The sequence below is a fragment of the Eumetopias jubatus genome, unplaced genomic scaffold, assembly GCF_037043125.1.
Source record: "Eumetopias jubatus isolate StellerSeaLion01/CBP00866 unplaced genomic scaffold, mEumJub1_p1.0 scaffold_1, whole genome shotgun sequence".
In the NCBI taxonomy this organism is placed as follows: domain Eukaryota; kingdom Metazoa; phylum Chordata; class Mammalia; order Carnivora; family Otariidae; genus Eumetopias; species Eumetopias jubatus.
Window position 1 is genome coordinate 26,815,299 of NW_028274807.1, and position 72,089 is coordinate 26,887,387.

The following is a 72,089-nucleotide window of genomic DNA, read 5'->3' on the forward strand; positions in this document are numbered from 1 at the left end:
TCTGTGAAGGATCTGGGACTCTTCCATGTTCCAAAAGTGCTGTAAGAACTAGTGATGAGGAGAGAGCAGTAAAGATTCGGTGGAGTCTACAGCATTCTGGAATTTCTGTTCTTAAGCATGCTGCATTTCTCTATATTCCTTCACCTGTTGTTCTTCAGTGCTTCCATTATCAGATTTTTGTACTACAGGTTAAGCACTAGAATCCTACAAAAATTTAAGCTATCCTAGGTCAAATCTTTTTCTTCATAATAAAACTAAGATATTTAAGCTGAGCATAACTGACCTTCAATACAGATATAAAAGGCTCAGTACTGCAACTAAATTTTATAAACTTATTTTACCCGCCTCTGTTGCTTGCAGTTATCTTTAAGGTAATAATCCACATTCATCCAGAGCACAGGATATTTTCCACTTCTTGGAGTCATGAATATCAGAGATTTACTACACACTTTTAAAAGTATTTCTTCCTTTTGTTAACTATCTTTTATTAATCCTGCTCCCTTCAACTATCAAGTGACGTTTAAGTCCAGTATTTTAAGACTTTCTGCATTCTTTAAGTATTTTTTTAATTTCAGCTCCCTTTTAAAAATAAATTTACATTTTCAGATAAAGTTACCTAAATTTTCTATCCTTAAATAGAAGTCAGTTCATCATTTGTTCATTGTGAATGCCTTTCTATGAACACACCTAACTTGGCTTTCCTAAAATATAGATTCCAGAGCTGCCAAAGTCAAGGACTTACGTCGTTACACAAGCAAAGCAACTTAAAAAAAAAATACCCTTCCTTATTAGATTATCTTCTAGGAGCAGTCTATATGATCTGTGATGTATGATAATCACAAATAGAGTATCTTTCATTTTTCAAAAGGGAAGCTCAACTACTACTTTTCTACCCTCTCATTGAGCTTACTAAGATTTTTTTTTTTGCAACTTGTGATTTTTTTTTATAAGAAAGCTTATTGTTAACTGAAACTTGGGAGGTTTCTCAGTGTCTCCCCTCTTTCTTGTCACCTAAAACTATAGTCCCTAATGCCTTGTCATCATTGATACCTGGGGAAGAAAATCTATTGTGATTCATTCCTATCTATTAAGGCTACTTATGAGACAAAAACAAACATCATTTTACATTTATACAAAACTTGTAATAGAAAATGTAAAAGTAGTGACACCAACAGTAAACCTCCCCTGAACCTATTTTTAGCCTGCCCAAGAATCTTAAAATTAAGATGTACCTCTGCCATGATGAGCACTGGGTAATATATAGAATTGTTGAATCACTATATTGTACACCTGAAACTAATATACCACTGTATGTTAACTATGCTGGAATTAAAGTAAAAAAAAAAAAAACTTAATAAAATTAAAAAAAAAATGTACCCTCTTCCCCTTCCCCAGTGCCTAATCATGGGAACTTTCTAGTCACAAAGACTAGCAAAATGAATTTGTTCGTGATCCCTTCTTGGTGGTACTGTAACTAAACCTGTAAGTCTTTTGAAGTTTCCTTTTATTTTTTTTTTAAGTTGTTGGAGTTTTGACAGTTGGTGTGAAAATTCCCAAACTACATGTGAATACTTGATAGATAATGACTATATATACTACAAGAACAGACATAAAGTATGATTCCATCTAAATCTGTCAACTTAGACCATAATTAGTATAATTCTGTATTGTTTTAGTTGCATTACATCATTTGGTTTTAAAGCAAACAAATATTTCATCAGAAGAAAAATGTGTAAATGTCGAGTCAGCAGAGCCTAGAGCAATTTCCTGTGCTTTAACATCAAGGAAATCTTGCAGAGACAAGTGTTTTAGAAATTTCTGAAATAAAGCTAAAATAACAAGGGCAAATGTCACATTGTTTCATTCAATTGAAATAAAAGTGAAGAGCCCTTGTTATAAAGATTGTAGCAAAAAAGAGACATTATGGTAAGAGGTGTATTATATTTCAGTGAATGTCTATAGCATGCTAGACATATTTGGACCGTGCAATATGTAGCATCAAAGAAGTGGTTAGAAACTGTAGGACTTTGGCTTTTTGGATTACTTTGCAGTGTTTTTCCTTTCAAAAAAGAAACAGACAATGTGTTTCCAGGGAATTCCTGTCTCTCTTGGATGGTAGTTGGTGTGGATCCTCAAGTATGTCATCACTATCCCTTGATAAAGAAGTATGTCTTTTAAAGCAAAGGGTAACCTTCTGCAGCCAAAAAATCATATATTTTTCTTTGAAGACTGGGTGCAAGGATGGCCACTTTATCCTCTGGGAATGGCTGTATTTTTTTGGATTCTCCCACACTCTGGGAATTGTCCTTAGGCAACTTTGGATGGATCCATGCTGGGCTTTTGAGGGTAGAGTTTTAGAGCTTAGAAGAAGAGGTTGAAAAACAATCTTTTTCATCTCCAAATGAAAATGCAAAGAGTTTTTTTTTTTCTTTGAACAGAATGTAATTAGCCCAAGTGGAATTGGGCCAAGAAAGAAGCATTAACAAGCTAAATGTGCCCCCAGTTCTTGGAGGATTCCAAAGATGGACTCATTCTTGACTGTCATGAAGAAAAGGTGTAGCATCTATAAAAGTCTAAAATAGGTAAGTGGGAGACGTGAAAGAGAGAAACAGTTCAATTTTCTCACAAAGATGACAACTGAAGCTAGCCACCCCCTTCCCAATCTAAAAATCCATGTGACTAATTTTTCTAAGCAGTCACTGGAATGTTCCTGCTGGGAACAGGACAAATAATATATGTAGCTGGCACTGTCAACTGAGAGAAACTATTGTTCCAGTTGGGGAATGGAGGCCAACTCCCTTCAAGACTTAAAGAAAAGCGAATGTAGGACACATCTAAAGTAACTGAAATGGGAAAGGGGAAAAAAAAACCTCAAATTAACTGTAGTGTGCCAGCTGACCAAATGTAAAACAAAACAAAACAAAATAATCTCTTCCCCTCAAACTAAAAAAGAAGGAGAAAAAGGAACATTTGTCTTTGTGCTTTTGCTCTGCTCATTTTGGCTTGCTTCAGATACTTTTCCAAGTTTCAATTTGAAATCTGATGACTCCCAGGAGCAGAAGTGTTCTTTTCTAGGTGTCATTTTTATCTATTTCTGTCAAGCCCTTTGATAAGAAATCAAGGAGAACCCTCATTTAAGAAAAGAAAAGGAAAAAAGAATATAGTAGATGGTTGACTCCAGATAAAAGGTAGTAGAAATACAGTAAATTTACCTAAAGAAGGGGGTTTCTTTGGTTAGTAGAAAGAAGTCTGAGAACAGTGCCTTTTAAAATATGACATCTGGAACTCACTAGAATTAACTACTTGATGGGAAAAAAAAAAAAAAAAAACCTCTCCAGATTAAAAAAAAAAAATCTTAACCAGAAGTTTTTTTTGTTTTGTTTTGTTTTGTTTTGTTTTTTTAAACAAAACTGCCTGCTATTTCATTTTAGGTGAAAAGACAGTTCAGAGTTTTGGAGATAAAGATGTGTTTATGTGCTTTTGTAACTCAAAGGCAATTTTGATTTTAATATCAAACTCTTTCAGACTTTGGCTCATCATGAGAGCAAATGCCCCAGAGTGTTTGTTTTAGTCTTTAACTGAACCACTTATATGTGAAACTTGAAAGAGATCTTTAGTGTGTCTTGCAAGGATGTTTCATACATGCAGTATGGGCTGGTAAGCTGGAAGTTGAAACAACAGGATTTGAATCCCCAGCTGAGTGAGGCTGGATAAATAATATAACTGTTTGGAAAATGGTGATAATAACACTTGACTTTTTATATCATAGATCCATAGAAAAGATTAAATGAAATGATGAATGTGAAAGCACACTAAAATCTGTAAAAAGTTGTATAGAGTAAGGTACTATTTTCTTAGTGTGTGTTCTTTTCTCAGTACACTTGCTTTATATTATGAGTTTCTTTTCAAATGTTTATTTCTATCTCATCTCTTTGAGTTGTACTTATTTTACTCTAAGTTTTTTTTTTTTTTTTAAGAATTAAATGGACAGTTGTTAACATGGTTAAGTGTTTTCTCTTTGTTTATTTCTGTCAATTTCTGGCATTCATTTCAGAGATTTTGACTCAAGTCAGGAGACTAACTCTCTGAAACCACCCTTTGTCCCACTTTACCACAATGCACAAGAATCCTGAATAGAAATGGAGGCAAGGGAGCCCAATATAATTTTAAAGACATTACAAACACTTTTCATTCCCTATAAAAATATGACTATTTATGGAGTGCCTGCCTGGGTGGCTCAGTTGGTTAAGCATCTGACTCTTGATCTCAGCCCAGGTCTTGATCTCAGGGTCATGAGTTCAAGCCCTGTGCCGGGCTCCACACTGGGCATGGAGTCAACTTAAAAAAAAAATGAAGATTTATGCTTACATATGGGGAAAATACAAAGGAGGGGAATAGTAGAAGAAAATACGTGTGTGAAAAGTGGTGGCAGACCCAGTAGAAAATAGGCAATGACCTAGGACTGTGGGATCAGAATCAAAGGGTATTTTAGAATTATCTAGTAATACCCAAAGCATGATAAAGGAATCTTTTTTTTTTAAAGATTTTATTTATTTATTTGAGAGAGAGAGAATGAGATAGAGAGAGAGAGCATGAGAGGGACAGAGGGAGAAGCAGACTCCCTGCTGAGCAGGGAGCTCAATGCGGGACTCGATCCCGGGACGCCAGGATCATGACCTGAGCTGAAGGCAGTCGCTTAACCAACTGAACCACCCAGGTCCCCCTAAAGGAATCTTTTAAATAACATCTGTGATGAGGGATATTTGTATTGATTTTTACTTTTCAAGTGAACCAGAGCTGCTGTCTCTTGTACAGTGTTTCTTCAACTTCACAGTGCATACAAGTCACATGGAGACTTTTTCAAAATGCATATTCTGATCAAAAGCTCTGGGGTGGTTGCTGGGCTAGTGAAAGAATTCAGTGTTTCTGACAAGCTCTCAGTCAGTGCCAAAGCTGCTGCTTCTTAGACAACAATTTGAGTAGCCAGGCCGAATGTCACTATAATTATTTTCCCCTTACAAGTAACACTCTAAAAATATCTATCTCTAAAAGTATCTATGGAGAAAGTGTGGCTATGGAAATACTAGTCCAGAAAAGTTTCCATTTTTGTATGGCTTTATTGAGCTGAAATTGATGTACAGCAAAGTGACATTTTTAAGTGTAAAATCTGATGAGTTTCAACATGTATATAACCATGAGACCATTACCACAGGCACGATAATGAACATTTCTATCACTCAAATGTTCTTCATGCCCCTTTGTAATCTTTCCTTGATTTCCCCTCTCTGCACCCCATGTATCCACTAATCTGCTTTCCGTCATTTTAGATTATTTTTCATTTCCAGAATTTTATATAAAATACTATACAGTATAATATGTAATTTTTATTATCTAGCTTCACTCAGCATAGATATGAAATTCATCCATTTTTCCATTTTTGAAAATTGCGTTTTTGTCTCATAATTGAGTTGCATGTACTTTTTACTGCTGAGTAGTATTCCATCGAATGCTTGTACCACAATGTGTTTATCCATCCAGCTGCTGATAGACATTTGTGTCATTTCTAGTTTGGGCCTGTAACATTAAACTGTTATGTTTATTCAAAGGCATGTCTTTGAATGGACATATTTTGTTTCTTTAGGAGAAGAGTGACTGAGTTGTATAGCATGTGTATGTTTAGCTTTTTAAGAAATAATCAAATTATCAGAGGTGATAGTATCATCCTACATTCCCACCAGCAATGCTTGAGGATTCTTTTTGCTCCCTTCCCGCTTGCTTAGTTGGTATGAACGATCTTTCTAGTGGTTATATAACAGTATCTCATTATGGTTTTAATTTGCATTTCTCTAATCACTAGTGATGTCAATCAGGTTTTCATGTTTATTTGCCATTCATATATCTTCATTTGTGAAGTGCCTGGTCACATGTTTTCTAATTTTTGAAAAGTGGAAGTTTGTCTTGGTATGCTACACATACCAAGAAAAACTTTTTTTTTATATATTCTAGATCAGGGATTGGCAAACATTTTCTTTAAAGATCCAAAGAGTAAATATTTTAGGCTTTATGGGCCATGTGATTTCTTTTTTCTTTCTTTTTTTTTTTAATTTTTTTATTGTTATGTTAATCACCATATATTACATCAATTAGTTTTTGGTGCAGTGTTCCATGATTCATTGTTTGTTCATAACACCCAGTGCTCCATGCAGAACGTGCCCTCCTCAATACCCATCACCAGGCTAACCCATCCCCCTACGCCCCTCCCCTCTAGAACCCTCAGTTTGTTTTTCAGAGTCCATCATCTCTCATGGTTCGTCTCCCCCTCTGACATACTCCCCTTTTCTTCCTCTCCTGTTATCTTCTTCTTTTTCTTTTTTCTTAAAATATGTTGCGTTATTTGTTTCAGAAGTACAGATCTGTGATTCAACAGTCTTGCACAATTCACAGCGCTCACCGTGCTAGGGCCATGTGATTTCTGTTGCAACAATTTTAACTCTGGTCTTGTATCATGAAAACAACGTATAAGACCAAAATGGATGAATATGGCTGTGTCTCAATAAAACTTTATTTACAAAAGCAAATGGCAGGTCAGACTTAGCCAATGGGCCTTGTTTTGCTGATTCTTGTTCTAGATGAAAGTTCTTTCCCAGATACATGCTTTGCAAATGTATTTTCTCTGGCTGTGTCTTTTCCTTCCATTTCCTTAACACTGTCTTACAAAGAACATAGATTCTACATTTTGATGAAATTTAGCATTTTATTGATTTTTTTTTAAATTCATGGTTTTTGTGTTTTATTTAGGAATCTTTGCCTAACCCAAGATTTACTCTTAAATTTTTTTCCCCAAGCTAAGGACTCTTGCTTTTTTTTTTTCTTACTCCAAATGGATATCCAAATTGTTCCAGCACTATTTATTAAAAGATTATCCTATCTCTGTGGAATTGCCTTGGCATCTTTGTTGAACTCAATTGACCATATATGCATGGGTCTTTTTGAGGACTTCCTTTATAGTTCCAAAGATCTATATATCTAGCTTTACACTAATCACATACTAACTTGATTATCAGAGATTGAAAATAAGTCTTCAAATCAGGTAGTATAAGTCTTTCAACTTTGTTCTTCTTTTTCAAACTTTAGCTATGTTAGGACTTTTGTATTTCTATATCAGTTTCCATAATAAAGCATGCTGGGATTTTCATTGGGATTCATTGAATCTATAGTAAGAGTTTGGGAACTATAGCCCATGTGTCAATTCTAGCTTTCAGTCTGTTTTTGTGCTGCCCACCAGCTAGAATTTTTTTTTTTTAAACAGGTCAGTCTGGGAAGAGTTTGCACTTTACATTTAATCTTTTGATTTCTGAGCATGCTCTATCCACTTTTGTAAGTCTTCTTTAATTCTGTAAATATTCTATAGATTTTAGTGTATAAATAGTCTACATCTTTGTCAAATTTATTTCAAAGAACTTAATATTTTTGATGCTCTTGTAAGTGGTATTTTTTTCCGTTTCATTTTCTAGGTTTTTTTTGTTATATATTTTAATTTTTAAATATTGAGGTTGAGTTGTGATTTTACTACACTTACATATTAATTATAGTAGCTTTTTAAAAGCTTCTCTAAGATTTTCTATCTAAACCTACTTGATTTCTGTAAATAGTGTTAGTGCTTTTTCTATCATAGTTTTTACCTTTTTTTCTTCCTTTACTGAAGTCTATATTTAGTGTCTATAGTATAATGTTGCATTGAAATGGTAAGAGTGAACAACCTTGTTTTGTTTCCAGTCTTATAGGAAAAGTGTTTAGTCTTTCATCATTAGGTATGTTGTTAATTGTTGATTTTCTTTTTTCTTCTAAGATTTTATTTATTTGAGATAGAGAGAGAGAGAGAGCACCAGCTGGGGGGCAGAGGGAGAGGGAGAAACAGGCTCCCCACTGAGCAGGGAGCCCGACGCGGGCCTCCCTCCCAGGACCCTGGGATCATGACCTGAGCCCAAGCCAGATGCTTAACCAACTGAGCCACCCTGGCGCCCCAGCTACTGGTTTTTCTTAGATGCCTTTTATTTAGTTGAGTAAGTTCCTTTCTGTATTAGTTTCTTAAGGTTCCTATAACATATTATTACAAACTTGGTGGCTTATGCAACACAAATTTATTTTCTAACAGTTATGAAGGCCAGAAGTCTGAAATCAGTTATGCTGGATCAAAACCAAGGTATCATCAGTGTCCAGGGGCTCTAGGGGAGAACCCATTTTCTTGCCTTTTCCAGCTTCTAGAGTTCCATTCCTTGCATTCTTTGGTTCATGGCTGTTTCCTCCATTTCTAAAACCCATGACATAGAATCTTTAGATTCTGAGGTCATCACAAAACCTTCTTTCTTCTGTATTAGTATCTCCAAATTGCTTCCCTCTTATTTTGGCATTCATGATTTCATTTAGGGCTCATGCAGGTAATTCAAGATAATCTCATTTCAAGATCATTGACCTTATCGTACCTGCAAAGTCCTCTTGCCATGTATAATAACATTGACAGGTTCTAGTGATAAGGAAACAATTATTCAATCTATCACAACTTCTATTCCTAGTTTACTAAGTTTTACAATCATAAATGGATACTGGATTTTGTCAACTGCTTTTTTTTGCTCTGTTGATAATACCATATGATACTTCTATTTGATTCTGTGTTACAGTGAGTTATATTGTTTGATTTTCAAATGTTAAATAAAACTCATTTTTGAGACAAATTCCACTTAACCATGATGTATGATCCTTTTATATATATATATTTGAGTCTCATTTTATAAAATGAGATTAATAATTTTTCGTCTGTGTTCATGAGGGCCATTAATATGTAGTTTTGAGTTTTTTGAAATCTTGTTATCAGAACAGCACTGGCCTCGGAATGAGCTGAAATATCAGTTGGTGTTATTTTTCCTTAAATGTTTGGTAGGCTTCACCAGTGAAGTCTTACTTTGCCTGGAGTTTACTTGTTGGGAAAATCGTTAAGTAGAAATTCAGTTTTTAAAATAGATATGAGGTACCTGGGTGGCTCAGTCCATTAAGCATCTGACTTTTGATTTCAGCTCAGGTCATGATCTCAGAATGGTGAATTGAGCCCCACCTCGGGCTCTGTGCTGGGCTTGGAGCCTACTTGGGATTCTCTCTCCGTCTGTACCCCTCCCCCACACTTGTGCATGCATACATACTCTCTCTCTAAAAAAATAAAAAATAAAAAAACCCAAAATAAAATAGATATAGGGCTATTCTGGTTTGTCTGTTTCTTCTTGAATGAGCTTTGGTAGTTTTTTTCTTTAAAGGAATTTTATTCATTTCATCTAAATTATTGAAATAATTGTAATTTTCATGATATTCCTTTATTATTCTTTTAATGTCTAGAGCATCTGTAGTGAGTCTCCTTTTCCTATTTATAATATTGGTAACATGTATCTTCTTTCCTTTTTCTGGCCAAAAGTTTATCAATTTTATTTATCTTCTCAAATAACCTGGTTTTTCTTTCATTGATTTTCTTTGTTTCTCTTTTTCTCTGTGTCTCATTCTCTTTCCCTATCTCTCTGTCTCTCTCTCTCTACACATATGTATATATAACTTTATTCTTTTACTGATTTACTTTCTTCTCACTTTGAATATTACTTGCTTTTCTTTTTCTAATTTCTTATTGTGGGAGCTTAGTATATTGATTTCAGACACTTCTGTTTTTCTTACATAAGCATTTAAGCTTTAATTGTCCCTCTATAAATGTTTAACCTGCTTTTCACAACTTTTGACATATTGTGTTTTCATTTTTATTTAGTTCATATATATTCTAATTTCCTTTTTGATTTCTTCCTTGACGCATCGATTATTTACAAGTGTGTTGTTTTGTTTAAAAATTTTTTGTTTTCCATATATTTTTGTTACTGATTTCTAATTGTCATCAGACATCATAGTTTTTATGTTTTGAAAACTTTTATATTCATTGAAACTTTTATGGCCCAAAATATTTTGTTAAGTGTTCAAAAAAGTATGTATTCTGTTGTATTTTTCATCTTTAGATATTTTATTAGCTTTTAATTTTTTTAAAATTTTCCATGTCTCTCCTTATTATGCCCACTCTTATCCTTTCCTGGATATATAAAGCATATTTATAGTGGCTGTTCTAACATTCTACTCTTTAATGTGTGTCATTTCTGCATCTGTTTGTACTGATTGATTTTTCCTCTGCTTCTTTGCATACCTGGTATTTTTTTTTTAATTGGATATCACATTGTAAGTTTTATATGTGGTGTGCTACAGTATTTGCAATCCTTTTAATATTTCTGGACTTTATTCTGGGAAGCATTAAGTTGCTTCAAAAGAAGTTGATCCTTTCTAGGTGTGGCTTAAAGCAATGTCCTTCTAAGGACTCTACCCAATGCCCCATGTGTTAGGAAGCTTTCCACTCTGCATGCTCATGCTCATGATGCAGGCTCAAAGGGAGCCCTCTGCAGACCTCTGGTGTCCTCTCTTGTGTAGCTGTCCTCTTTCCCTGTGCTGTGTTCTGGAAACTTCCCTAAATAGCAGAATGGGACAATTTTAGGGCTTACCTTGTTTTTTTTCCCCTTGTCTCAGAAGTCATTGTTCTGTTGGAGTAAAGGTGGAGGCAGAAGTAAAAACAGGGGAGAGGGATGGAGGGATGAGGTAACTGGGTGATGGACATTGGGGAGGATATGTGTTGTAATGAGCACTGGGTATTATATAAGACTGATGAATCACAGACCTGTACCCCTGAAACAAATAATACATTATATGTTAATTAAACAAACAAACAAAGCCAGATCAGTTTTTATTTTTATTTTTTTATTTTTTTTCCAGATCAGTTTTTAAATGGTATTCCTACCCTAGACATAATGAGACATCTGTTTCAGGTGGGTTCAGATTTATAAAGTGTCAGGGACCAGTCATTTTTAATACTATTGTGTATACCTTCAACTCATTTGAAGTCTTTTTTTTTTCCTTTCTATTTTACCTGTTTTAGGAGATAGTAGCACAGGTTAAATCCAACTCACCACATACTTAGTATCTTCACCTGTGCAGTTGAATATTACTGGAGAAAAACACAAGTAAAACAACCGTTTCCCCTTAAGATCCATAATCATTAACATATATATTAAGGTAGAATACTAATATTAAAGTTGTTAAAATAAAACAGCTAACATCGAACAATTTGAAGAGTCTTGTATAATCTTTATCTTTGTAACTGGACATAGTGAACTTTTCAGAAGTGAATCCAATATACAGTTCCTTTCAAACCTATGTATTTGAAAGGAGCCTTAGTGTAGGGAGTATTTCCTTAGTTGTGGAAGCTGGTTCAGGCCCATGAAGCTGTGAGATAGACAGAACTTACTTTGGCATATGTATATGAGTAGAAGGAAGGATTGAGCTGAACTGGCAGGCAACATTAAATCTATTGCCTCCACTGGCAGAATTTGTTAGAAATGTGAGATCAAAACCTAGCTCTTGGGCAAAATCCCATGGAACTCTTAACTGTTAATAGGGGGAAAAAAGAAAATGGACTATGTTAAAAAAAAAGATTTTATTAAATGCTGTTGTTTTTTTTTTGTTTGTTTGTGTTAAGATTTTACCAAGAATAGTAGATAGAAAAAAAAAAGAATAGTAGATAGCATTTTATATTAGTATATTAGCTGCATTTCATTTCAAGTGGGATTGAGTCACCATTAACTTATACAAAATAAATGAGCACATGCACATTACACTCCTTTACTCTAGTTCTCTAATTCTGACAATGATAGCTTGGACATACAATAATGCTAAGAAATGTACTTCTAGGAAATGTATGAACTTTTGACACCTGTTTAAAATGAAAGAAAAGAAGTACTTTATTGAGAGTAAAAATGGACTCTAGATTTAGACTGAAACAGCATAAATGGTGATTTCTGAAAAATGCTTGCTCTTTTTTTTTTTTTTTAGGTTACAGTGTTTCATACAAGTCTAATTTAACCAGTATGACTATACATTAGAGTTATATCAGGGAAGAGAATGGAAAATAGTTATATTATAAATTTAAGTAACAGTGTTAATGTCTTATGATGTGTATTTACTAAAAACTGGAAGTTTTAGCACCATTTTCTGTTCCAGTTTCTATTAGATAAGATCTTTGATCATTGGTGCCTCAACTCGTGTAATATTATAAAGTTCTCTTGAGACAAAGGTTTATTAGAGAATCCAAGGAATTTTCATGGGTCAAGTAACATGAAGGTGGAATAGCAGCAGGAGGTCTCTTTTGTCCTCTAAGAGATATGAGCTATGATTTGCTACTTCTCACCATCTAAGGAATTTAAAGTTATATACAATATGATCTCATCCATCACTGTAATGGCTGGCAGGTAATGCTGTTAAAACACAACTGGCCAATAACATAGTTTCTACTAAATAAATATATTGCAACTGCAAAAAGTTTAGTGACTTTTTGCCCATGGTCAGTTACTGAGTCAGCATAGGGCCAGGAATAGAAATAGAAAATTCAATAACTTATATATTGTCAATATTTTTGCAGCACACAGAAAAATAGTCCCTAAGATGAATGACATACAACATGCTGAGTCTTTGTTCCTCCCACTAGATTGCATTAGCGTACCTTCATTGGTTTTTGCCCCAAGTTAATTTTACTTATTAGGTCTGTGAAAAACATGGCCATGTCCTTGGGGCCTCTGGACATGCACGCCAAAACAAATCAATTATTTGAAATGCCACAGAATAAATACTATCAGAATAAGCTCCTTGGGAGAAGAAAGGTGTCATATAATTCAAAGCAATTTATAAATATCTACTTTCAGACACAGTGTGAGACCTGATCCAAACTTCTTTGAAGGAGATTTAAACAGAGCTGCTGATATTATGATTACATTTTCTCTTGTTTCATGCCTAGAGTAATGTTAAGGCAGCGGAGTTCAAGTATTTTCTCTAATACTGGTAGAGCAGTGTAAAAATAATGTATTTACTTATGAAGGGACATATATAGAAAATTACTTTGATTCAGATAGCTCTAGCTTGTAGAGATTTATTCCCACTGGGATAGTGGAATCTTTGTTGAGTTTTCAGTGCTGTTCTTTGAGTATTGAAAATATTTATAAAATAAAATTTAAAGTAAATGTCTTTTAGATATGAGGATAAGATCAAAGTTCTAATATGTTGCTACTAAACATGATGAGGATTGTCAGAGAAGGGAATTATGAGTCAACATTTAAAAAATTGAAAAAAATGAGTCAATGTAATAGCAGTTACAGAGAAGACGTCTATGAACATGAATATTAAATAAGTGGAGTAAAAATATTAATTAAAGTAAGTTTACATAAGTATTAAGGAAACTGTAATTATGTAGTTTCAGAATTAAGCACCCATCTACACAAACATAAGAAAGAAAAGAATTTAAACTCTAATTATCCTGAAAAGTAACATAGCTTAGTATCATGATGATTATAAACTAGGCATGACAATTAGAAACTGACATTTATAAAGTATCCGACTTAAAATTTTTTAAATTTATTTTTAAGTTTTTGTTTAAATTCCAGTTAGTTAACATACAGTATAATTAGTTTCAAACATACAAAATAGTGATTCTACACTTCCATGTAACACCTGGTGCTCATCACAAGTGCCCTCCTAATCCCCATCACCTATTTAACCCACTCCCCACCCACCTCCCCTCTGGTACCCATCAGTTTGTTATCTATAGTTAAGAGTCTGTTTCTTGGTTTGCCCCTTCTCTTTTTTCCCCTTCTTTGCTTGTTTGTTTCTTAAATTCCATATGTGAATGAAATTATATGGTGTTTGTATTTCTCTGACTGACTTATTTCACTTAGCATAATACTCTCTAGCTCCACTGAACATCAGGGAAATACAAACCAAAACTACAATGAGATATCACCTCACACCTGTCCAAATGGCTAAAATCAACAACACAAGAAACAACAGGTGTTGGCAAGGATGTGGAGAAAGGGGAACCCTCTGGCACTGTTGGTGGGAGTGCAAGCTGGTGCAGCCACTCTGGAAAACAGTATGGAGGTTCCTCAAAAAGTTGAAAATAGAGCTACCATATGACCTGGCAATTGCACTACTGGGTATTTACCCCAAAGATACAAATGTAGTGATCCGAAGGGGTACGTGCATCCCAATGTTTATGGCAGCAATGTCCACAATAGCCAATAGCCAAACTATGGAAAGAGCAAAGATGTTCATTGACAGATGAATAGAAAAAAAGAAGTGGTGTGTGTATACACACACACACACACACACACACACACACACACACACACACACACAATGGAATATTATGCAGCCATCAAAAGGAATGAAATCTTGCCATTTGCAACGACATGGAGGGACCTGGAGGGTATTATGCTGAGCGAAATAAGTCAATCAGAGAAAGACATGTATCATATGATCTCACTGATATGAGGAATTCTTAATCTCAGGAAACAAACTGAGGGTTGCTGGAGTGGTGGGGGGTGGGAGGGATGGGGTGGCTGGGTGATAGACATTGGGGAGGGTATGTGCTATGGTGAGCGCTGTGAATTGTGTAAGACTGATGAATCACAGACCTGTACCTCTGAAACAAATAATATATTGTATGTTAAAAAAAAAAAAAAGAAGAAGATAGTAGGAAGGGAAACATGAAGGGAGTGGAAATCGGAGGGGGAGACAAACCATGAGAGACTGTGGACTCTGAGAAACAAACTGAGGGTTTTAGAGGGGAGGGAGGTGGGGGGGTTAGCCTGGTGATGGGTATTAAAGAGGGCATGTATTGAATGGAGCACTGGGTGTTATACGCAAACAATGAATCATGGAACACTACATCAAAAACTAATGATGCAATGTATGGTGATTAACATAATAAAGTAAAATTTAAAAAATTGAACTACTCTATAATCCAGCAGTTGCACTACTAGGTATTTACCCAAAGAATACAAAAATACTAATTCAAAGGAATGCATGCACCCTTTTGTTTATAGCAGCATTATCTACAATAGCCAAGTTGTGGAAACAGCCCAAGCATCCAGTGACTGATGAATGGATAAAGATGTGATACACACACACACACACACACACACACAATGGAATACTGCTCAGCCATAAAAATAATAAAGTATCCAGCTTTCAATGTTAACATTTTGCTTTGTGCTACACACATTAAGATCACACATCTCTATCCCCAAGGAGATCAACATTCACAATCTAGTGAGAGATATAGACAAGACAATAATTACAATAAAGTGGAATAAATGTATTTTTCTCAGAGAGGTATGTAAAGGATTCTTTGTGGTCTCAGAAGAAATCCTTCCTCCTTATTCCTATCCTACCTCTTAGTCCATGTTCCCATTTTAAAACCTTTTTAGTTGATTCTCTTTTAGGTCTCTGGAAGGTTACAGACGTCTTTTGTATAGTACTTTAAAACATCTCAGCTCCACATTTGACTCCAGCCACTGCCCTGGCAATCTGTTATGTGCAGGTTTCCACCAACCTCATGCAGATGCAACCTGGGAGCATTTTATTTCAGCTATGTGCTTAATTCTGCCTTCTGTGCCAAAGCTTACTGACGCTACAGAGAATCCTTCCAGCACTGACACGTGTGGAACACAGATGCGTGGGTACTCCAAGCCCATAGGACCACTCTTTAGCCAACAGTGGTTGAGAGTCAGTGCCTAAATGACTCATTTCATAAGATTTGCCAGATAGTCTGGCAAGAAACAACAATAAGTTGCTTGAAGGGGTAGCCAAAGCCATTGTTCAACATTACCTACTCTCCTCTTTCACAACCCCTGTACTTAACTCCTACCTCTTGGACTTCACAAATAAATTATTTGCACACACACCTCTGTCCCAGACTGTGATTTGTGGATAACCCCTGCTAAGACAACTGGTTCTGGGAGTGGCCTTTAAAAGCACACACTCTGGATCGGATTTTGGAGTGGGATCATTTGCTGTTAAAAAGGTAATAATAATCCTGTTCCTGGTCTTAAGAGGATGGAGATATCTTCTGTCCTGTAGTACTATAAAAGTACTCTCATCTGTGTTAGGAATTCCAGAGAAACAACAAATAGGTTGTATATATGCATACAGAGATTTATTTTGGGAAATTGGCCTATATGATTATGGGGGCTGGCAATGCTGCTTCTTGGAGTGTAGGTCTAGTGGTGGAAAATTCCCTCAGTTTTTGTTTATCTGGGAAGATCTTTATCTCTCCTTCATTTCTGAAGGACAGTTTTGCCGTGTATACTATTCTTGGTTGGTATTTTTTTTCCTTCAGTTCTTTAAACATATCATCCTACTCTTTCCTTGTCTGCAAGACTTCTTCTGAGAAATCTGCTAATAGTCTCATGGGGATTCTCTTGAATATAATGAGTCACTTTTCTCTTGCTTTTTTCAGAATTTTCTCTTTATCCTTGATTTTTGATAATTTGATTATAATGTGTTTTGGCAAAAACCTCTTCATATTCAACCTATTTGAAAACTTTTGGGCTTTGTGAATCTAGTTGTCCATTTCCCTCTACAGATTTGGGGAGTTTTTAGCCATTATTTATTTGAAAAGTCTTTCTGTCCTCTTCTACCTCTTCCTTCTTCTAGGACTCCCATAATGTATATTATGTTTCTTTTGATATCCTATAAATTTTGTAGGCCATTGTCATTCTTTTTCATCCTTCTTTCTTCTTGTTCCTCTAACTGGATAATTTCAAATGACTTATTTTTGAGTTCACTAATTCTTTCTTCTACGTGATTGAATTCGATGTTGAAGCTCTGTAATGAATTTCTCAGTTCAATCACTGATTTCTTCAGTTCTAGGGTAGCTCTTTGTTTTTATGCTTCTATTTATTTGTTGAACTCCTCATTTTGTTCAGGTACTGTTTTCCTGATTTCATTTAGTTGTCTCTCTGTATTCTCTTGTAGTTCATGGAGCTTCTTTTTGATGTCAAGTAGTTTATATATCTCCATATATTTAAGGTTAATTACTGAAGCTTTATTAGTTACCTTTGGCGGTGTCATGTTTCCCTGATTCTTCATGATACTTGTATTGGTATCTGTACATTTGAAGATATGGTCACTTTTTCTGGTCTTTACAGGCTGGCTTTAGCAGAGAAAGGCATTCACCAGTCACCTGGTGTAGGATTCTAGATGAGCCAGTTGTCGTGTCTGTAGTCACCTGGAATCTCTTACTGGGGGCACAGGCAGATAAATGGGGCCTGCTGCCAGATTCCAAGGTTGTGCAGGATCTGTTGCCAGCGTCCATGGTCAGATGGGACCAACCATCGGTATTCCATGGTTGGGCAGGCCTGCTGTTGGGGCCCCACAGTCGGGAGGGGCTGGTTAGAGAGGCTTTGCAGTTAGGCAAGGCCACTGGCAGGGATTCACAGTGTAGTAAGGATATTGATGGGGTTTTGTTTGTTGGGCAGGACCAGTAGCCAGGCTCCATAGTCATACTGGTGGGGTTCCAAAGTGGGGCAAGGCTACTGATGAGGCTCCTTGGTAGAGCTGATAGGCAGGGCTCCTGGGTCAGGTGAAGCTTTTATAGTTGGGCCATGATCTTTTGGGACTGCATGGTTGGCAGAGCCAGTAAGTAGGGCTCTATGGTCCTGAGGTCCCTAACAGGTCTTTGTGATTGGGCAGGGCTAGTTGAGCATGCTTCTTAGTTGCAGGGATGCTGGCAGGACCGCCCAGTGGGACAGAGACTTCTGACAGCCTCTGTCATTGGGCAGGGTGACTGGGGGAGCTCTTGATTTTATGGCATCTGCAGAGCCAGGGGAGGCCCCATAGTTGGGAAAAGCTGGTAAAGACTTGGTGGGACAGCAGTTACACAGGGCTTGTAAAGCCACTGGTGGAGGTCAAGGGGCTAATGCCAGGATATGCACTTGTTGGCATCTAGAAGTCCTGTTCCTTTTATTTGTTCCTGGCTGTCCCCAGGTGGTCTAGCCATAATTCCTCCATTCTTCATGAGTGGAGACAGGAGTGGGCCCACTAAGACAGTGTCAAAGGCTAAAGAAGTTGGATGTTCATCTTGGTCCCTTTTTCCCTTATAGGAGAAATTGTGGGTCTGTGGAGTCATTTTAGGCATTGTGCCATGGTGGCTTGAGGGATAGGTGATATGGATAAAGTATTCCTTTTACCCATTTTCATGTGTTTTTTCTCATTTCTTGTTTGACCACATATCTAGGCATCATGACCCAGCCAAGTTGACACATAAAGCTAACCATTACACATCTGTGAAAAGGTAAATGAAGGTATGAAGGAAGAGAAGGTGTTGGGTTATGCCAAAATTGTTGCATTTGAATGGAAAGGGATAATGAAAATTTTAAGAATTGTGGAGTTGTCTGGCTATTGTAAACTGCTTTGGATACACTGAAAAAAGAAAATGGCTAGTTCATTTTAGGTAATGATCAAATCAAAGTATACTGTCAGAACCAGAGGGGCTATATTGGCAGCTTCTGAGGACATTTTCACCTATATTTTCAAAAAATATTATTCTGGAAAGGAGGCCCAACATCTAATTATAAGTGTAGCAGACCAATAAAGAATGTATAGCCTTAACAGTTCCCTATGTCAGAGACAAGATCTTCATAAAAGGAACTATAAGCCTGAGACTTAGGATGGAGACATTAGGACTGCAAATGTGGCCAGATTTCCCTAAATTCTCTGTGCTAGCAACGAATCTGCATACTAGAAAAAAACACTATTCTTTTTTTTATTATGTTATGTTAATCACCATACATTACATCATTAGTTTTTGATGCAGTGTTCCATGATTCATTGTTTGTGAATAACACCCAGTGCTCCATGCAGAACGTGCCCTCTTTAATACCATCACCAGACTAACCCATCCTCCCACCCCCTTCCCCTCTAGAACCCTCAGTTTGTGAATTGAATCACAGACCTGTACCTCTGAAACAAATAATACATTATATGTTAAAAAAAAAGAAGAAGATAGCAGGAGGGGAAGAATGAAGGCGGGGCAAATTGGAGGGGGAGACGAACCATGAAAAAAGACTTTTCTTGTTTGGAGAACCTGTGAAAATCTCAACCAAGACCAGCAACTTAAAACACGATGCTTTGTAGTCCACAACTTCTGCTCTTGCCTTTCCCCATTTCCTCCACCCCACATTATGATAAGAACTCAACACGGCCTGAGCTAGAAAATGAAATTCTTGGGGCATTGGTGGCTCAGTCCAACTCTTGATTTTGGCTCAGGTCATGATCTCAGGGTTATGAGACTGGGCCCTGTGTTGGGCTCTGTGCTCAGCACAGAGTCTGCTTGAGATTCTTTCTCTCCCCCTCTCTCTCTCTCTGTTCCTCCCTCCCCACTCATGCTCTCTCTCTCTCAAACAAATAAATAAACAAATAAATAAAATCTTAAAAAAAAAGAAAATGAAATTCTTGCTATGGGAGGGAATATTTCATAAACAAAAGGAATCACAAGATTTGGCTAACATATGCTGTCAGGAACCAGAGGAAATTATGTAGGATCTTGAGGATGGTAGAATTCAAGGGATAAATTATAAGCCTGGGTAGGGAAAAACCTATTGACATGGGGGCCATGTTTTAATGTTTTGGTAAGTCTAACCTGTTTAGATATACCTCTGGGATGGCTCCTCATAGTTTGGATATTACAATGATCCACAATGGGGCGCCTGGGTGGCTCAGTCATTAAGCATCTGCCTTCAGCTCAGGTCATGATCTCAGGATCCTGGGATCGAGCCCCACGTCAGGCTCCCTGCTCTGCGGGAAGCCTGCTTCTCCCTCTCCCACTGCCCTTGCTTGTGTTCCCTCTCTCGCTGTGTCTCTCTCTGTCAAATAAATAAATAAAATCTTTAAAAACAAAAACAAAAAACAATGATCCACAGTAATAAAATGGAGATATTGGGACTGCTTTGACATAGTAGTAAGGAAAGGGCCAGAAAGCTCAGGAAAGTGAGAATGTCTGAATGTTTTTACTATATAAGACCTGAGAAACAGAGGACCAGAGAGCTGTTTCCCAGCAGGTCCCAGAGGACATTCCCTTAACTTAGACAATAAGAAATGTACAGTGAGGAATATACAATCATCTGTAGGTTGGTGTGAGGAGTATAAGAAGAAGCCATGAGACTGGGTTCCCTAGAATAAATGAGAATATTGGGAATCAATGAGGCTAGACACCAGCTTGAAGCACATAACTTGCAGAGACAAATTAGATATAAATACTGAAAATAGGCAGCAGAATTGAGAATATTGAATACCCAGATTTTCCCAAATTTTCTGTGCTGGCAGAGTCTGCATGCTAGAGGAAAACAATCAGGGTGTTTTGTTCCACAGTGATTTCCAGGCATAGCTAATAGATTATGGTGTCCCACAGTACATGATAGATGATCAACCAAATATAGTACTATCTGGCTTATATTAACAACAACAATGACAAAAACAGAAATACAATATCTGATGAGAAACAGTCTGAAGTTAGACTCTGCATTTGAAAAATTATAGTGCCTCACTCAGTTTTCAGATATAAGTTTACACACCCAGTACCCATTGCTTGAAAATAGGTCAGATTCTACTGAGAAAGATCTTTGCAATATCAACACAAAAATTTAAGTGAGAAATTCAGATTTTTTCCTAGGTAGCTGTTTATTTCCAAGGTAACTATTCTGGGGACAAGAAACACTTAGACTATGAGCACAGTTTGGATAAAGATCTGAGATTACACAGTTACCAGATGACCCAGAATGCCATTATGGTCTTCTAGATGAAGTAGGGGCTTATGGAGTCCAGGATGTAAATAGAACACTGGCCCAAGTCAGTTTCTTGATGAATCCCATGTTCCATATGTCTACTCTGAGTGTACTTCCCTAGCCACTGAGTGTATATTTTGCGACCAGCAGAACTCGAAAATTCATTTCCTGAGCTGTGAAATAAGAGGCTATTATTGTAGGAAGCCTCATGGGATTCCCCTTGATCTGCTTCCTTATTCCCAGCAAAAACAGAAATTCAGAAGCAACAGTGCAACCCCAGAGGAGCTGCCCAGCTTAGTGCCATCATGAAAGATTTAAAGGACTGTGGAGAGAGGAGTTGGTAACATCATATCCCTATTTAATTTGCCTCTGTGGCTTCTGTAAACACAAATTGATCATTACAGATTATGATGCAATAAATAAAGTTAAATGATACTCCACTCTCAGTTCTTTTGTTGGGTATGGTATCTTTATTAGAAAATATAAACACAATCTAATAGTGTGTGCAGGAGAGAAGGAAAATTCTGCTAGGGGAAATTCTAATGAAGTATTTGCCTGTTACATTTTTGATTGATATAATTCATGAAGAAAGATTAGCTTTGCCTTCTTTTCTTAGTGCTTAGTCTGAAAGGGAATGCAAGAAACCAAGTCTTAGGAGAAAAACTGCTTTCATAATCTCAAGTGTAAGCCACAAACAGGCTTTCCTGATAAAACCTTCAAAGCTTGAAGAGATAAGACAAGCATGTATTCTATTAGACATTTCAATAAATGTGCAAAAAATCAGTAATTATGAACATAGTATTTGAATACTTAAAAATGCAACTATTTTCACGCTTTGAGTATTTTGTCCTGACAAGAGTTTTAAGGATATTTTGTTCTAGAAGATTCAGAATTAAAACTTACACACCAGTACACACACACACTATCTATGTGTGTGTTATATATCAGGAATTCTCTGTATGATTAACATTCTGTACAGTCCTAACAGTGTCAAACAATGAGAAGCCAAACATGATTACGTCAGTGATCGTGTTGCAAAGATAGCACAGAGAAGGAATGGTGGGAGAATGAATCACTGTTGTCTTTGTTTTATGCTCAATGCTTTTGATAAGTTCAGCAGATGATTATAAAAACAGCATGACCTGTTTGTTTCCAAATAGCCAGGCCCTTCATACTGGCTCACCACCAATGACACAAGTGCTAAGTATTCAAAGAAAGATGGCAGGTAACCTTTACTTCTCTCTGGTCCCTTTACCAAACCTCTACTTCACTTATGACATTACTTGTTAATATTTTGCATTAAAAAATATACAGGTAAACACAAGTTTGCTAATTTTTGCTTAACCAAATAAATTTTAAAAATAGATAAAATAATTCTCACAGCACTAACCTTAGTTTTCATCTTCATTATAGCATTTTAGAATTACTCAAACATGAAAATTGGAAATGTGTGTGCTTATTTGGAAGAGTCAAAAGCTGAGTCACTTCACTTTTCCCTATTGCTTCCAGTTGCTAGAATACTGGCAACTCAGACAAATATATTTAATGTATTCATGTAGATTCCCAGCACTGGAGTGATGGGATCATATTTTTGAACTCTATATATTGGTACTATTTCTGCATGCTTGATTACTTTCTGCATGTTATTTAGAAGGAACACACTGAAAAGACCTAATCCACCATAAATTTCCACAGATACAGAGTGGCACCAGCCACAGTGGTAGGTGGAAGAAACATAGATCCTAGTGAGGATATAAAGATGAGACCCAGGCCCACTCCCAGAGGTGGTCGCATGTTCAGAAATTTCCCACTGAGTGCCCACGTGGCCATAGTGGAGGGACCTCTTCTGATGCCCACTGTGTACTATGCAGCTCTGATGAGAAGAGCCTCCCACCCCCCATCACCAATATCGTGAGAGGAGCCAGTATGGCACCATTCAACTGGAATATAGGAACTAAGCAAGTTGCTCTGGGTCTTGGGCTCTGGTCATATAATACTGATTGTACCAGCGTTCCAGCTCCAATTATGGCTGCAAACATTGTACCAGTTGTCATCCAAGAGCCTCTCATCAGGAAGTTCATGAGAAGAGCTCTGTTCATTTCCAGGGTGGACAAAGTCACCTCTTTCCAGGAGTGACAATTATGTCCTTTTGGTTCTATTGTCAATAAAAATCCTAGCACTAATGGAGAGCAAGTGTAGAGATTCTGCAGAGACCTGTGGAATTGTACCTTACTGATATGGGAAGCTTTTGAAACAAGAAGGCATAGGAAGGACTGAAGGCAACAGGCCATGTTAACAGGCTATTTTGTGCAATTATTTGCTGAATAATGTCCATAATTATAAAGAATATAAAGAAGTGTGTGATAAAGTAGCTAACTTTGGTGTATATAACAACCAGAAGTATTTGGCCTGTCTACTGTCCTGTGATTTATGTTTTCTCAATAAGACAATAGAAAATGGGAAGGGGAAAAGTCATATCGCCTCAAACATAATACTTCTCAAAATAATTTTTATTATTTTTTTATAAAGATTTTATTTATTTATTCATGAGAGACAGAGGGGGAGAGGGGGAGAGGGAAAGAGAGAGAGAGAGAGAGAGAGAAGCAGAGGGAGAAGCAGGCTCCCAAGGAGCAGGGAGCCCGATGCGGGACTCGATCCCAGGACCCTGGGATCATGACCTGAGCCAAAGGCAGACGCTTAACCATCTGAGCCACCCAGGCGCCCTCAAAATAATTTTTAAATGAATGTGTAGTGAATCTAATTTTCAGCATGATGGGTTTGCAGTTCATGACACATCTAGATGGAGTATTTAGCTCTCTCATTTTAAACCGGCCATTTGAGATTTGAGTAATTATTTTGGAAACGAAATGGAGGAAATTCCAGCCATGTAACACCCATTATTTGTTGATTAAATTTTGCTTCAGCATGGTGTGGCGTAACTTTTGTGTATGTATTTTTGTTCACCCTAAGCTTGCACTTCAAATTTGCAGGGCTAATTGCTGATTGAATCTGAGAATGTGAGTTTTATTGGTCCTATGATGTAAATACCCTTATGCAATACCCCCAGCTTATCTGGCAAATTCTAAAATAACAGTACTGTCTCCCAGTACCACATTTGGCCTTTGAGGTGAATATTTTTTTCCTCAAAATTGGACATGAGACAGTTCTTTTCTTTGTATAGTTTTCATCATTTTCTTATTTCACGAACTCCTTTAAGTTTGCTGATACATGTAGACTTATTGACAAAGAGGAGAAAGAGAATGCATAGATTTGTTTAAATTATGAATTTTAAATGTTTTTTATTCCAAAATTTCCTGAGGATAAAAATTATATTTTCTCATATGAAAGTATAACAGTTGTGAATTTATTATCTTTGGATTTCATATTATGTCATAGGTCACATAAAAAAAACACAACCCTTGTCTGGTCATCACCACTCATTAAACAAAATGTTCATATTTCTTTCTTCGGGTATTATACTAACAACTCTGGAGGCAATAGGTTGTCATTTTCTTTTTTTTTTATTAAAGATTTATTTATTCTAGAGAGAGATAGTGAGTGGGGAGAGGAGCAGAGGGAGAGAATCTTCAAACAGACTCCCCACTAAACATGGAGCCTGATGTGGGGCTTGATCTTATGACCCTGAGATCATGACCTGAGCCAAAACCAAGAGTTGGCCTTAAACTGAGCCACCCTGGTGCCCCTAATCAGTCTTTGAATAGGTGAAAAAATATTTTCATTAAGTTTTATTACACTTTTACCTCTTTTTCCTAGAATTATTTAGCAGGATGCTACTATGCCTCTCTGAGCATATGCACATCATGTCAATATGATTGATGAAAAACAACTCAATGTATGTTCTCTGTTTTCCCTGCAATCTCTGGCAGTTTGTTATTTCAAACTGCCTTTGTAAGCTTCAAAATATAGAAATAGCAAAAGCATGCTTGATATTATTTACATATGTTTTAAAATTTCACAAAAATTAAAATGAAGCTAATGTGTGGAAGGCCTTAATGAAAACATGCCCTTAAAGATATCATGGGAATTAGGAAGAAAAAGAGCCAATGGAGGATGGAACTATAAAAATAATTTTTCTTTTTTTAATAAAATAAATTGATTAAGGGAGACTAAATGTTTGATTTTTTTGTAGAGGGTATGATAATGTTTGTCTGTTAACATTATTTAAACAGTAAGGCAACATGGACAATATATTCAAGTAAAACAGTTATCCTTTTGGAGATATATTGCTTTTGTCATTTTTCAATACTAAGAGGGACAAAAAAGTGAAATATATCTCATTAGGTCATCAGGTTTCTAGATGTCTTCTTCTATAATGGCCAATTATAAAATACAAATACATATAATAACTTTTTATTGTTGTTTAGAGAGAGAGAGTGCAAATGGGGGGAGCAGTTGGGAGGGAGGGAGAGAATCTCAAGCAGGCTCCATGCTCAGCGCAGAATGTGATGTGGGGCTTGATCTCACGACCCTGAGATCATGACCTGAGCCAAAACCAAGAGTCAAATGCTTAACTGACTGAGCCATGCAGATGCCCCAATAAGTTTTTTTAAAAAACATAATAGTTGCATTACTCTTACTGTGTTGTGCAATGCAATTTTACCTATGTTCAGAGTACATGACAAGGAAATTAGTCTTAAGATATTTACTTTGCTTAGATATATCTTCTGCCTCTAACTTCTTTATATTACAATGGAACAAATATGTGTTATGCTGCTTGTTACAGTTTGAAGGTAAGCAATTAGATAGCTGTATGTTTCTAAAGTGGTAGAATCTCCATGTAGCCATTGCAATTCAGGGTGAGGGTCTCAGTCTTAGAAATATGAGAGTCAATACATGTAGAAATTAGAGGGCCCTGGGGCTTAACTGGCTAAAGTTATAATAAATGAAAATGTAAAACTTAATGCTAATTTTAAAATTTATAATAAAAATCGGAACAGAGACCAGAGTTCACTAGTCGGGTATACTCTCTTGAAAGGCAGATCATATGCAAACCAAATGATAATTAGAAAGTTGGTGGTAGGAATAGAAATCAGAGGAAGATGAGTTGGTCAAATGATTTTAATAGCTAGTGTTAAGGAGGTATGGAGTAGTCACTAGTATCAGATAAATCATTTCATGGTCCAGGACATTCTTTTCCAAAGTTCTGTGAAGAATATGTATCTTGGTGGAGGTCAGTGGAGGAGAAAGAATTGTTGTGGACCAGGTAGTCTTTCTCCTCAATTTTAGAATGTTAAGTAATCTGTCTGGAGCTTAAATCACCCCTAGGTGGGAAGAATCTGAGGATTCTAATATGGATTGAATATTTTCTCAAAAGAATCTGTGCAAGACACAATGGAAATGTGACTGATTATGTCTTGAATTTGAGAATGGTAGCTCAAGAGTTGGTAAAATTCAGTTTTAGGGAGAAAGAGGTTAGATTTTTACACATCTGCAATTTAGTGATGTAACACATTCAATAGACACAGAATCCCAGACAACTAATGGTCATATTTTTGTCCTCCTTTTATCCCATCTCACAATAGCATTTGATATAGCTCACCAGTTCCTTTCTTAAAATCATTCTTTATTTGTGGGATCATCAACTTTTTCTGTAAAGGGCCAAATAATAAATATTTTAGGCTTTGCCTAAAATACAGTCTCTGTTACAGCTGTTCAACTTTGTTCTTATAGCAGGAAAACTGTTCTTAGCTTAGGTGTTGTGCAAAAACAAGCAGGGTGAAAATTTGGAGGCAGGAAGTGGAAAAAGGGTCAGATTTGACTCACAGACTATAGTTTTGCTAACCCCTGTTCTTTAGGAGTCCACATCATACACTCACAATTTTCCTTCTACTTTTTTGTTCATTTCTTTTCAGTCTCTTTGGTGGCTATTCCTTCTCTACTCCATTTCTCATTGTGATCAACATTCTTCCCTCTAGGTAAAAATCTCTCTCTAGGTGATCATATTCATTCCTATAGCCTTTGATTTTATTTTACCTTATTTCATTACACTTTTTTGGGGAAATTTTTTAGAGAAAGTAAATTAGTCATATTCTAAGCTTATAACCATTTATCATTATTTGTGTGAGGAACTGCTTTTTATTATTATTTCTTTCTTTTCATTGTGTTTCTGTGCTCTCCCCCTCCTCTTTTTATCGTGGTAAAAAAACAGAGACCATAAAATTTACCACTGTCACCATTTTTAAAAAAGATTTATTTATTTGAGAGAGAGAGAGCGCACGCAGAGAGCACTTGCTCACATGCACACGTGATGGTAGGGGCAGAGGGAGAAAGAGATCACCCCCCCCCAGCAGACTCCCCACTGAGCACAGAGCCCACTGCAGCTGCTGGATGCAGGGCTCCATCCCAGGACCCTGAGATCATGACCTGAGCCCAAACCAAGAGTTAGCTGCTCAACCAACTGAGCCACCCAGGCGCCTCCCAAAATCGTGACCATTTTTTAAGTGTACAGTTCAGTGGTGTTAAGTATAGCCACATGGTTGTGTAACAGATCTCCTGGACTTTCATCTTGCACATTTGAAACCTGACACTCATTAAATTATAACTTCCCTATCCCCTTCTCCCCAGCTCCTGGTAACTACTGTTCTACTTTCTGTTTTTTTTTTTTTTTTTTTCGCCTATGAATTTGACTACTTTGGGTACCTTATGTAAGTGGAATCATACAGTTTTTGTGTTTTGTGACTGGCTTATTTCACTTAGCATAATATCTTCAAGGCTTATCCATGTTGTAGCATGGGACAGGGTTTTCTTCCTTTTAAAGGCTGAATAATATCCCATCACATGTATATACTGCATTTTGTTTGTCCCTTCATCCACTGGTGGGCATGTGGATTGCTTTTTCTTCTTGGTTATTTTGAATAGTGCTGCTGTGAACATAGGTATGCAGATACCTCTTTGATACCCTGATTTAATTTTTTAAAATATATACCCAGAAGTGAGATTGCTGGTTCATATGGTAGTTTTGTTTTTACTTTTTGTCAAATTTCCATACTATTTTCTATAGCAGTTGCACTATTTTACAATCCCATCAATAGTACAAAGCATTCCAACTTCTCCATGTCTTCACCAACACTTGATATTTTTTCTATCATCTATCTATCAATCAATCTATCTATCTTTCTTCTATCATCTGTCTAGTAGCCATCCTAATAGGTGTGAGGTGTTATCTCACTGTGGTTTTGATTTGCATTTCTCTTAAATTATTAGTGATATTGAACATCTTCCCATCTGCTTGTTGGCTATTTGTATACCATCTTTGAAGAAACATCCTTTTCCCATTTTTAAACTGGGTTATTTGATTTGTTGTTGTTGAGTTGTAGGACTTCTTTATGTATTATGGATGTTAACTCCTTATCAGATATATGATTTCCAAATAATTTTTCCCATTCCATAGATTGCTTTTTTACTCTGTTGGTAGTATCCTCTGGTATATAAATTTTTAAGTTGCATATAGTCTCATTTGTTTATTTTTGCTTTTGTTGCTTATATTTTCGGTGTCATATCCAAGAAACCATTGCCAAATCCAATATCATGAAGTTTTTCTTTTTTTTTCTTTTAGGAGTTATAGTTTTAGGTCTTACATTTAGGTCTTACATTTTGAGTTAATTTTTGTATATGGTATAAAGTTTCAACTTCATTCTTCTGCATGTGGATATTCAATTTTCCCAATACCATTTATTGATTGTCCTTTCCCTATTGAATGGTCTTGGAATTTTGCCGAAGATCATTTGATTACATACACGAGTGTTTGTTTCTGGGCTCTCTATTTAATTCCAACGGTTTATTTGTCTTTATGCCAGTACCATACTGTTTGATTACAGTGTTTTAAAGGCATTTATTTTCACAAGTTTCATATATACTCTGACAATGCTTTTATCCTAAAATAAAGTCTTAGTTTATAAATTTTCATAAATAGTACTGTATTATAATCTCATTCAGTTTTTACTATAGTCATTCAAGTCTATAATTTTAAGATCTCTCTGTGTTGCTGACTGTGTTGCTTCTACCTGCTGCATGATGTTCTCAAGTATGCATCTGCCATAATTTAATTAGTGATTTCCTTAGGAATAAACAATTAGTTTATCTCTAATTTCCTATTGATGCAAATACTTTCTAGGTGAAAATATTTGTATATGTCCTCTTAATAGACTTGTACAACAATTTTTCTTATATATTTAGCTAAGAATGGGATCATTGTATCATAGTTCAAAACTTAATTAATAAAAAAAATCCAGATTGCTTTTGACAATAATTGTCATTTTATATTCTCACCTGTTGTGCATAAAAATTCCCATCTCCTCATATCCTTGAGGATACTTGGTATTACCAAGGTATTAATTAGGTTTCTAATTGTTGCCATTTTGATAGATATGAAGTGGCATGTTAATGTTCTTTTAATTTTCATTTTTATGATTATTAGTGATTTGGAGCATCTTGTAATATGCTTGGACATCTCCTGTTACAAATTGCCTATTTATATCCCTTGTCTATAATTTCTATTGTGTTTTCTATCATTTTTGTTTATTTTTCAGGAGCTCTTGGTATATTTCAGCTATTGACCCATTGTCAGTTATAGATACTGCAAATATTTTCCCCAGTCTATAATCTATGTATTTCACTTCATCTATTATGGCCTTTTTTGAATAGAAAATTTAAATTTCAATACAGTCAAATCATGCTTTCTTTATCATTTGTGCTTCTTGAAATCTTTCTTCAACCATAGGTCACAAAAGTGTTCTACTACATGTTCATCTATTGGGTCTATAAACTTACCTTTTATGTGTAGCTCAATAATTCTGAATTTTTCTTTGTTCATAGTATAAGGCATGAGTTCTCCTTAGAGTATGCCAGCAATCCTGAAGTTATCTATATAAAAATGTATTCTGTTCTTGCCCTGTGGTTTACTTTTACCACATATCAATTTCTTGTACATATATAGTTTTATTTCTGACCTCTATATTCAGTGGTCTGCTTATCTGTTCTACAATATCATATTATTTTAATTGCTTTGGATTTCAGTTTTATCAATATATTTTAAAATCTGTCCTTACTTGTTTTAGTTTTCAAAGATAATTAAACACTTTGCCAATCATTATTTTTTTATTTCAACATAATTTTTCCAAATTCCCCTAAAATTCTTCTGAGATTCCATATGGAATTGTATTGAATTTAATTTATGGAGTATTGAATTCCTTAAAATGTTTAGTAAGATAATTTATAAACATATATTTCTCCATATATTGATGTCATATTTTTTATCTTTTATTTAAAATTCTTATGTAATGATCTTATGTGTTCTATGATAGGTTACTTCTTAGATTCTTTACAAATTTGTTGTTAGAATAAATTACTCCTTTTCCTCTACATTTTCTATGTTTTCTGGGGACATAAGGGGGTGTTCTAGATAGATGATCTTATCCTGTGAAAAGAATGACAGTTTTACAGATTTCTTGCCAGTATTTAGAGCATCTATGCATTTTTCTTTCTTGTAGGATTATCTGAGTACTGGGTCTGCCATTTACCAGTTTTATCAGTTCAGGCAGAAAGCAAAAAATGATTTGACAATTAATATAAACAATTATTAACAGGGGATTGGAATAACAGGAGATTGACTACTGAGGAGTAAAATACTATAAAGAGTAGAGGAATAGCGTGTATAGGAAGCAGCCACCATCCACAAGGATAAGAAAGAATACCCAAGGAGGGAAAAAAATCTAGGAGACCCCTCCTAACCCAGGACTGAGATCCAAACTTCATTGGAGAGAGTGCAGCCATGGCTTACTGGTCAGCAAAGATGTTGGCTGAGGCTGCAGGGCCATCCAAGAGTGTTCTGGATGGATCCTAGAGGAAGCCATCCACAGGGAGTTACCATGTTGGCAGTGTTGGCTGGGAAGCCATTCCGTAGGGTGCTGGGGGAAGCTGCCCTGGGCATATGCTCACCTTAGAACTCTCTGTGAAGCTGCTCCTTGGGTGTGCCTGGGAAAGCCTTTTATGGGGAAGTTGTTGGTTCACAACTCTCTTGGGGGCTTCCCTGGTGTAATCTGAAACTGGCCCCTCTATTGCTGGGCAGGGAGAGACTGAAGAAAGAGGCAGGTCACTCCAGGTTGGTAGGTGGCAGTTTTGATAAGAAAAGGGAACTTACACATGAGACTTGTCTTGAGTGCCAGCAAGACAAATGGCTCCCTGCACCTGCCTGCCAAATCTTAAAAGCTTATAAAGAGGCCTTAACTGGGTTCAGTCATATATATCAAGCAGATGTTCTCAATACCACATAATTATGTGTCCTTGGAACAGCCTCTGGGAGTAGAAAAGGCAAGTGGAACTCCTATTCCAACGACAGGAAGGGGGGTGAGGAGCCTCTGATTCCCAGGTCGAGCTCAAGGGTCACCTGGTGGTCACTTCTTTTCAATGACCTTCCCCCTCAGAAGCACGGGGTTAACAGCATTCTGCCGTGCCACCTCCCAAGAGCATGCCGGAGAAGCTGTTCCCAGCAGCTTCATCCTGGTGACTCTTCACTAACAAGCCCCCAGAGAAGAAGCTGTCCATAGGGAATTGCCACATGCTGTAGCCCGGTGGGTGCTGTTGGAAGCATGTGCTGTAGAAGCCACACAGGCTGCAGGAGTCTGGTACTGCAGAAGCTGTGTTGCATATGTTCCAGGAGCCTGTTTAGAGGAGCCCATCAGAACCAGGAGAAGAAACTCCTCCCCGCCAGTGTACTGTCAGCACCTTTTACTGAAAAAGCTTAATACCATTCAGCCTGCAAAGAAGACATATGTACAGGGTACTATGAGTGGAATTGGGCTTTCCCAGGTTCATCTGTTGACATTCTAACCCCTAGTCCCTTAGAATTGATTGTATTTGAAGATAGGGTCCTTAAACAGGTCTTTAAGGTTAAATGAGGTCATTAGGGTGGGCCCTAACCCACCATTTCTGGTGTTCTTATGAGAAGAGGAGGTTGGGATACAGACCAGTACAAAAGGAAGTCATGAAGGCAAAAGGAGAAAATGACCATCTACAAGCCAGGGAGAGAGGCCTCAGAATAAAACCAACTCTGCTGAGAATCCATCTCAGACTTCTAGCCTCCAGAATTATGAGAAAATAGATTTCTGTTGTTTAAGCAACCCAGGTTGTGGTACTTGGTTATGGCAGCCCTAGCAAACTAACACACAGGGTCTATGTCTATTACTGAACAGCAGTGAAGAGCAGATGTGTAGCGGAGACATTACAAACTGGAACTGACACATTGGGTTTATAAGCTTAGAAAGTTAAAAACATTCTCTGAACCTGTTTTCTTCTCTTAAAAATGGAATCCTTGCCAAAATTGAAAGTTTTTTTTTTCAAACTTTTAAGAGTTACTTCCATTTTCTCCCTCTCAGTCACCTAGAGGACTTTCTTATTCACAGAATTTCAGGTAGACCCCAACCTTTGGAATCAGAAAAACTTGTTTATTTTGGCACTGATTGGCTCCGTGACCTCAGCTAAGTACTTAACTCTGTGAACCTCACTTTCTTTCTATGGAAAATGAGGGTTATAAAACTTACCACATTATGATGTTGTAAGGATGAAATGAGAGAATATATAGATATAAAACTCTCAGGTCTGTGCTCGGCACACAATTAGTGCTGGTTAAATTGCAGAATATTGTCATTTTTGCCACTCTGATGTCAAACAGAATGACTCTTAATAATCTCTGAAACTTGTATTTGTTGCTGAACAAACTGAACTGAATAGATTTTCGATGGGAGACCTGTAGACATAACAAAAGGCAGTGTATGTGCATGTTGGGGACGGGGGAGTATGTTTAGATAGAGTAAGTATCTACCTAGTACCTTTAAAATCAAGAAAATGTCTGATTACCTGTAGTGCGGTGTGGCTGGCTGGCCACACAGGAGCATCTTGCCATTCTAGTGTTACAGGAGATAAGAGGTCTCACTGAATACCCAGGAAAGAAAACAACAACAACAAAAACCCCAAACAGAGAACAAAACTCCTGAAATGAAACAGAAATAACTTAAATATGTCACCAACAAAGAGTGAAAAGTTAGAGAAAATAGTTATTTTAAATCTCTGAGAAAGGAACTAGACCAAAGAACACGAAACCCATCAAGCCTCAACTTGTTTTCCAAAAGTCCCTAATTAAATTATGACAGCAAAATCCAACAGGTACAAAACAAATCTGATTTTAATAGCTACCAACCTCTTAGCTTTTGTTTTGGGACAGCTTTAATAAGGGCTCCCCCACTGTTTCATATTTTAGAATCTTTCTCTTAAAGATAAATGGTGGGAATCAATAACTTTATTTTAAATCTTACATCTAAAACAAGGTCATGCAAGGTCTTATGTCTTCAATAAACTGATTATTTGAAGCTGGACTTGTGTATTAGTGCTGAGGCGTGAACAAACATAGGACTTTTCAACACCAATGCAGGAAGAGAAACACACAATTAGATGTTGAGATTTCTAATACTAAGTGAACAGAACTGATATTTTTAAAATTAAAAATGTGGCTGCTAATTTTTGCTCTCAAGGTACAGACAGTCATACACATAATTACAAGATTTACTGCTTAATATCCTCTTAGCCACTGAAAGTGATTCTGTTTATGTTAGGAAAAAGAAGCCAAGTAGAAAGGTCATTATGTTGTGTCTGCAGTTCTCACTCCTAATATGTGAGTCTCATTTATAAGTAGAGGAAAAAAATCAATAACCCTTTTAAGTTGCCTTGGATTCCAAGTGGAAAATGCTTTAACTCACTGCACTGTGGTGACTTAGAGCCACTGTGAGATATTATGCAACGTTGTTTCACCAAGGATCCCAGCTCACTTCAATAGCTCTTAATTGCATTGTTGAGTCTGTCTTAGCTGGTGAAGCAAATGAATGCTGTCACTGCTTCCTGAAAGTTTAACTCTTTTATTCATCGGTTGTTCTCTATCATCTTCTTGAAAGTTACTTTTGCTTTTATAGAAGTTACCTGGAAAATTAAATTAGTTTCAGAAACACAGTTCCAACAACCCAGGAATGAAAACCTTCAGGCTCTTTAATTATGTCCAACTAATATTGGCTAAGCACCAACTGTGTGTAAGGTCTTACGTATGAGGTGGAACAGCTGACGAGAAATGAGTAAGACAGTTCCTGTTTTCAACAGGCTTTAATTAACCATGGAGAATGAGTTAAGAATACAAATATCTACAATTTGAAGTTCTATATAAATGCCATATGAGAAGAGGAAAAAGCTTTGTCTGTACTTCAAAGGTTCAGAGGAGCTCTGTCCTACACACATCAAATTATAGGGAAGTAAAGGCTTTTGGAGCCTTGAAGGATAGATGAAAATTTGAAATGAAGAAGCAGGGAGATTGCTATGTAGGGGCAAGGCAATTGATAAGTAAAAATGAAGGCAGAATAAAGACAAGACCTTTCCCAAGTTGTAGCCCAGGTAATAGAAACAGATGAATTTGGAAAGTAGGTGGAGTCCAGGTTGTGAAGGATTTTAAATATGGTGCTTTCTTGAGAAAATTACTAACATGATCCAGGCAAAAGGCCAGAAGGAAGATTGCTCTGGTAGTAAAGGAAGACTACTCTGGTCAATAAGTATTGGAAAGAGAGGCAAGTAAAGACACAAAATAGATTAGACATCAGATGCTTTTGAAGTATATCATATGTTGATTAATTAAAGATATAACTATTTTCCTGGGACAGGTTCTGAATTTATGCCCCCCAAATGTGGGTTCTAATGCCACTTTCCATGAAATATGTGAGTTTAGTAAGAGTGAGGAAATAACATACATATGTACCAGCTACATGCCAGACACTGTTTTGGATACTCTCCATGTTTCATCTCTAATATCCACAGCAATTATTTAGGTAGGCATCAATAACTTCACTCTCAGATAAGGAACTAAGGCAGAGTGTGTAGGTAACTTGCAAAATGTCAGAGAATGGTTAAATAGCAGAGTTGAGATTTGAGCCAAGTATTTCTGACCAAAACCTGTGCTCACCCAACTCGAGGATTGAATCAGTTTCTTCCAGCCTTGCCTTAACTCTACATCTTTTTGCATATTCCTCAATATCTTAGCTTCTTTTTTAATAAATTAGGGTAGTAACTTCAAATTTGTTGGGTTGTTTAAATTAAAATGACTGTCTCATAGTTAGTGTTCCATAAATTACTTTTTGAAGGAGGATGAAATTAAGGATACTGTAAAGAAGAATCTATAAATGATGATACTTCCTTGTCTTCAAAGTAAATGATACTATTCATCAGTGATTAAAAAAATTTTTATTCTTTTATTTTAGTTCTCATAGCCACTCCATAACCCATCTTTAATTCATATCATTTTATTATCCCAGATTCTTTTTAATTTCTCTACCTCATCCCATATGTTGCATATCAAGCAATAACCCCACAAAATTCCTAAATATGAACATGTGAATGTTCTGAACAGGTGTAGTATAAGCAACTTAAAGTACTTCATTAATGTAACGTATTATATATACTTTACTTTAATCTCCATCGGTGAAAGATTAGGTGACCTTGAATTGATTTGCTTTCCCATTTATTTTTTTTCCATGTGCTTTGACAAATAGGATAAGGAAGTAAGGGTGAGTGTTTCCAGGTGGTTCTGGTAGAAAATTTGATGCACACTATGGAGCAATGTGTTAAATATATACACACCAATAAAATAATGTTCACAAAAAATATGGCATTCAAAAAAAAATAAAAAGAATATGATGTACAACAAAACATAATTTATATAAATTAAAAATATGTGCATACAAGAAAGAAGCATTTTGAAAGAACACATACCAACAAAACCATGTTAAACCCATTAGAATGTTTGCCTGTGGTAGAGGGGGAAGGGCCTGGGCTATGGGAATATAACGGAATGACGAATAAAGCAAGTGTGGGTTTGTGTGGGCCAGTGCTGATAATGTACCATGAAATGAGTGCTATGATTAGTCAACCTTCTGCACCAGAGTCCTTTTGAAATTAGTAGAAGAATGGACTTCTGATGAACTTTGAAAGAGAAGGGAATCTAAGCTTGAGTCAAAGAAATTATCCTACATCAAAAAGTGGGAAGTATTTAAAAAGATAATCTCGATGACACAAGGATAAACAAGAAACAGCAGCATGGAGATTAAGAATGTAAAGCTATATCTGGGCAGTCTCCACAGAATCTTACTTTTTGTTCTGAATAATCTACTTTCTAAGTTCGACTCTGCTCCTTGGAAGCAGCAGGGTTCAGGAAGAAAGCAGGGATCTTTGGAATCAAGAATTGTTGGATTTAAATTGCAGGGTTTATAACTTCTTGTTGAAGACCAGATCATGCTACTCAATCTCTTAAAATTTGAGCATATCCATACATAAAATAGCCACTTTACTGTGTTGATGTGAGAAATAGATGAGTAAAATACTTAACTGTCTAGTACTGGGCTAGGTTCAAGGTAAGCAAACTATCAGTGGTAGTTCCTATATGCTTCATCTTTCCCAGACATTGCTACTCATGGCATTCATTCAAAAAACCCTGAACGAGACGCTACTGTGGTTTATGCACTGGATACACAAAAATGGAGGCAACATACCTATGCTTTCAATGTACTTGTAGTCTAGTGGAAAAAAACAGAGTTAAACCAAAAATTATAGGTTGAGAAATACAATGATGAAGGCCTATACTGGGTGGTAGAGGGACAGACAGAAAGGGACTAAGAATCAGATAACATTTCTTGGAAGAGAAGGTAACTCGAGTGCTGTCATGTAGATTTCGTAAGAGATAGTAAGGATGCAAAATTCCAAAAGAAATCTTTTGTGTGAAGAACATCTCTAAACTCTAGTTCATGGCCATTCCAGTTCATTAGAACTGGTAAGTGAGTATTTTAGTTGGTCTTCCATTATAAGATTTTATTTTCTAGTAAATTAATTTGTAGTTCCTGAATACTTAACTGTGTGATAAAATTGCCTACCAGGCTTCTCAAACTGACCCATTTCCACACTCTTCCTTTATATGTTACTTATTTCACGTGCTTTGCTAAGAAACTCAATGGGACAGTGTGGGGCTAATTTTGTTTTCCGTAACTTTGACTTTTTTTTAGAGCCTTGAAAACCCTGGGAACTATTTTTCTAAACTCTGATTTAATCCATATATATTTGTTCAGTGTTTGTGTTTCATGCTTCTTTTTGTTAAATGAATATTATTTTAAACATACACTTATACATTTGTGTATATTTACACACACACACACACACACACACACACGCATCTTTTTCCTTAAAAGGAGAAAATAATAAAGGCTATGTTTGGAGAGGGCACTATAAACCCAATATGTGATAGTGATGTCAAATATTTTTCCTTTACAACTTCTACTGAAATGGCAAGACTTTCCTGAAACAACATTTAGTGTTTGTTTTTAAAACAAACCCATGGGTTTACTTTGTAAAAACTCATGAATGTTTTTTTATTCATCCCATATCCTTTTCAGGGTTGCTCCATGCCAAAGGAAATATGATTAAGGCAGCTCAGGAAGAGTTTTGGTCAGCAATAAAATACAATGGATATATCTTGTGGGGAATTCAAAAGGGGGAATGGGAAAATCTGCATGGACATCCTTAGGGGAGCAAGTTATAACTCTTAAACTCTTGTCAAATGATAACTTAGTCTTTTAAAAATACGTTCACCCTCAAATTGATAACAATAACTTAAATTTAGCTCCAACGCTTCTCTTTTAAAAAAAAACTACTAAGTCCTAAAATTTTTATAAAGCCCAGTGGCAATACTAAAGCTGATATTGACAAAACACTTTAATAGATCTATTCCGTGTATGTTCACTTTCGTGGTTTAGATAGTTTAAGATGTAGTTTACTCTGGGAATTTTTCTCTCCTTGCCTTAAATATTGACTGAGTTTGAAATAAAATATGTTTATGATGAAACCTATGAGAAAGGAGTTCTACTGAAAGCTGCCCCTCCATCCCCAGACTGAAGAATGCATCAGGGTTTAGAACTTGCTTCGACGTCAGTAGAAATGACACATTCTTCAGAGAGACGTGGGCATAAAGTGAACATGGTTAAGAAAGGAGAGTGCCAACAAGGAGTATTTAGGTCCCAAAGTTTTAAGGTGTACAAAAGACATAGAATAAATATCTTCTCCAAAATATATTCAAAACCATGTAAATCACATTGATTCACATATTTAACTTTCTCTTTGGAAACCTAACAACTAAGTTCTGAATTTCCCTGCATATTCAATGTGAATGTAAAGAGTGCCACATCCGGTTACATTCTGCAGATATCTGTTTCAATAGCTCAGTTGATGTGAACCAGTCAATTATACTAACTAAGTGAAATACAATAAAAAAGGCAGTTAATGGAGAAATGGAACAGATTAGTTTGAAAAGTCTTTGTCGCAGTTTGAATATATTGTCTCTTAAAGCTAGATTTGTAAGAGAAAACAGATGTTATGTGCAAGTTTTTGTGTCTTTGCAAGAAAATAAATATTAATGATGTTGGCTACCTTAAGTAAAGAACATTAAAAATACCTCTCTCTGTGTATGTGTATTTGTTTCAGGCAAACTGTAAAGTTCACACATTCTCTGGAATGTCTGGATGGCCGTGCTAATGCCTGGCAAGTTTTCAAAGAATGTTGGGTGACATGCTTTTACCTTGGCTTTGTATGTGCTTTCTTCATGTGCACCAAAGTTCAACTCTGGTCTCAGTGACTGGTCACAAATATTTCATCAGCCTTGGGTTCAACTTCAGTATTTCTGAAACCAAATAGTGAATGTTTAATACCATGTCATTTTTTTCATCTCCAGCTAATTTGCTCACAAAGGTTATCATCACATTCAGTTAATTTCAGGAACACAAGCAGGTATATCATTTGAATTTATTTTTGACATCTGAATATGCATTTTAGATGGATAGAACATTCTAGATATCAGTTGGAGTGGAAAATACCCTTAAATGTTTTCTATGTTGAAAATCCATTAATCATTGAAAAGTATAGATTATTTCAAAGTTAAAATACATCACTAATTGATGATGCATGAAGTGATTGAGAACTTCAAGTAAGTAAAGTAAGGGAATAGCATTTACAGCATTAAAGTACTTTAATAATATTTTTGATTTGAAACTACTTACAATTAGGACATGACTTTTTCAAGAAAAAGTTCTCGTTAATTTTTCACATCTTGTGAAAATGAATTATTTTCATTCATTTGAAACATAGTTGTTTCTCACTAATTAAACCTCAAAACAATAGATTCTAAACAAATAGTTTAAGAAGACAATTCCTTCTAGATCGAATATATGGAGGCTAAACATTCAGTCAAGAGTTTGAATTCAAGAGCAGAATGAAATAATGACTAATTCTGTGCTTCTGCTTTACCCATTGCTTAGGTATTTCTGAGTCTTTACAGTTTACATTGCACTGAGTGTGATTGAAAGTATATTTCAAGAATGGAAAAGCTTTATGGAAAGTGTCATGAATTTTGTCACTGATGTATAGCAAATGTGAAGGTTTATGTGTGTGTTCATATTCATTAATTATATGTTCACAGAGTAGTTGTTACCTACCATAAGATAACCAGATAACTGACCTTAAGCCAGACAAGCTACATGACATACTAGAGGTACAGATTGTCCCCAACTTACTATGGTTCGACTTATGATAATTTGCCTTTACAATGATGCAAAAGCAATATGCATTCAATAGAAATTGTACTTTGAATTTTAGATTTTGATATTTTCCTAAGCTAGCAATCTGCAGTATGATACTCTCATGATGCTGGGCAGTGGCAGCAAGCCACAACTCTGTCAGCCACATGATCATGAGGGTAAACAACAGTCTATACCCATATAACTATTTCTGTTTTTCACTTTCAGTACAGTGTTCAATAAAATACATGAGATATTAAATAGTTTATCATAAAATAGGCTTTGTGTTAGATGATTTTGCCTGACTGTAGGCTGTTGTAAGTGTTCTGAGCACATTAAGTAGTCTAGGCTAAGCTATGATGTTTGGAAGATAAAGTTTATTAAATGCATTTTCAACTTATAATATATTCAACTTACAATAGGTTTTTCAGGATATAACCCCACTGTAAGTTGAGAAAGATTTTTTTTGTTTTGTTTTGTTTTTTATTTTATTATTTTATTTTGTTTTATTATGTTATATTAGTCACCATACAATTCATCATTAGTTTTCGATGTAGTGATCCATGATTTATTGTTTTCGTATAATACCCAGTGCTCCATGAAATATGTGCCCTCCTTAATACCCGTCACCAGGCTAACCCATCCCCACAGCCCCCTCTCCTCTAAAACCCTCAGTTTGTTTCTCAAAATCCATAGTCTCTTATGGTTTGTCTCCCCTTTCAATGACTTTTCAGATGTTCTTTACATGTTACAAATATGTGCCAAAAAATTGGATAACCTAGAAGAAATGGATAAATTTCTAGAAACATACAGTTTTCTCAGACTGAATCATGAAGAGAGAGAATTATACCTCAGTGAATGTTTTTTTAAATTCCTGCTTGAACAAGGAAAACCTTACACTATATATTGTAGTTAACATTATCAGTATAGCAACACATAATCAGTAGTTGCCCACAGAATACAATGGCTGGAACTTGCTTGTGAAGTGATAGAACTGTCAATGTTTCTTACATGTCACCTGTAGTAAGGATGCACTTATTAGTCCTTTCTAGGAATGATGCTAAAATTGGTGTATAGGTAAGGAAAGCAGAGCTACAGAGAGAAATTCTAAGATGATTTTGTTACCTTGAAATCCAGTCACATTGTTTCAGGCCATGTTTCCTGATCCAAGATTTAAGAGCAGAATTTTCTCAAGGCATCTTATGAGGTTGCATGTACATTTAAAAAGCATTAGAAATAAAAATGTAAGTGCGGGCTATAATTTTTTTTGAAATTTTCTTTTTTAACAGCTTTATTGAGATATAATTCATTGATCATATCATTCACCCACTTAAAGTGTAACCCCTCAGTGGCTTCCAGTATGGTAGCTGACTTGTGCAACAATTGCCACAGTCGATTTTAGAACATTTTCATTACCCCAGCACCCCTTCACTGTCATTCTCCAACCCTCCAACCTTCCCCCCTGGATCCAGCCAACCCCTAATCTACCCTTTGTCTGTATAGATTTGCCACTCTGGACATTTCATATGAATAGAGTCATATGATAAGTGGCCTTTTATAACTGACTTCATTTTAGCATAATGTTTTCAAGGTTTATTTATGTTGCAGCATGAATCATTACTTCATTTTTTAAAAATAAGAAATAATATTCCATTGTATGGGTATAGCACATTTTGTTTATTCATTATTAGTTGGGAGATATTTGGTTATTTCCACTCTTGGGCCATTATGCTTAATGATGCTATGAATATTGGTTTACAAGTTTTTGTGTGGACATATTTTCATTTTTCTTGGGTTTATACCTAGAGGCAGAATTGCTGGTCATATGGTAATTCTCCATTAATATTTTGAGAAGCTGCCAAAATGCTTTCTGAGTGGCTGCCATTTTGTTTCCATCAGCAATGTAGGAGAGTTGTGATTTCTTCACAACTTACCAGTACTCACTGTCTGTCTGTCTTTTTTATTTTAGCCATCCTTGTAGGTGTAAAGTGGCAGCTCATTGTGGTTTATATTTGCATTTCCATAGTGATAAGTGATGTTGAACATCTTTTGATGTGTTTATTAGGTATTTGTATTTATTCTTGGGAGAATTGTTTATCTAAATTCTTTCCCCATTATTCTAATTGGATCATTTGTCTCTGTATTGTTGAACTGTGTTTTTTTGATAATTCTGGGTACAAGTTCCTTAGCAGATATATGATTTGCAAATATTTTCTTACATTTTATGGAGTGTCTTTTACTTTATTGATGATGTTCTTTGACATCAATAATATTGTATTATAATTATCAAACTTGCTAAAAGACTCGGTCTTAATTATTCCAACCACTAAAAAGAGATGATAATTATGTGACATGATAGAGGTGCTAATTAGCACTGCAATGGCTGTCATACTACAATATATAAATGCAACAAATTAACATGTTGTACACTGTAAATTTACACAGTGTTATATATCAAATATATTTCAATAAATAATAAATTTAAAAATTAGAAAATTAAAAGATGTTTTTTGAGGCACATAAATTTTTAATTTTGATATTGCTTATAGTTCTGAAGTCATATATGAGAAACTGTTGCTTATTAGAAGGTAACAGATTTATTTCTATGTTCTTTTTTAAGAGTTTTATAGTTTTAGCTCTTAAGTGTATAATCCATACTGAGTTTATTTTTGTGTGTGATGTGAGATATTTTTTAAAGATTTTATTTATTTTTATTTGACAGAGAGAGTTCTATATGGATATCCAGTTATCCCAGCATCAGGAATTGAAAGTATCCTTTCCTCTTTAATTGTTGTGGTACCCATGTCAAAAATCAATTGACAATAAATGTAAATTGTTGAACCTAACAAAATGGGTTTATATCTGGATTCTCAATCCTATTCCTTTTATGTATTTTACGTATATTATGTATTTTGTATATATATTGATGTAGGAAAGACCTTAGGGTTCAAAACCAACTGCTAAGAAAGAATTCTTGAGTCTTTGGTGCAAAAAGGTAGTTGTATTAAAGCAAGGGGATAGGACCTGTGGGTAGAAAGAGCTGCACTGGAGTCATGAGGAGTGGCCCATTATATACTTTCAAGTTGGGAGGGGGTTAGGGATAGTGTAAGTCTCTAAGGAATTTTGGAAGCAAGGTTTCCAGGGCCTTGAGGGGGCTAGCTGTTGTTGGGAAAAGGTCATTTATTAATGTCTAATAAAACCTTAGTCATGAGACCCTTCAGATGTATATCAGTGGGTCATATGCTTGGGGGATGATTGCCAACATGTATCTTGGTGGGGCGGGGGGGCAGAGATAAAGGAAGTTTCCAAAGGAATTTTTATATATTAAAGTAGACTTACAGGATCCTGGGGTTTGGGCTAAGATTGCCTTTTGCCTGTAGCAAAGTATTAACATTGAGGCAGGTGAGTCTCTAGAGGAATGTCACTCTGCCTATTTCAAGGACTTGTCAATGGGCTGTAAATAGTAAGGAAATGTAATAATTTTTCTTCTGCTTTTGTTTCCCACATCATATATATTATATATACACACACATTATATCTATTTTATGTATTTATGCCAGTACCACACTGTCATGCTTCTTGTAATTTTGTAGTAAGTTCAAACCAGGAAGAATGAGTGCTCCAACTTTTTTTTTTTTTTAAGATCGTTTTACCTATTCTAGGCCTGTTGCATTTCCATCTGAATTTGAGGACTATCTTCTCAGTTTCTGTAAAAAAGCAATTGGGATTTTGACAGGTATTGTGTTGAATCTATAGATCAGTTTGAGGAGTACAGTCATCTTAACACTATCAAGTCTTCCAACTTATGAACATGATGTCTTCCCATTTATTTAGATCTTTTACTTCAACAGTGTTTTGTGGTTTTCAGTGTATAAGTCTTGCACTTCTTTTGTTCAAGTTATTTCTAAGTACTTTGTTCTTTTTGATGCTATTGTAAATGGAATTGTTTTCTTAATTTCATGTCTAGAGTATTCATTGCTAGTGTATAGGAATGCAATTGCTGTTTGTATATTGATTCTGAAACTTATCTGAACTCATTTATTAGTTCTAACAGCATTTATGTGTATGTGTGTGCACATGGGCATGAGTGCACAGTGTTTGTAAATTCCTTAGGATTTTCTTTTTTTTCATACAAGTGCATATCATCAGTACATAGAGATAGTTTTACTTCCTTCTTTTCAATTTGAATGTCTTTTTTATTACTTTTAATTACCTAATTGCCTATATTTTTCTTTCATGGTTTTTGGTCTGTTGTTTGCCCCAATTGGTATTGCTGCTTCAGGCAGCTGTGATGTTATGTAATTGCCCAAGCTTTTTTCTTTTCTTTTCTTGTCTTGTCTTGTCTTTTTTCTTGTTTTGTTTTGTTTTGTTTTGTTTTGTTTTTAAAGAAATGCCCTGGAGAAAGTGCTTTTCACACTGAGGGGGCTCTTAGTCCAGTCAAATGAAGAGAAGCCCTGTGAATGGGACTTTTCAGGGAATTACTTGATAGGTCAAACACTGAAAGTTCTCTGATGATGCAGCTTTGGGGGAGACTCCAAAAGTCTTCTATACTTACCCCACTGAGTGTTAATCTGCTGTTTTCCACAGCTACCATGTTTGAGATTGCTGATTTCCAAGGTTCTCATGAAACCGGGGAAAGGAGACTGGGAGTAGGGTAAGTGAAAGTGCCTCAAAACTTACTACTGTTCTTACCAAGATTCACCTTTTTTTCTTGATAAATGCTCCTTGGATTATTCTAAGCATTTAGTGAATTTCTAGATTTCTACACTTGATCTTAGCCAAAAGGCCGAGAAGCGATGTGAATTTCTAGATTTCTGAAAAAGTTGATTTTGACAATTCATCCAGTGTTTTTATTGCTTATAAAAAGGAATCAAATTTTGAAGTTCTTTACTCTGCCATTCCAGAATTGCTTATCTTTGAGGGCAGTTATTTTAAACCTGCTTCTGAAAATAATCAGAAGGCATCCTCAGTATTGCAGAAAGCTTTAATTTGTGGGATCGCTTCAATGACATTGCATCACACCATCAACCAAATGCTTGAGTCCAGAAATGAAAAATAAGTGCTTGTTATTTCATATGAAAAAAAAGTAATGATGAATAACCTGGGGGGCTGACTTCATCATCAGCAGTAACATATATAGTACCAGAGTGAGCCAAAAACTATCTTGTTTTTTCAATGACTTCAGTTGAAAGTAAGCGTATGTTTAGCTTCATAGTGCACATTACTGTGCCTACAGGAGCAATCTAACTGTTCGGTATGTCGAAAAATAATTGTTCTTGCATGGTCATGTCAAAATTCAGAACTCTGACCAGTAAAATTTTAATAATAAAATTTAATTTTATTTATTTAATTTTAATAAAATTTCTGTGTTTTTTTTCTTTTTTTTTACTCTGGAAGTTTATCCTATGTTGTTGTTATTTGACTTTGGCTTTATCTTCAATCAAATACTGACATTAATACTTGCTCATTAAGCATTTTTCTGTTATTTTTCATCATATCTTAATTTTCTAACTACAAAATATTATAACCCAGTAATTGGTGTTCTATAGATTTTACAGATTTATATACTTGTTTTATATAATGGCTAAGATAAGGGAAAAGATTCTCATGTGATAACATGCGTCTTGTGAGAAGAGCTATATGGAAGGGTAGAAAGTAAAAGTTGTCTGCAACATTTCCTGGCATGTGTTTTACAAACTTGTAAGCCCTTAGGATAATTAAGACGAACAGTAAGGAGGTAAAAGAGATTGGGTTTCAGGGCAGAGCAATAACAGTATCTGGCATTAACTTTTACTTTTAAAATAATTTTAAAAATTCAGAAGAATCCTCAGAACAGTACAAAGAACTTTGATACAACCTTGTGAAGGTCAGCTTTATGTGTCAAGTTGACTGGGCTAAGGAATGCCCAGATAGCTGGTAAACATTATTTCTGGGTGTGTCTGTGAGGATATTTCTGGAAGAGATTAGCATTTGAATCAATGGACTGAATAAAGAGATCTGCTTTCACTAACATGGTGTCTATCATCCAAGCTGGTGAGTGCCTGAAAAGAACAAAAAAGTGGAAGAAGGGTAAACTCTCTCTCTCTTGTTGAGTTGGGACATCTGTTTACTCCCACTTTGGACATCAGAGCTCCTAGTTCTTGGGACTTTGACAGGACTGAGAGTTACACCATTGGTTCCTCTGGTTCTTGGGCCTTCATTTTTTTTTTTTTTCAAGATTTCATTTAAATTTCAGTTAGCTAACATACAGTGTAATATTAGTTTCAGGTATAGAATTTAGTCTTGGGCCTTCAGACTTGGACTAAATTATTCCATTGGTTTTCCTGGTGCTCCAGTTTGCAGATGGCTTATCTCAGCCTCCATAATCATGTGAGCCAAATCCCATAATAAATCTCCTCTTACGTATCTATTTATAAACTATTGGTTCTTTTTTCTCTGACTAATCCTGACTAACACAAACCTTCACCTGTATTCCAAAATTTTTAGCACTTTACATTTCCTTCTCTGTCTCTTTCTGTCTTGAGCCATTTGTGAATAAGTTGTAGATACAATGACCTGGATTCCCAAAATTTTCAGTGTTTCTTAAAAGCAAAGGCACTGTCCTTCATAATTCTAGTATACCCAATAAAATAAGGAAATTAACATGAATACAATACTATCATCCAATCCCCACGCATACAAATTTTATCAGTTTTTCTGATAATGACCTTTATAGAGTAAAATATTTTTTTTTAATTTTTGTTCATTTCTTTTCTGGTCTATAAACCAATCCAGATTACACATTGCGTTTAGAGGCCATGTGTCTTTAGACTCTTTCAATCTTTATCTTTCATGGCCTGATTTTTTTTTTAAGATGTATGTATTCTATAATGTTTTCTTATAATTTGTTTCCAGCTGTGCATTTTGGGAATACCACAAAAGTAATATAGTGTTCTTCTTAGTCTGTCTTATTGGAGGGCATACAGTTTGTCCTACAGTTAGTAAGGTTAATTTTTACCACTTGTGGGGCACCTGGGTGGCTCAGTTGGTTGAGCAACTGCCCTTGGCTCAGGTCATGATCCCAGGGTCCTGGGATCGAGCCCCGCATTGGGTTCCCTGCTCAGTGGGAAGCCTGCTTCTCCCTCTCCCACTGCCCCTGCTTGTGTTCCCTCTCTCGCTGAGTGTGTCTCTCTCTGTCAATTAAAGAAATAAATAAAATCCTTAAAAAAGAAAAATTTTTTACCACTTGTTTAAAATTGTGTCTGCCAGATTTTTCCTTTCTAAGGTTAATAAATAAGTAACCTGTACTTATAAATAAATAAAAAATATTTTGTAAGAAGATACTTTGAGACTATGTAAATATCCTGTTTTGCATCAAACATTGATCTACTAATTTTCACATCCATTGATGATTCTTTCCTGAATCACTTATTATGATGATGATCATGGAATGGTGATTTTCTAATTTCACTATGCCTTCTATATTTGTTAGTTGGCATTCTACTATAAGGTAGAGATTTCTCTTCCATTTTTAATTTTCAATGGGCTACAATAGATTACTATCGTTATTTATTTTGATATTAATTTTTTTCCCAGGGTTAGTCAGTAGGGCAAATTTAAGGTCAACTCCTCTATTCTTTTGAAATGTCCCTATCAATCTTTGAATAAGCTCCCTTTTTTTCTGTCATAACAGAATGTTTTAGGTTAATCTTATACTTTCCTAACTGAGGCCCTGGAATCATTTTGTTGTTGTTTTTTAACTGGAGAATGGATTTAGAAACCCCAATCTGGGAACCAAATGTGTGTTCATTACCTCCAGGGTGACACACAAATGTACGCATACATGTATCTGTATCTATTTCTATGTAAAAACCATATGTTCACATGGGTACCTCAGATTTGCTCTAGCCTTTGTCCCCTTTAATATTTGTACCTTCTTTATCCAACAGTAGAACCCTAACACCTATTATTCTGAATAGATTTACTTATTTGGTCAGTTTGCTTGACTTTAACTAGTCCTGCAATGCTCTGGACTGTTTCCTTAGTGTCGACCTTATGAAACATGCCAGTTATGCTAACTAAATATTCCTCTCCAGCTCACAAGCCAGTGACTCACGCCATAGCACAGCTGAGTTTCCACAGGAAAGGAGAAGGGAAGGAGCTAGCTAGAGCATTTTGAAGAGGCATTTTTCTCACAGACTCATACAATTATGGCATTAATGAAGTGAGAAAAAGAAAACTATGTGGTGATTCTAGTAAAAAGAACCAAAGACAGCCTTTCAAAGTGACTGGGTTGCAATCAAGGCATGGGAGCTGAAGAGAATTGATGGTCTTAGAGCAGCCACGTAATCAGGAATAAGAGCTTGTCTATGAAGGGAAATGATTGGTTCGCCTCCTGTAATGCCTTGGTGCGGAGTCAAGATATAAGAACTATAGAATGGCCTGAAGGATGGGGGAAAGGCTGAGTATCTGAAGGGAAAGGGACTTAGAATCAGAAATAACATTGAGTTGCAGAAAATGAAGTATTATTTCTTGAGCATTCAAGTTTAGGATTGAGACTTATAGCTACTGCATATGGAAATGATATAAGATAACCATGCAGATATAAAAAGAAGGGAATTAAATATTAATATGTAACTTGCAATGCTCTTAAAAATCATATGACTAGATTTTCTATGAGACTATAGAGTTAATGAAATTATTACATACTTGTCATAGCCTGGTGAAACTGGAAGATTTTTTTTTACCTCAAGTTCCTTCAAAAATTTTTATACATAATTTCAAAACATCCACTTTTTAGGATAGCTTTCAAATTTTGTGAAAAATTTAAGAAATTCTATTATGATAAATTTAAATGATAGATTTTTTTTTTTTTTTGCAATGACCTACACATTCAGAATTCTTTCTTTGCCTTTCGTAAATCATAATCCTAGACCGAGTACCCAGGTGGGAACCACCATCCTTTGACATCACCTTGATAAATGCTCTATATTATGCACATCTCCTCTGCCTCTATCAACATCAGGAACAGGCACTGGACTGTAGAATCTATTTTTGTCAAACAAACTTCTCATTTGCTTTGCTTGTCACAGCAGGCTATCTTGGACTTCTTTTTGCTGACTCTGCCTTTTCCTTCCTGTTCTGCGTAATGTACACACAATATGTCCCAGACATTTTAGCAGGAACAGAATTTGAATCACAAAACAATATGAAAAAGTATGTTCATATCCTATTGCTTTGACCTAACCTTGCAGATTTGTTCCTTGCTGTTCTAAGTACCCACCTTGCTTCCTACAACCTGCTTTCTTTGCTCATGTAATTCTCTCCCTAGCACTGAAATTTAGATTGTCAATGCCTCAACTGTTCTTTCAGGCCTTCTTCTTTAAACCCTATTTTCTGAGAAGACATTCCAGATCCTTTCCATGTAAATTATTATTACTTTTTCCTTTTGTGGTTCTTTTATCACAATTTGTACCACTCATGTAGCACTTACCTCATTCTTTGGATTATAATTACTTGGGTAAATACAGCTACGGGGAGGCAAATTCCAAAGCTTCAGAGGAAAACCAGGTATGATTTCATGACATAAGACTTTAAAAAGGAGGACTAATTTTTTCATACTTCCACAAATGGCTTTGATGATGAGGAATTGTCCAGAAAGGACCTAAAGAAACAAACATAGCACGAATTCAAGAGTGCAGAACAAAAGTCAGAAAACTTTTCTACTAATTGTTGTTGGGAGAGAATTTTCCATGGGTGTCTCATTTATGAACATCTTGCAAGTAGAGGCATTCAGTTTTTTAAAACTGTCTTTTTCAGGAGGTATGGATAGTGAAACAGCCTTGCAAGATAGAGAAAGCATCATTTCTGTAGAGCAGAGGACAGTTTTCTTTATTGTCAAGTATAATAAAGATAATGCATCTCTCCAAAGAGCAAAGGTGGAGCAGGCTTTCTTGTAGCCCATTATAAAGAATTGGAAATTCCTAAAATGTCCTAAGATGTTCTATTGGATACAACCATATATGAGTCATATATGATTCACACATATGACTCACACATGTAAGTCACACCCATAATCTCTTTATCAAATGATTGCTCAGCCATACCCTTAGTGTTCTCTTCAGAATATAGTTTTTCATTTTTTGCAGTATGGATAGGTGGAGAATTTTTCAAAGCTTCAAGTTCTCTCTTTGTGTTTAATAATTCCTTCAGTTCATCTCTTTCTTGTATTTTACTACAAACCATGAGGAGAAATCAGCCCATACCTTCAACATTTTGCTTTGAAATCACCTCAGCTAAACATTGGGTTTCATTGCTCATAAATTCTATCATCCACAAAAACTAGAACACAATTCAGACAAGTTCTTTCTAATAAGAATTGCCCTGCCATCAGTCCAATACATGTTCCTCATTTTCATTTGAATGACTTGACCAGAAGCATCTTTTGTATTTTTACCAACACTCTCTTTTAAAGTAACTGTGGCTTTTTCTAACATGCACCTCAAAATTCTTCCAACCTTGACCCATTACTCTGTTTTAAAGCCACTTCTACATTTTTAAATATTTTTTACAGTAGCACCCCACTTCTCAGTACCAAAATCTGTATTAATTGCTAGGGTTGCCATAACCAAATACCACTAACTAGGTGGCTTAAACAACAGCAATTTCTTTTCTTTCTGTTATGGATAGAAGTCCAAAATCAAGGTGTCAACAGGTTTGGTTTCTCCTGAGGCCTTCTTCTCAGCTTGCAAATGGCCATCTTTTTGCTGTGTCCTCACATGGTTTTTCTTCGTGTGCATCATCACTGGTATCTCTTTGTGTGCCCAAATTTTCTCTCTTATAAGGACACTAGTCAGACTGGATTAAGGACCACCCTCTGCCCTCATTTTAACTTAATCACCTCTTTCAAGGCCCTGTCTCCATATACAGTCATATTCTGAAATACTGGACATTAGAGCTTCACAGTATGAATTTTATGAGGATATGATTCAGCTCATAACACGGGCATATTGATATTCAATGAAGACACTCATTTTGAAGAACATAGTTGTTGAAACAATCTGGTATTACTCTGTAAAAGCATTGACCCTCACAGTATATCACTTTTGTTATTGAAAAGGGAGAAAAAGCCTGTGACCCCATCAGTTGTAGGTTTCATTTTTATCATTCTTTTTGGATAACCACTGTATTAATAACTATCTTTGAACATAAAAGACAATGATGTAGATAATACTTCATTCCTTAACTGAATTTTTTTCTGTATTATCCTATAAATTATGACTTTTATTTCCCCAATATAAGACCTCAGACTGAAAGCTAGGTTGCTTGTTGCTGTTGTTTTATAATTAAAAGAGAATGAAATTTATTTTTTAAAATATCTTTAAAATTTTCTTTTCTAACCTTACATACCAGGCTAATTTATTTACCGCCTTTTTCTAGTTTAGCTTCTTGCTATTACAGCTTGCTAGAGAAAATTAACTGCAGGTTGAATGTAGGTTATTCTGTTTAATTTTAGTCAACTTTTTCACTCTTGGTCAATAATGCTTTAGTTAATATTAGGTTCTTATATTCCCTACTAACATGTTTCTGTATCTCGAAGTACTTCTATTTTGTTGTGTTACATTCATTATTCAGATGATAAGATTATCTAGTAGCATAACCTTATTTTCCCATTTGATTGAGATCAGCTCAGATAAGGCTGTTGATTGAGATAGGCAACAGATAAGGCTGTTGTGAGAGTGGCACCTGGGTGGCTCAGTGGGTTAAGCACCCAACTCTTTGATTTCTGCTCAGGTAGTGATCTGAGGGTCCTGAGATCGGCTCAGCATTCAGTGGGAAGTCTCCTTGTTTGAGATTCTCTCCGTCTCCCTTTCCCTCTGTCCCCCCTAAAATAAATAAAACTTAAAAAAAAAGGTTGTTGTGAGAAATTTCTCTGTTTTACATCATATTTTAGAAGTGTTCTATGTCTTCACTTGCTACTTCTGTTTTTTTATTTCTCAGAGAAAGATATATGGAGATTTTTTTTCTTGCCCTGGTTTTTCTCTCATTTATATACAAAATTAATTTTTTATTTTGTGAACTTGTCTCTTCATATATTGGTCAATCTTAGCCTTCCACAAGTTCCTTCCCATTTGGAAGCAGTCAGTCTCAATCTCTGTATATCCTTTTATCTATCCATCCATCTAATAATGTCTATCTATAATGTATATATTCATAATTCTGATACTTCTTATGGTATGATATAATAAGAATATAAAAATATTTTCTTCCATTCAGAGATAAGCTTCCTAAAGAGCTGATCTAATGTTCTGAATTCTTCGTTTAATTTTAACAAATACCTGAGAATAAGAGCAATTAAATCCTAAACCCGAAAGATATTACCTAAGAATAAAATCTGTGAAATGTGTTCTTGGGGTGACTGACAGAGGTATGCTATCCTGTAAGTAACTGACTCCATGGAAAAAAATACATAATTATGTGACTGAGGAGATCTTGGATATCCATTTTCAGTCAAGGTTACTTCAGAAAATTTGGAAATTGATTGTAACAGAAAATTAAATTTAACAAGTTAGTTAACCACTGTCAGAAAGGAGAACATATAAACAGAAGGGCAATCATTAGCTTTTATTCTAAAAAAGTAGACCCTGAAGCAGCACAAAGATTTGCCAGAATGTCTTTAACACTATCTAGGAGAAAGAATAGCTAATTAGTGGGTGGATTTCTTTCAGGATTCAGGCTATTCTCAAGCTTTACATTTTTTCTATAGCTTCCCAGTTAACTCCAGGGTAAAGTATAAATTTCTTAGCATGTAAAAGCCTTGGCTTGATTTTGTTCCTGGCTACATGAACATCCCTTGTCACACTGATTACACACACATCCCAGACATAATAGATTGCAATTTGAAATTTTCCATGTAGTCCATACTACTTTTGCATACAATGTTGTTTTTGCTCAATATACTTCTCATTCTTCTTTCCTAGTTAACACCTACTAATCCTTAACACTCTGCACAGATAATCCTTACCAAGAAACTCCCTTGATCCATTAGTCTATGTGACTTTACCTGAGGTCTCATGCACTTTGTGTTTAACTCTGACATAGCACTTATTGTGGTGCATTACATTATCTGTGACTGTTTTTTCACATCACTGTGAGCTCCTTGAAGACATGGGCAGAATTCAAAACCTTATTTAAAAAAAGGAATGAAGACTGTCACTATAGTGAAGATGAGTACATCAGGTTATTACAACTTGGTGTTAATAATCATTAAATTAATCTAATGAACATACTTGTTCTTACTTCTTTTTTCATCAAGCAAATTTCTGGTTATAATTTCCCTTCCCTTCCTGTGGTAATTTGCCTTCCAGCAGAAAATATTCTGCTGAGGACTTAAGCCTCTCCAGCTCTTGGCACTCCTATCTCTCATTGTATCCTAGATATTGAACTGTGATGTGTTGTATAGTTATGTTTCGCCCCAGATGTGTTTTCCATTTTTTTTGCACCTGATTATTTGCCCCAAGTGACTGATTTAAATACTATACATCAATGGGTTCTTTTGTCCATTGGCTTCTTGTTGTATTCGGCCAGTGGAAAAGCCCTAATAGTAGATAAGAGGGCAGGACAATTAAGGGGTCAGACTATTATTCCTCCCTGTGCCTATGATGCTTATGTGCTTTCTGTGACACTTAACGAAAAGTTACTAATTCTTTCAAGGTGTTCTTGTCTATAACACTCTCCACTTCTGGATACTGGTAATATCTCTACCCGCCCTCCTTTCTCCTGCCCAGACATGTTAACAGTCCACTGTTACTAGGCCTGGGGTAATGCAGTGTCCCCTTACGGTTTCACTTTATTCAGCCCTTTTCAAAATATCCTAGATAGAGTATGCCTTACTGGGACCATACCGAGGCTTAGATTAGCCATATTTGGTCTTGACTAATATAGTAATTATTTCAGGAAATAACTCCAGGAAACAGATTCTCAAAATGGAATTCTAGAATGGAATCATTCATATATGCAAAAAAACACAGGGATAATAACTCTTTGCCCAATGGGTTGAGGCCTGGGGGGTCCATGGCATAGCATGGCATTATAATTGATCAAATCAAATCATTAGATGAAGCATAGATGGAGGGAGATCTGGTGGCTGTGGCACTTAGTAGTTATGGCAATGGTAGTGATTATACGATTGTTGGATTTCTTGGATTCAATTTATAGTTTTATAGATGTATGTATAGGAAAAGTGAAAATACCAGCTATGAACAGACAATTATGAACCCTGTGGAGATCTGGAAGGCCTTTTGGCAGTTTTGAAGGAATCCTTCATCTCATGAATTCATAGGAGATGTAAGACTGAAGACCAACAGGGTTTGATTGTAAACATCAATGAAATACTCGACCTTGCTAATTATTTCACACCAAGATAAGGACCATAGTGTGGAAGGATAGGACTTTTATGTAGGGATGGGGATATTTCCATGGTAGGACAAAAGTGTACTTACCTGTTTTGCCTCAAGGCTGTGTCAAATCTGCTGTCTTACATGATGTAGTCTGGGGAAGTGTTTCTCAAATTTTAATGTGCATGTGAATCACCTGGGAATCCTTAAAATGCAGATTTAGATTCAGTCTGGGGTGTGGGCTGGGTGTGGAAAATCATCTCAATTCTTTTTTTTATCTTTTAAGATTTTATTTATTTATTTGACAGATGGAGACATAGTGAGAGAGGGAACACAAGCAGGGGGAGTGGGAGAGGGAGAAGCAGGCTTCCCGCCGAGCAGGGAGCCCGATGTGGGGCTCGATCCCAGGACCCTGGGACCATGACCTGAGCTGAAGGCAGACGCTTAACGACTGAGCCACCCAGGTGCCCCAATCATCTCAATTCTTTACAACAAACACATTGTGTTAATTGAAAATTGTGAACAAGAAATTACAAGTGCCATAAATGTCTGAGTAAGCTATATGTGTGCCAGAGAATGGTAGATAAATGCTGAAAAATTTAAGTGGTATGCCACATCAGTGAAATTTTTAGGGGTTCATGATAAGATAGCCCTTCTAAACAATGAAACAAATTATTCCACCTAACCTAGTGAAAGAGACACAGCGTGGTGGATCTTTTTGGATTTGGGAGGCAATATATTCCAAATCATCTTCTTTCTTTAACCTGTTTATTTATCCAGACCAGTAAAGGTACTAGTATTGATTCATGTCTTGAATTATAAAGAACTCTGAAACAAGGCTGGTTTAGGCTCAAGCCATTTTATAATTTGGGTCTAATAACCTAACATACCCAATGATTTTTTCAAGTATTTGTGACAGACACAATATTGTATGAGACTCTTCCAAACTCAAATAAGAGAAATCATAGCCCAGGCAGCTACAGTTTAGGAGTGATGTGATACTCTCCATATTCTTCTATCAACTGTTTCTAGCTTGTCACTGGACTGTGGTAGAAAGTAGATGCTTGACCTTGTAAAATCCCGTGATTATGTGAATCAAATTGTCCAAGATGAGCTAGCTGTATGTTATCCAGAATGAGCCCAACTATAACATTTGGATATAAACAGCAGCATTACTTTATAAAATGGAGGTGGTATATAATAGACTAAGCCCAAGCCAAGCTACTTTCGTAGACACAGTAAACAGCACAATGAATGAATCAGTTGAACATGGTACTTCCTCCATTTCTTTGCCACCATGCAGAAGGAAAAAGAATGAACATGGTTTACGGGTAGATCTGATTGTTACATCAGCATCAGTTATTAGTAGACAGCAGCTCCCAAGGTGGTCCTGAAAGAGTGGCTGTATAGAGGTCATGATCCAGTGACTATCCTCTAAGACTGAAGTGTTCATTTCTTCTGCTCCTGGGAGTCTTGGCAACCAGCTGTTCTCAGTTGAGTTCTTGTCCAAGACTTTGTCTTAGCTGAAGATATTCTACCTACCTAAAGGCATGCCCCCTTCCTAGAGAGAGCTCAATTCAATAATTGGTCATACAGATACAATTCAATAATTGGTCATACATTCATTAAGATCTGCCTCCATGCCACAATATAGAACATCTCTGAAGAACCATCCCAGCTCTAAAGTTAGCTATGGAATCATCTAAGGTCTGTTGAGACTGTGTCACTGTTCAGATTCTCCCTCTGCCCAGTTCTGCTTCTTCACTTCATAACTGTTGATATTGAGCATGTCCAAATAAACTTTCTGTACATAAATCATGATCTCAGAGTTTTTTTTCAAGAGTACTCAGTCTGTGACAATACGTGTCAAGAGTGGTCTGAGTGGAGTTGCTGAGAGTGTAAGGGAACATGGAATAGGTTGTGAGGTAAACAATTACGTTTACTAACTCAGGGCTTTGAATCAGCTATAGAAGCAGAATGTTACAGCTATTTTAATGTTAAATTACCCCTCCACTTATTTCCTTCCATTTTTTTAAATGAAGAATATGAGTTTTAGTTAATATTTTAGGTTTCAGGTTGGGCATATGGCCAAATTAATATCACCACAATGATATGGTACCTGGTGATATTTGTATGTCTCCTATGTGGGGAATACAAATTCAAACAGATGAAGGATAAGAGTGGACTCTAAGGGAAGAAAGGATGTACTATACCAGATAACTTCTCCCCGCCACCCCCCCCCCCGCTAGATCTACTCTCTGTCCTTCTTTACCCTAATCTATGTCCTGAGAGGATAATCTATATGGATTATGTCAATGAGCTCTCTTGCCCTCTGGTTTATGATTGCTTTCATCCAATGGGAGTCTCACAAAAAATATGAGGGAAAAAAGAGAGCCAGTTAAGTATTTATTCCCCGGGATTTAGTCCTGTGGGTTCCTTTGGGTTGTTTCTCTCTACCAAAACCTCTTCCTTCCCAAGGCAGCCCCAGAATGCAAATAACTTTTTTTTAAGAGACACCAATGATTAGGACTGCCATTAACATTTTCAGACTCTGAAAAAAACAAAACAAATCCTAAAACAAACCATTTTCAGACTCTGGGGCATAGTACAAATGGAGGCCCACATGCCATGAGTCTAATTATTAAAAAGATATATATACATATACATATATATATATAAAGCTAAAAATTATTAAAATACAGCTTATTCTTTTATCTTGACAAATATACCTTCATAACAACATTATCAATAAGTGTGTGCATTTGTGGTATTTTATGACTGAAAGTTGGCAAAATATCAAAGATGAATGATTTTAAATATTGTACTTGTCTGCATGTTTTGTTGATGGGCAGTGATGTTTGGATGAGAATAAAATTAGGATATTCATAAATCATAAATTTCATAAAATTAATTTTTCATGCCTTTTTAGGAAATTCACTTGTTATGTTTTCATAATCAATATCTTCAAGTAACTTATCTTCTATTAACATCAATGCCAAAATAATTTTTTCTGATTAATGTTATTTGAATTTGGAGGAGCTTTATTTTGTTGAGTCAGTAGCTAATAGAATGGTCAACAAATTCTTAAAACTAAGATGGAGAAATAAACCATAAATTTTTTATATCATGATAAGATGATGCAGGCAGTCCATGTCTGAGGACCCAGAGTGGGTCCCACAGGACCAGCCAAGAGGGTCCTTGGCTTTATGCGGGATGGAAATCAAATGCGAGCCAAGAGGAGCAGGCAGAGTTTGTTGAAGACATAGAGCAGATACAGACAGAGCACCTGGGAGACTCAGAAAGGAAAAGGAGCATGAGATGAGTCTCATCTTTGCTTGGGGGTCTGGAGCTTTTATTGAGGATGGTAGTCTAGTGTATGTGCCCTTTCAGGCATTCAGGAACTAGCTGAACAAGGACGAGTGCTCAGGTGTCCTCTTTAAGTCACTTATGCCCTGGAGCCAGGGATCTTGGCATCAAGATGTTTGGAGTCAATGGTCTTGGAGAGCGTTCATGAATTCATGACAACCTCACCCTGTCACTCCTTAGCTGTCATTTAGTATGCTGGAAGACTCTAAGGAAATCATTAATTCCTTGGCCTTTACAAGGAGGACATATCTTAAGGCATCTGTAAGGAGGAGGGTGCAGGTCCTAGAAAGAATAGAAGCAGGAAAGGAGAAAGAAAAAGAAATGGCTTCTTTTCATGGGGTCCCTTCAGCTACCTTGTCTTAAAACATTATGAGGCTACAACTAAGAACTTATTATTTCAGATACTACCATATTTTAATTTCATCATATAAATCGGTATCATTTATATAATGCATCTCACCATCTCTTAAAGTAATATCTAGTTTGATAGAATATTTACTAAATATTTTTTCTTTTAAAACTTTTGTGCTGTGGTATTATGAAGAATTCAGAAGACAGCAAATTTGGGACTATACCTTGATCTGTAATGGCCAGAAATTAGTCTCTATTAACATTAGTTTTAGGATTATCTATCTATCTATCATCTATCTATTATTTCCTACATAGTCATGCAAAAAATATTTTCTTATTCTAGTTGCATTATATTATATTGGAATACCACTTTTATTATATATTTCATAGGCAATTTCTTTTATGGAAGAACATTCTCTATAAACCTTTAAAAATGTAAATTTTAATCCTTATAAAAGTGAAGCAAACATATACATTATTTTTGTAACTTTTAAGAAAATATTAAAAATTTTCAACAGTTAATATCAAATAATTTTGAATTATGCAAATTCAGCATTCTTGCATTTTTTATGGAAGACCAAATTTTCCTTTAGCTTGAGGTTCTTTGGTTTTGTTTATTTTTTCAAGTGCATTTTTAATTTTGGATCTTTTTAACAGTACTTAGCATTCTTATCATGCCTCCAAGAATGTTTGTAAAATTGATATATTTCTTCAAGATATTACATTTTTAGGCACATGCAGAAAATAGCACATATAGATTTCAAATTCTTCCAAAGTATTTCATTTCTTTGAGTCCACTTGAGGTCTCCTGATAACAAATTCAAACTATGTGCTGCACATGTCATAAGAATGTTTCAGGATCATCGTGTAAAGCCTCTTTCTTAATCATTCTAGTGACATTTTCATAGTGTTGTCCTCCATAATCTTTTTATTCAAGGCTTAAAAATGCCAGCTGTTTTTTCAGTTCTTCTTTTAAGTAAAAATGTGGACTTTTTAAAATAATAAGTGCAAAAACATTAAAATACTCATAATTTCAACCTCCTTATTTTCTGCCCCCTGATAATTCTGTGATACACACAATAAATATCATTTTCAGCTTGGGTTCTCATTTTCCTGTGCAATCTGGTTGAACTGGTAAATAGTACTTACTTTTTAATTTTTGTAAAATTTCTTCTCTCACTTTATTATCCACTAAGTTAATCATCTGATTTTGATTCCTCTAAGTGATAGTTATATTTGAAGAAATATATTGTACATGTTTGGCCATTTTAACACCAATTTTGAAATGATTTCTACTAAACCAGATTTCTATTATTTTCTATAATCATTGTGCTTTGAAAAGCATTATTAGGATTGGCTAATTATTGGCCAAATAACATATTCTTTAAGAACATCATATTATACTTTACATTTGTTCAACACTACTGATCATTTGCTATTTTTAGCCCCTTTTATATTAGTTCTTGTAATTGAGCATGCGCTTTTCTCTGTGTAAGTGAAGTTTCGTATTCTAATTGAAAACTAAAGTGTTTCCAGTAACAACTTCAGCCGAAATGAATCTCAAAAATTGCCTGCAAAACATGTAACAACAACCTGAAATAGAACATTCAACTTCTGTATTTCCTTCCTTCATTTGAAATAATTTTGTTGTCTAATAAAATGTTAAATTTTCTTCATTCATCCAAAAACCTGTTCATCAGATTTTAATTTGAGTCAGATCGTGTTTAACTAGAACCATTCTCATACTATGAGAGTGATGAGATAGGTGTTTTCCAGAATCATAATCTGAAAAGCATAATAACTAGAGGTTTTATTTTTCTTTTCCCAGTTTCTTGTTTTTATGAATTTAATTTCTGTTATATTCTAAATAGCAGGCCAGAGTTGCATTTGTTGCACATCTGATATGAAAATTCTCTTTCTCAATCTTGTTGTTTTGATCAGTAATGAAATCTTTATCAAACGATTAGAAGTTGCAGCAATTTTGCTTAACTTGTCCCAGTGAATTTGATTAAGAATAATGATATCGCCCATTCCCATTGTTTGGATCAATAATGATAACTTTTTAAAATAAAAATTTTGTAATGTTCTGTTTATAAGCTTTATGTAAATCATGCTCTGCAGGAGTCAGCTCCTTTTTGTTACTTCTTGTTTTTTTAAAAATTTGAGCAATCCTCCTCTGAAGACTTTATTTCTTTTATTTTTTAGTATTTTTAGCTTTTTTAAGCTCTGCTTTTCTGTTTTATATTTCTATCAAGATATCAACTTGTACTCATTCCCAATATCAAAGAGATAAAAAATTAAATGAAATTATGTACAAAATCTATAAAAAATGAATATATCTTTTTTATTATATTATGTTATGTTAGTCACCATACAACACATCATTAGTTTTTGATGTGGTGATCCACGATTCATTGTTTTCATGTAACACACAGTGCTCCATGTAGTACGTGCCCTCTTTAATACTCATCACCGGGCTAACCCATCCCCCGACCCCCCTCCTCTCTAAAACCCTCAGTTTGTTTCTCAGAGTCCATAGTCTCTCATGGTTCATCTCCCCCTCCGATTTCCCCCCCTTCATTTTTCCCTTCCTTCTCCTAATGTCCTCCTGCTATTCCTTATGTTCCACAAATAAGTGAAACCGTATGATAGTTGACTTTCTCTGCCTGACTTATTTCACTTTCACATAATCTCCTCCAGTCCTATCCATGTTGATGTAAAAGTTGGGTATTCATCCTTTCTGATAGCTGAGTAATATTCCATTGTATATATGGACCACATCTTCCTTATCCATTCATCTGTTGAAGGGCATCTTGGCTCTTTCCACAGTTTGGCTATTGTGGACATTGCTGCTATGAACATTGGGGTGCATATGGCCCTTCTTTTCACTACGTCTGTGTCTTTGGGTTAAAGACCCAGTAGTGCAATTGCTGGGTCATAGGGTAGCTCTATTTTTAATTTTTTGAGGCACCTCCACACTGTATTCCAAAGTGGCTGTACCAACTTGCATTCCCACCAACAGTGTAAGAGGGCTCCCTTTTCTCCACAACCTCTCCAACATTTGTTGTTTCTTGCCCTGTAAATTTTTGCCATTCCAACTGGTGTAAGGCGGTATCTCAATGTGTTTTTGGTTTGAATTTCCCTAATGGCTAATGATGATGAACATTTTTTCATGTCTGTTAGCCATTTGTATGTCTTCTTTGGAGAAGTGTCTGTTCATGTCTTCTGCCCATTTTTTTGACTTGATTATTTGTTTTTTGGGTGTTGAGTTTGAGAAGTTCTTTATAGATCTTGGGTACCAGCCCTTTATCTGTAGTGTCATTTGCAAATATCTTCTCCCATTCTGTGGGTTGCCTCTTTGTTTTGTTGACTGTTTCCTTTGCTGTGCAGAAGCTTTTTATCTTAATGAAGTCCCAAAAGTTCATTTTTGCTTTTGTTTCACTAACTTTTGGAAATGTATCTTGAAAGAAGTTGCTGTGGCCCATGTCAAAGAGGTTATTGCCTATGTTCTCCTCTAGGATTTTGATGGATTCCTGTCTCACATTGAGGTCTTTCATCCATTTTGAGTTTATCTTTGGGTATGCTGTTAGAGAATGGTCGAGTTTCATTCTTCTGCATGTGGCTGTCCAATTTTCCCAGCACCATTTATTGAAGAGGCTGTCTTTTTCCATTGCATATTTTTTCCTGCTTTGTTGAAGATTATTTGACCATAGAGTTGAGGGTCCATATATCTTAATAAAAGTATTAAACATGAATAAATTAAAATTATTTTTCATATATGTTAAATATATTTTTATTCTAGAATAAAAAATCTATTGAGTGTGAAGAGAAAGTTATAAGTTAATAAGTATGAATATTTTAAGGAAAATATATTTAAATCTAATAATTTTGTTTTCATATTTTGGAAAATTTAAATTATAAAATTTTTTATAAAAATGCAACTATTAATCATTTTAGAAGTCAATGTCTATCTAGCTGTAAATGTGAAAATCAGTATTACTGTTCAAGCATATTAGTTTTTTACCTACTTATATGTAAGTTTAAGAGAGTATAAATTGTGAAATATTGTCAAATGTTGCTTAATCACTATTAGAACTGCTACAAATACAGCACTAATTTATAAGTACCTCATACAAAGTGTAATTAAGAAGAAAATGGATATTTGGCATCACTGGGAAAACACATTTTGTAATGTAAGAATTTATTGCGTTCATGAGATCTGAGAGGAAAGATTTGAAAAGTTAATTGATTTGTCTGATTTTTCCTTTCCTAAGCTCTTCTGTCAGTCAAATCCTCCTAACATCACATCCCATCCCATCTTTGGTGGTAGCACAACACATAGACTTTGACAACATTGGGATTCAGTCGCCTTTGTTTAGAGTACATAGAGCCATAATCAGAAATGTTTTGGGGTTATTAAGGCCAATGTTTGGGGATAGTGATCTCATCTTTAGAGGATCCTAAGAGAAGGAGTTGCTCTGTCTTCTTTATCACAGTGTTGTGTGAATGTGCTTGTGGTTCAAAGGGCTCTCAGTGGTGTGAGGGGCCCTGCCTGGATCTAAGGGTCGTACTCCAAATGATATCTTCCTTCAACATTACAACCTTAACTGTACCTTGATTGACTCTGCATTCTTGAAAATCTCATTTCATCACACTCTTCTACTCCTATTTGTTTTTTTCCTATCAACTCTTACTCTTAGGAGATCTTATACACATTCTGCCAAATTTCTCTCCTTGACTCTTTGTTTTTATACTCTCATTGACTTCAACTATTATCTGTAAAGAGATGACACCCAAAGGTACATCCTGAGCTTGAGTACTGTATTTATAGTTGTCCGTCAAGTACCTCTTGCTGATATCACAGGAATACCCCAAAATGGTACTTCTAAAATGGACTATATTATTATCCCCAACATGCTTTTACCTTTTGTGAACTTTGTTAAAGTTACCACTAACCTCCCAGTTACCCAAAGTTGAAAAGTCAGACAACTTTGTCTCCTAACCTTCTGATTGTTCTTATCCAATTAACTTCCATGGCAGGTAGTGAAGGGGTTGGTGTTAGAGAGGAAGCTGTGCCATGGAGGCTGGGAATGCCAGATGGCCTTGGTTGAGAGCAAGGGTGGTGTTGGGCAGACACATTTGGAGTGATACAAGTGATACAAGACAACATTTGGAAATGTTGAGGTGAAGGCTTTAAAACTGAGATTGACAATTTAGATTTTATTCTTTCTGCAGTGGACTTCACTAAAGGATATTAAGAAGAGGAAGATATCAAAGGTCCCATTAAAGTGAGTTTCCTTTATGGTAGTGGTTAGGTCAGAAATCTAATCTTCTTTGGACAATACTAGAAATTCTAAAAATTAGGTTTAGATGTTACTGTAAAAATTTCTGTTTTAAAATCCCTACGAAAACATTGTTTTTAAACAAAATGAAGATAGTAGACTTACGGTTTAAATTTCACTTCCTTTCTAGTGGTTTTGAAGATTTGCTAGAAGACTAAAGATAACTTTTTTCTTGAATTTATTTCACTAGCTATCAAATCTCGTATAGCTGCAGTTAACATGTGTGTGTCAACATTATACTTTATGCTGCGCCAAACAACTGTTTATCCTCTACCCTACTGACCACATCTTCTACCTGTTCTGGGACAAATTCTTGGATAGGGTTTAGTTTCTAGTCTGTGGATCCCACACTTTTCTGAAATTTAGTAAAAAAATTATAATTCAAACAGTTTGTATATAAACTAAGTGTACATTGGTAACTGTGTGTGAATAATTCTTTCCCACTTCCTTTATTCTACTGTGCATTTCTATCTTTTTATTTTTATTACATAAGAAAATTTGTCAATTTGCACATATATGAGTTAAGAAACTAAACTAAAGGCCATGGAAAAGGAAGTCATGACTGGAGGCATAAACCGAATTGCGTTGCAGGATTTGGAATGTCTCTTATTAATCTATGGCATTTCAGAATTACATGTTATACTATTTTAGAGTAATTGTTTGACAAGGGCATTAGAAAGAAGTGACACTCCCTCCTGATTTAAATAACATTATTGTTTCCCGTTTGAAGATTTAGATGTTTTAAAAATTCTGAGTAAAAGTGGCAAACAACTGCTTTGGCATTTAATGATTGCTTGTCCATTATATGCATTTTTGCAGTAGTGCCCAGGTCCTGAAAATTAATGTAAACATCTTTCAAATAAATTTCTTTTAATTCCTGAGGGTAGGAATAGAAAAAGCTAAGAAAAGACTATTAATGTTTATATTTCCTCAATCTAATATTAGGTATTATAGCAGCATACATTTCCTAATCTCAACAATATTATAAGATATAATAGTGATTCTTCGACTATGCGTAGGTTGTTCTTCAAATGTTTCTATCAACTTACAAGAATCAATGCTTGTTTAAGAGAAGGAAAAGTTGAGACTCCAACTTAATCTATGTATTTTTATCAGAAGTTCTCTTCTTTTATGTTAAATTTTGCTTCCTGTCCATTTCATACTCAGAAGAAAAAGGTGTTCCTTTAAAATGTGTTTTGAAAATGGCTGCTCATAGAGGAGAAACTCAGTTGTTTATATGACCTCAATCCAGTTAAGAAAGTAGATACAAAATGTATGTATATAAATAGCAGCAGTACAAATTAGTTCTTGCAATGACCCATTTGGTTAATCTGATTATTTAATATTACCAAATAAAATCCTGTAGTTAAATTTTTTGCCACCTTTATTTATTTGCTCATTAGAACCTGAGTGGATTATGTTGAATGCCTTCCAACAAATAAACATAACATTTCATACTGCTGCTCTTGGCTCCAGATTCACATGATGAGTTGACAGTTTATAGCCAATAGTTTTATTAAAACCTTCATAGTTCTATTTCAACAAAAGGGAGCTTTGGTGATTTATTCATTCAATCACAATTCTCAAGTCAACTTTATATCATTTATTTTTATTTTCAAAGCTGATTTTACATTGTACAGTAAGAAGTGTGGAGATGGGAGGTAGAAAATCACCTCCAGTGATATTTTTGTTGTTGAAGAAATGATCTATACCCATTATTAATGGATATAGTAAAGGACTTTGTTTGCTATGGTAATGTTTATCTCCAAATGTTCTTCTAAAGTCTTAGAAGGTAAACTTTCTGATAATTCATTACCTTATTATTTATCATTGCTATATTCATTTTATATGGTCAAATTATTAGTGTTGTGATTTATACTTTCCATATGTTTATAGCACTTAGGTGATTTTTCTATGGATAGTACATTTTTATGTGGCTTCAAGTATAATTTTTAAGTTGTAAATGTTTTAAAGGCTTCAGAGATTTACATAATATATCCTTGTTTTATGAAGTAACATTCAATATGCATCAATAATGCAATCTACTTCTAACTGCCTTCATTATTTAAAAATAAAAGAAGGTAAATAAGCATTCAACTCATGAATTTGGAAAATTAATACTTAGGAGGAAGTGAGTAATAATGATAACAACAGAATCAGAAAACATCAAAGAGTAGAATTCTAAGTCTAAGTAAATTGTTAATTGTAAGTAAGCAACTTGAAGAGTTGGTTCTTAAAAAAAAAATCAGTTAAATATACAGTTGCAATCAGGTAAAAAATAATGAAAGCAATTCATCACCACCCCCCACAAAATTTGAAAATAAGAAGGCATGTATGAAAATTGAAGAGAAGATTAAAAATACACATTTGACAATTTCCTTGAATTGGATAGTTTATGGATAAACATGTATAATTAAAATGAAGATAAGAAATAGATAACTAAATATAACAATAACCTTGGGAGAAGTTTTAAAAATCTGTGCTACCTCCACAAAAGATTCTGGGCCCAGAGAGTGTTGTAGAAAATTATATTCAAACTTTAATTGCAGTGCCCTTTAAATTGCTTTACACCATACACACACACACGCACACACACACACACACACGTACAGAAGCATGCACACACCAATAGAGAGGGTAGTATAACCTAATATCAAAACTTGCCAATGTCTAAGACAAGAAAACTCAATAATCACACTTATAGAGAATAGAATAATCCTAAATACTTTGGACATCAATATAAATTTTGCTTCCTCTGAAAGTATTCTTGAGATAACTGGTTGTATCTATTAATAGAAATGTTTTTAAAAAACATTATCCCAAGTATGTAAAAATAAATGCAATAAATATATGTAAATTATGTATATGTAAAAACTTAAAAAGTATACAGAGCATATAAAATATGTAATGTATGCATTTCTATGTAAGAAAAATCAAAATACTAACATTGTGGTTCATCTGTAAAGTGGATCATAGGTGATTTCATTTTTCATTCATGGTTTAAATTCTTCATAATTCTTATTTATTTCTATTGTTATAAAAATACATAAATAAATAATTCATATTCCAATTATATCTGTCTTATGGAGAATATAATCCAGAGTGTTACATGATTTCTAGGAACTCAGTGATAAAAATTATTACCCGTGAGTTAGGTTTTGTTTGTTCTTGTTTTGTATTTTGCCTCTCTGAGTAGTGAGTAGACTCACTACTAAATGGCCTTCCAAAAACTCTTTGTGTTACTTCTGTGCCTCAGGGTTCCTTCAAGGGAGAAGGAAAGTCTACCAGGGAAAAATAGAATTACCAGTCACCCAAGGAGGTAGATGCCAACACAGCAGGTCTTGATCATGTTGCCCTCTGGCTGTTCATTGACAGTTAAAACCAGCAATGGTATTTTCAGCTTCCCATGGCTGTGTGGCAAAGGATTCACTGATAGCTTTTTGATTTCACCCTCCCTTGCTTCTTACTGTTTCCATTTAACACGTTATTTTTTTCAGTTTTCAGATATTACTATTTTTAATTTAAATTGCTAACACATGTATAGTAAAAACAAAAAAAGTTATCAAATGACTATTGTATAAAAGAAAGTTGTTTTCCTTAACTTGTAAGTCCATCATATATCTTCTCAGAAGTAACCTTGTTTTCTTGTTTTCTCTGTATCATTCCAGAGATATTCTCTGCACATACAAGTATGGATGTATATATCTTTCTGAGAGAATTAATGTTAGCATGTTATGCACACTATTTGACACATTTTTCTTTTTATCATTTTTAAAAATTGAAGTATAGTTGATACACAATTTTATGTCAGTTTCAGGTATATAACATAGTGATTTGACAAGTCTATATATGCTATGCTCACCATAAGTGTAGCTACCATCAGCCACTATTCAACATAATTACAATACCATTGACTATATTCTCTATGCTGTACCTTTTATCCCTGTTACTTATTCATTCCATAACTGGAAGCCTGTATCTCCCACTCCCCTTCACCCATTTTGCCCATTTGACATCTTTTAAAAATTTTAACAATACATATTGGAGGTTTTCCCATATTAGATCATGTAGAATTGCCTGACTTTTAGTAATGACTGCCTATTATTTTATTAAATGTCTACACAGTAATATATTTAATTAATTCTTTATGATAGACATTTAGAAAAATGGGCAAAGGATATGAAAAAGAATGAGATGTCATGAGATAAAGGAAAATAGGTCAACCACACATGATGAGAGAAAATATACCATGTTAATGTGAAGTTGTGAATGTCTGTTGGGTTAACAAGTACTCTCATGTATTGTTGTTGGAAATATAAATAGGTGAAACTTTTATAGATGTTTTGACCATAATTAAAATGACCTTAACTTTTCACCCAACACTTCTATTTTTAACACATAGAGAAAAACTTACACAAGGAGGTTTATAAATGTTTACTCAATGTAGCATAATTGGTTAAAGAGTGAAATCATTTTCAATGGTTTTTAGACTATATTTATAGACCAAATGATAGAACAAGGGAGAGAGAAGCTAAAGAAAACACAACTTTCACTTTTGCTTAGTGAAACTTTTGTGATGAGAGTTTAGCAGAGCAAAAAGTCAGCAGTGTAAAAGAAACAATTGTATTAGATTGCAGGAGAGCTTGATTTATGCTTTCCTATCTTCTTAAAATCCATTAGCTGCCAAATATACATCATCCTAGCTAGCTTGAGGGTGTGTGCATCTGACTTTACTTCTCACCCAGGGAACTGGAAAGTCTTCCCATTGGATAACTTGTAGTCATATTGGATACAGTATTTAGGGGGAGAAAAGGTCATGAAAAAAGAATAAGAAAGAAATAATACTTTCTAAAAGGAACTCACTTTTGTCATTGGTTTAGTCTTCACAAACTGCCCCACTCCCAGTGACTCCCACCAAACTTGGTGGATCCTTATTCCCAGCATCTGAGGTCTACTGGAAAAATCACTCTCCTGGGATTCCTAAGGAATCTTTTTCTTTCTTTGCTTCTCATGGTCTGTGTGACCTAGGGCAACTCTCTGAACTTTTTAGGTTCATAGTTTGTTCATTTCTCAAATGAAGCTATATGGTCAGTTAATCTTCAACAAAGCAGGAAAGACTATCCAATGGGAAAAAGATAATCTCTTCAACAAATTCTGTTGGGAAAAGTAGACAGCAACATGCAAGAGAATGAAACTGGACCACTTTCTTACATCATACACAAAAATTAATTCAAAATGGATTAAAGACCTAAATGTGAGGCATAAAAATCCTAGAGGAGAACACAGGCAGTCTGTGTTAGCAACTTCTTTCCAGATATGTCTCTTGCTATAGCAACTTCTTTCCAGATATGTCTCTTGAGGCAAGGAAAACAAAAGCAAAAATAGGCTATTAGGACTCAAAATAAAAAGCTTCTGTAGAGTGAAGGAATCAATCAGCAAAACTAAAAGGCAGCCTATGGAATGGGAGAAGATATTTGCAGAAAGACATATCTAATAAACAGTTACTATCAAATACATATAAAGAATTGTACAACTCAACACCCAAAAAAAATAATCCAATTAAAAAATGGGCAGAAGATGTTAATAGACATTTTTCCAAAGAAGACACAGATAGCCAGCAGACACATGAAAAGACATCACTGATCATCAGGGAAATACAAATCAAAACTACAATGAGATTTCATCTCACATCTGTCCAAATGGCTAAACTCAACAACACAAGAAACAACAGGTGTTGGCAAGGATATGGAGAAAGGGAAACCCTCTTACACTCCTAGTGGGAATGCAAACTGGTACAGCCACTTTGGAAAACAGTATGGAGATTCCTCAAAAGGGTAAAAATACAACTACTTTATGATCCAGCAATTGCACTACTAGGTATTGACCCAAAGAATACAAAAACACTAATTCAAAGAAATACATGTGCCCCTATGTTTATAGCAGCATTATCTACAACAGCCAAATTATGGAAACAGCCCAGGTGTCCACTGACTGATGGATGGATAAGGAGGATGTGGTGTGTCCCACCACATATATATGTGGCATGTATGTGTGTATACACACACACACACACACGTATATATAATGGAATATTATTCAGCCATAAAAACGAATGAAATTTTGTCATTCTCAATGACAGGGATAGAGCTAGAGAGTATTAAGCTAAGCAAAATAAGTCAGTTAGAGAAAGGCAAATACCGTATGATTTCACTCATATTGAAATTTAAGAAACAAATGAGCAAAGGGGGAAGAAAAAGGGAGAGAGAGGCAAACCAAGAAATAGACTCTTAACCAAAGAGAACAAACTAATGGTTACCAGAGGGGAGGTGGGGGGTGGTGTTGGGTTAAGTGAGTGATGGGGATTAAGGAGTGCACTTGTTGTGATGTGCACTGGGTGTTATATGGAAGTGTTGAATCACTGTTTTGTACACCTGAAACTAATCTTACACTGTATACTAACTAACTGGAATTTGAATAAAAACTTAAAAAAAATAAAATGAAGTCTAGATGACCACTAAATTTTCTTTTAGATTTGACATTCCTTGATTCTGGCTTCTCATTTACTTTCAAGAGGAATACAAGTCCTACGGGGAGGTAATTTTATCCCACTGTATAAGCAGGTGTTTGTTGTACTGCAACAATTTGAGATTATGTTTTCTGCATGCCCATGGATTCTAGATAGGAGAGAAACTCTAGAATGTGATTATCTATACACACATTTTCACTTCAGTTTAAGGTCATTAACTAAGTGTAAATCAACCAATATCCAAAATAAATGACATTTATCCATGCTTCATAGTTTGATTTAAAAAGCTGTCGTTGAGGAGGGCACGTTCTGCATGGAGCACTTGGTGTTATGAACAAACAATGAATCATGGAACACTGCACCAAAAACTAATGATGTAATATATGGTGATTAACATAACAATAAAAAAATTAAAAAAAAAGCTGTCGTAAGGGAAAGCCATACAATTGAGGCAGATTACACAGCAAATACCCACCTACTTGAGGATACAGGACTAGCTCAGGAGCTTTCTTTGATAGTGCAATCTGATTCTGTTTTATGTACATCCCTGTATTTGACTCCCATGCTGATTGTCTGCTGGACAACAGTAAGATTCAAGACATCCAATAGATGTCTAAGTTCAAACCAGGTCTCATTTAATTTTGCTTTATCCCTAGGCAATTTAATTGTATTTTCATAGATTCAGCCTTTGGGTACTGAATTTTCAGACAATGGTTTATATCATAATAGATCACTGTTATGAATCATTCTAAGTTATAGGCAGGACACAGTGTACAGAACACTGTATTAGAAGTTTTCCTCACTGCTCATGATAATCGCAAAAGAGTTCAAAATGAGAATTAAATTGGTGGCATATATCTGAAAAGAAGATAAGAAAGGATAAATAATTCTTTTCCCTTTTTATTTTCCATTGTTTTAAAATGAATTGAAGTTGAATAAGAGCAAAATAACATAAATTAACCTAAAGGCTTAGAGGTTTTATGAAATACACATCTATTTTCCACAAGCATCCTATGGATTGACAACACAGTCCTTTAATTTGTTCCAATCTTGAGAATTTACTGTTTTTATTCTGGGAAGGAGGTTTGCTGGATCTTTATGTTATCTATAGTCTGGGATTCTAATAAATATGGCTGCAGGGCTAGACACGATATGTGTCATTTCTGCATGTCTGCTGACTGTGTATTTGGCCCTTTGGGTGCCCATGACACCTGAGTGCAGACTTGTGCATATGTGTCTAAATACCTAAAAATGTTGTAAGCTTGCAGAGGGAAGCAACTACAATTTTTACCTATGTGTAATATACTGTAACATCAGTACCTGGTATTGAGGAGGAATAGGGCAGGAATTTGTAGTGCCCCTAAAAAAGATTCAGTTATTCATGGTGTGGGTTTCCAGTTTATGCTTCAAACTTTCCAAAACCCCACACATCATAATTTATTCAACAGATGTTTATTTAGTCCTCATTTTGGACAAAGTACTGCCCTGGACACTAAGGATATCGCATGTATCAGTATAGAAGTTACATATATGTAATAGTATAGAAGCATATATGAAGCATATATTTTAGTGTAATATCACTAATGCAGACATCATTTTTTCTGTCCCTATCTAAACATTCTAATATTCCTAATATCTCTAGTCAAATGTATTAAATACAAAAATTTAAGGTTATGCAGTAACTATAGAATTATAGTTACAGCACTATAGAATTCTGTGCTTAGTACTCTATATATTACAAAAGAATGGAACATGATCTTTATAATTATGAACTTGCAATCAAGGGCAAAAACATGAAAAATACATGAATAAAAACTTAACCACAATTTAAAAGTAAATCTAGATAAGATAAAATGATGGCGATGATGATTTAATAATGACAGTTAACACTTATTGAGCCCTTGCTAAGTACCAGGCACATTCTAAATTATTTACACATAATATCACTGATCACTTACGAAAGTGCTTAAGTGGTTGTGTTGTCTTTTTTTCTGCTTCCCCTTAGGTGGTAGCTGGAACTATACTGCTCTATATGTCCTTCAGGTATGGTCCCGGGCTACAGTGCGCCACAAGAGAAATTTGCATAGAGATTTAGGAGGTGGAAGCAAATCAGCAGACCCTACTTTCTGAAAGTCAGTGTGGGGTCCCAAATACTACTGCAGCTTCCTTACGTTGTTGTGAATCCGTTAGCTCATTTTGTTGATGTGTAGCAGCACCAGGCTGACAACTGCCATCCACTCCCATCCCCTCCACCCCACCCCAGGTCTTATTGGATCTTCCACTTCAGTATTTCCAAATTCTGGAGCCAAGTCCCTGAGCAACTCGGTGGCAAACAGCACCAGGTTGTTCTGCAGGTCACTTCCACCAGGTTAGAGGCTGTGAAAACTAGATGTGAGCTCCCCTTTATCTTTGTGCATTCTAGTTTATCTAAATGGGTTCCAGTTTATCCGTACTCTATCCCACTCCATCCAGTGCAGCTTTCCTTCCTAACTGCAGGCACTGATAACCAGCAGTGACTTCCAGCACAGCATCTGATACAGGGGATGAGCTTTTCCATAGGCTTCCTCACCAGCTCTCATAACTGTGTAAAATTTAATCCTTTTAATAAATTCCTTATTCCATGTGGTGCTCCTTCTCTAATCAAATCCAAACTCCCAAATTCATTTTAAGCTGAATTCAAGTACTATTTCTAATAATATTTCTGTTACCTTGTAACATTAATTTAGTTGTCTGTA

At 35.4% G+C, this 72,089-nt stretch overlaps 2 pseudogenes; both read right to left on the bottom strand.

The window, feature by feature from the left end:
* Positions 1–22,221: 22,221 nt before the first annotated feature.
* LOC114217797 (growth hormone-inducible transmembrane protein pseudogene) lies at positions 22,222–23,026 on the bottom strand (annotated as a pseudogene).
* A 21,007-nt stretch (positions 23,027–44,033) lies between these two features.
* LOC114219453 (U2 spliceosomal RNA) lies at positions 44,034–44,192 on the bottom strand (annotated as a pseudogene).
* Between the last annotated feature and the right edge of the window lie 27,897 nt (positions 44,193–72,089).